The sequence below is a fragment of the Barbatula barbatula genome (genome assembly GCF_947034865.1).
Source record: "Barbatula barbatula genome assembly, chromosome: 3".
NCBI classification, from domain to species: Eukaryota; Metazoa; Chordata; class Actinopteri; order Cypriniformes; family Nemacheilidae; genus Barbatula; species Barbatula barbatula.
The window spans coordinates 7,850,976-7,923,064 of record NC_136764.1 but is presented as its reverse complement, the minus strand read 5'-3'; the positions used below and the strand labels follow the sequence as shown (position 1 = coordinate 7,923,064).

The window sequence follows — 72,089 nt, the reverse complement described above, 5'->3', positions numbered from 1 at the left end:
TTTGCACGAATATTATAGTTGAAGACTTCAAGCAAAAAGTAAATATAGAGGTGAGTAAAGTTGTTAATGTGTTGTATTATGTATATGTAAATGCATAACGTTAGATCAGCTAAACTTAACCTGGCCGTTTGTTATTTTGTGGCAGTTTGAAAGGGATATGATCAACAAACACATGGTTCTGAGTGTTTTTACTCAGTTAAACGAGTTGTAACATTAAACGTTTAGACATAGTTAGTTTCCTAGCAAATCAGTTATTTTCAGTAAATTAATTCATAAGCTTCGTGGTCCCCGTTGCTTTTGCTCTATAGTTCTCAGCTTCTCGCCAAAATGAAGAGAAAGAAGGACATCATGTCGTTCTTCCAAAGAAAAGATAAGGTAGACAGTGAGACAGAGCCAGATGGTTCAGGTGTGGAGAGAGCAAGAGAGAGCAAGAGAGCCTGCAGAGAGAACAGGAAGAGTTGTCCATTGGAGAGACGGAGAGTGAAGGAATAGTAGAGGAAAGTGAGACAGATGGAGAGGCTGAGAGTGAGACAACTACAGAGGAGCCACATGTTTCCACTAGCAGTGGACCATCAGGTTTGTGCTGTTGAATCTGTAAAGCAGTGCAATATGTCAGGTTATATGGTGTTTATAGAAATGTATTCTTATTTAACATGCTATGAGCTTGTGATATCAGGTGGATTTCACAAGTTGCCTGATACCAGTTGTACAATAACAATGCTTCTCAATAAATTAGAATGTCATCGAAGAGTTCATTTATTTGAACATAACAGGGGAAACTAATATATTATATTAAACGCATTACATGCAAGGTGAGATATTTCCAGCCTTTATTTGTTATAATTTTGATGATTATGGCTTACAGCTTACAGAAACCCACCAATTCCATATCTCAGAAAATTAGAATATTACATGAAATCACACTGTAATTACACAGTTATCCCATGGTCATTGAACCAGGTTTAGGTTATTTTGGCAGTGTGGGCAGCTGCAAGTCCTGCTGGAAAATAAAGCTTGTCATCTGAAGGAAGCATGAAGTGCCGTAATCATCAAAATTATAACAAATAAAGGCTTGAAATATCGCACTTTGTATGTAATGAGTCTATATACTATATTGGTTTCACCTGTTAAGTTGAATTCCTGAAATAAATTAACATTTCCACGACATTCTAATTTATTGAGAAGCACCTGTATATCTCAAATTAGCCAAATATTTTTTATGATTCTTTTTAAATTATTCATTCAGGGTAGGAAAAAGAAAGAGTAAACAAATAAATAAACAGGCTTGAGTAATCATAACATTAGTAATAACAACAAAAAGACATGACAGAGTAAAAGTGAAGGTGGTAAAATAGATACATTCTCATCAGCAAATAATGGAAAACTGAAAAATACTACGTTAGACAAACAAAGTAATAAGTGCACTTAAAACTTAATTCTCAATATTTATGTAAATGAAAACTATTTGCTAAAATGAAAAGGGTATACATACTTTTAATATATGTATGTGTATATATATATATATATATATATATATATACTTTCTTTGACAGATATCAGCAAATCCCGGGAAGAACCACCGGTGCAGCCGATGATTAATATATACCCAAGAACTCTGATGGCTGACCGGAGGAGGAGCTTCAAGGCAGCCTGGAACCTAGGGCTGTCAACTTTAGTCGTTTAGTCGACTAATCGGTCGATGCCGTCTTGGTCGACTGACATTCTCATTGGTCGACCAGTTGCCTATTTTTTTTAGCCTATGTTTCATCCCCAACTTTAAATACTTTAATTTCGGCTATTTAAAAAAAATCACTTAATTTTCAAAGAATTGTATTATTATTATAGTTGTATGTATTATTGATGTCTTTTCGTTGTTGTTTTATAAATGTTCTATGACGATTGTTTAATAAATGTTCAATCAAAATGCAAAACATCGCGTCTTTTTTTTTTTTTTTTAGTCGACTGATCGCTGCGCAGGACAGGACTTTGGTCGACTAAGCATTTCTTTGGTTGACTACAGCCCTACTGGAACCATATCCACCCCTGGCTTGAATATTCCAAACAATCAGACTCTGTGTTTTGTTATGCCTGCAGGCATTTTAGCCCTCCCAAAGTCTCAGAGACGGTATTTGATTCAAAATTGGGATTTAACAATTGGAAGAAGGCAATTTACAAACAGGGAGGATTTGCAATTCATGCAAGGTCTGAGCGGCACAAACAAGCAATGATTACATGGAGAGACTATCAGAAAGCTGTAAAAAGTAATGCAACACTGGTAAATGCCCTAAACAAGGAACACAACAAACAGGTTCAAGAAAATCGTGACTATATTAAAACAATAGGAGAAATACTGCTACTTACAGCCACACAAAACATTGCACAAAGAGGACACAATGAGTCTGCAGAGTCAGATAATAAAGGGAACTTCATGGCAATCTTAGAAACAATAGCTAAGCATGACAAAACTGTGCAAAAAAGGTTGAATTCCATTCATAATGCAAAATATACCAGCAAAGGGATTCAGAATGAGGTTCTGAGTTGTTTGGCAGACATGGTTCGAACTAAAATTATAGAAGAAGTGAAAGACTGAGGTCTATAGAATAATGGCAGATGAAACAAAAGATGTAAAAAAAGGAGCAGATATCTCTAGTACTCGGGTACTATTTCAGTGGAGCTGTCCATGAGAGCTTTCTCCACTTTGAATCGGCTGAACGACTAGATGCAGCAGGGCTTACTGACAAAATCATACACGTATTAGAAAGTCATGGTCTTGAATACAAAAACAACCTAGTAGGCCAAGCATATGACGGTGCTTCAGTTATGAGTGGGAAGCATTCAGGTGTCCAGGCACGCATTAAAGAACAAGCAAAGCATGCTTTTTACATCCACTCCAATGCACACTGTCTGAACTTAGTTTTAGTGGATACAGTCAAAGCTATCCCTGAGATAGGAGAGTTCTTCTCCTTACTAGAAAGACTGTATGTCTTCACATCTGGGTCATATGTGCATCAAAAATGGCTTAGCAGACAGAAAGAATTGTACCCAGGTGCACCGGCTAGAGAGCTTCAGAGGCTAAGCGACACTCGCTGGGCATGTCGATATATGGCTCTAGATACTATTATGGATAGATTGCCTGCCATTAAGCGAGTACTGCAAGACATAGTTCAAGAACACAGTGGTAACAGATCTGTTGAGGCTAGAGGTCTGCTTGCACAGATAGATTTACAGTTCCTTGTGTGCCTTGTTACCCTCCATAAAGTGTTTGGAGAAGCAAAATTGATATCAGATATGCTACAGTCTTCATCACTTGACCTATCAAAGGCTGTTGATTTAGTTGAAGCCTTAGTTCAGACTTTGAATGACTACAGGGATGAGTAATTTTTTGATGACCTATGGAATGAAGTGTTGAAGACAGCTGAGCAACGTGATACTGCAATAGAGCCCCCTGCAAAACGACCAAAAAAGCTAAGCTCTCAATTTAATGCAGACTGTGTACTCAGTACAGTAGGTCAGAGGTCAGATTCAGAACGAGAAAAAGATAGTTTTCGTACAACCCTTTTCTACCCTGTTTTAGATCAGATGCTCAATGAGCTTAACAGATGGTTTTCTAGCAAAAACTGTGAAATAATGACTGGCATCCAAACTCTAAACCCTACAAGTGATGCGTTTCTCAAAGAAAAATACAAATACATTGTTGAATGATTATTTCCATGGTAGTTTGCCTGTTAATGCATGCAGTGCAGAAAATGATATGACAACAATAAGGTCTAAATGTAACTGGCCCCTCTAACAGTACACCTGGCCCCAGCTTGGCCCCCCGTTGAAATGGTCTAGAACCGCCACTAGTCTATCATTTAAATTCATAATTTTCTTTCGCTCGTCCAATTTGTCACCTTTTTTGGTCGAACGTCTCCATATGTGAAAAAAAAAGAGACCGAGGCAAGTCTAGCCAAACGTCACGATTTTACTATGAAGTAGACGCAAGCATGTTTTTGGGTGGATTGTTTTTTTGGATGTTACTGATATTTTCAGGTTTCATCTTTTGTTTTCAAACATCAGGGCTCTTTTTTTGTGTATTTAAGTGGCTTGAATTTAATTTATTAGTCAAAAGAGCACAGATGCTATCCTCACTTTGCATGTCCCCCATGCAAATGCATACACACCCTCCACATCTTATCCACTGTTGTCATAGCACTGACTATTTCAAATAAACACTCACATTTTGAGACACAGATTAGAGCTACATTTGTCATGTTTATTATTTATGTATGATTATGTATGCTTGGCTGAAAACAACCTTTGGAGAGACTCGACTGCAAGATTTCCTCAATTTATTTGAGTAAAAACTGTTTTCATTACTTGATTATGATGTAAATTGAATTTGTTCCACCATACGTTTGTGAAGTTACTTGACTGAATACTGATAGCAAGCAACCATCAAATCAATATTGAAAATGGTTCATTTGTTAATTGTATGAATGTCATTTAAGCACCTGCCGTTAATGTTGAAGAAGTTGAAATGACATCCAAGCAACATCAGTGTTTGATTTAATATTATGAGTATCACCAGCAACATGCAAACAATGGAGATTGCGAAGAAACCTATAGGACGCATCATAAAAGCATGTTCCTGCATCTCCAACACATGACAGCTGTTCAACGTCATCCTGATTTAAAATCCCTCATATCAAACATGTTTAATAAAATCGGGTTGGCCCAGAGGTGTAAGATTCGATCTGTGAATGCCTCACACAATTACACAACAATCTAGACCAAACATTGTACACGATCACGTGGACACAATTTTTTTAAGATTCTGGGGGGGGTTGCAAATCAGACAGAGGGACTAAATGCTCCTCGCAAAAAGTATTCTCATTGTTCGAAAATTGAAGGTTGAAGCAGAATTGTTATGTGGTTCAGAAAGATGTTGGATCTCATTAAAACTTAATTTGTGTCTTATGGTCGAGGACCTACTTGAGGATGAAGGATTCATGACAGAATTGTCATTCTAAAGTGAACTTTCCCTTAAAAGGTAAAACAGATATTTTTGTATTTGATGTTGTTTGGTAAGAAAATGATTGTTTTCTCATCGTTCAGTTGATTTTGTTGCTTTGTTAAACATGGATCCTGCACATCAAATTAGTTTTTAAGCCAAAGGTCCGTATTTACATATTTAAGTTATTCTTGCCAAGATCCTCCCATCTAGTGAAAAATAGAGAAAACGCAATGTCATCACCCACTATTCCTCGAATTTGCGAAATGATAAGGACAGAGGTCTCTGTGTATATATATAAGGAGTGACAATTTGAGGTGAGAATTTTACATTTCATGTGGTTAAAATTTTTATTTGAGATCATGTTCCTAAATGTAAAATGTCAAAAGTTGTGTCATCTTAATAAAGCTTAAAAGTAAAAGTTCCTGTTGATGTAGAGTAATGTAACAATGATGAATGATAAGCCCAATTGCTAATAGAAAGTGTTGTGTCGTTTGTTATTGTGCATCTTTTATGATTTGGCAGATTCTAAAGTTTTGTAAAAATATCACATCAAGGTTTTCATTATATTTCACAACAGTCTGTTGAAAACCAATGACATAATGATCTTATGGGAAGAAATTCAACCCTCATTTAAATCTTATGCACCATTCGACTCTCATTGTAATAGAGTCGAATGCCCTGAGAAAATAAGAGGTGAACTTCATGTTTGAATGGTTTTAAATGTTTTGAGCACCGCTTAAAGAGTTATACACTGTTTTAAGATAAGGCTAAAGGACAGTTTAAAAAAGAGACCCAGGGGAAAATATCTTCAACAAGAAGTTCATAACAATACAATCAATTTCAATAAACAAAACAAGAGTCCCTAAGTGACCCTTGATGTGAGAATTAAATGTGAAAAAATCTAATGCAGAGCTGTTATTCTAATATTAATCGTAATTATTGTGATCGGCATATATATCATATATACATCTAGATAGATTGAACGATAAAGACAAGCAGACTGACAGGTAGATAGATTTAAGTGAAAGACGGGCACAGATGTGTTGGTGCTGCACAATATATTTGCTATATATTTATATAATAAACATTTAAATACAGTAGTTGCTGGTGCAGAAATAATCTTTTGTATACTACCTAACGCTGTATGCATTTTTAAGGCAAGCCGTTTCCTAAATGGTAGTGGGAATGGTAATTGTTCATTTTAACTTCACAGGGACTTCACAGTAAATATAGTAATGTCAGAATTTTGTTGATAGTGTGCAGTGATGCTGAATCATCAGAGAGGAGCTGTGAGAGCAGTGATGGACATGAGTGTGTTTGTGCTGTTTCTGCTGTCAGGTGGGTGTCGTCATTTCAATCTGTTTTCACAAGTACTGTATATGTAGTTACAGCATGGCTCGTAAACCACGACATAATTGAGACAAATAAAAGGTTGTAAACAATAAACACGTTTATTAACATAGAAACTAATAAACAATCAAAAACATAAACGTCTACAGGAAACAAAATGCCCGCGTGGGAATTTAATGTTCAAAAAGTGAATAAGAGGAAAAAAGAAGGGAAAAACAATCCATGAGAGGGGACTCAAAAAAGAAGAGACCTTCTCAGCGAGCCCCCAACTGCCAGAAACATTAGTCTTTCATCCCCAGCTACTTTCTCGTATGCGCTCATGGCTCATGTCATAGCTCATGAGCGGGCCGGTCTTCGGGACAATTATTACATCATAGCTCACGAGCGGGCCGGGCTTCTGGACAATTATTACGTCATAGCTCACGAGCGGGCCGGGCTTCGGGACAATTATTACGTCATAGCTCACGAGCGGGCCGGGCTTCTGTACAGTTATTACGTCATAGCTCACGAGCGGGCCGGGCTTCTGGACAATTATTACGTCATAGCTCACGAGCGGGCCGGGCTTCTGGACAATTATTACGTCATAGCTCACGAGCGAGCCGGGCTTCTGGACAATTATTACGTCATAGCTCACGAGCGGGCCGGGCTTCTGGACAATTATTACGTCATAGCTCACGAGCGGGCCGGGCTTCGGGACAATTATTACGTCATAGCTCACGAGCGAGCCGGGCTTCTGGACAATTATTACGTCATAGCTCACGAGCGGGCCGGGCTTCTGGACAGTTATTACGTCATAGCTCACGAGCGGGCCGGGCTTCTGTACAGTTATTACGTCATAGCTCACGAGCGGGCCGGGCTTCTGGACAGTTATTACGTCATAGCTCACGAGCAGGCCGGGCTTCTGGACAATTATTACATCATAGCTCACGAGCGGGCCGGGCTTCTGGACAGTTATTACGTCATAGCTCACGAGCAGGCCGGGCTTCTGGACAATTATTACGTCATAGCTCACGAGCGGGCCGGGCTTCTGTACAGTTATTACGTCATAGCTCACGAGCGGGCCGGGCTTCGGGACAGTTATTACGTCATAGCTCACGAGTGGGCCGGGCTTCTGGACAGTTATTAGGTCATAGCTCACGAGCGGGCCGGGCTTCTGGACAGTTATTAGGTCATAGCTCACGAGCGGGCCGGGCTTCTGGACAATAATTACGTCATAGCTCACGAGCGGGCCGGGCTTCTGGACAATTATTACGTCATAGCTCATGAGCGGGCCGGGCTTCTGGACAATTATTACGTCATAGCTCATGAGCGGGCCGGGCTTCTGGACAATTATTATGTCATAGCTCACGAGCGGGCCGGGCTTCTGGACAGTTATTACGTCATAGCTCACGAGCGGGCCGGGCTTCGGGACAGTTATTACATCATAGCTCACGAGCAGGCCGGGCTTCTGGACAATTATTACGTCATAGCTCACGAGCGGGCCGGGCTTCTGGACAGTTATTACGTCATAGCTCACGAGCAGGCCGGGCTTCTGGACAATTATTACATCATAGCTCACGAGCGGGCCGGGCTTCTGGACAATTATTACATCATAGCTCACGAGCGGGCCGGGCTTCGGGACAGTTATTACGTCATAGCTCACGAGCGGGCCGGGCTTCTGGACAGTTATTAGGTCATAGCTCACGAGCAGGCCGGGCTTCTGGACAATTATTAGGTCATAGCTCACGAGCAGGCCGGGCTTCTGGACAATAATTACGTCATAGCTCACGAGCGGGCCGGGCTTCTGGACAATTATTACATCATAGCTCATTAGCGGGCCGGGCTTCGGGACAATTATTACGTAATAGCTCACGAGCGGGCCGGGCTTCTGGACAATTATTACATCATAGCCCATGAGCGGGCCGCGCTTCTGGACAATTATTACATCATAGCTCACGAGCGGGCCGCGCTTCTGGACAATTATTACATCATAGCTCATGAGCGGGCCGCGCTTCTGGACAATTATTACATCATAGCTCATGAGCGGGCCGCGCTTCTGGATAATTATTACATCATAGCTCATGAGCGGGCCGCGCTTCTGGACAATTATTACATCATAGCTCATTAGCGGGCCGGGCTTCGGGACAATTATTACATCATAGCTCATTAGCGGGCCGGGCTTCGGGACAATTATTACGTCATAGCTCATGAGCGGGCCGGGCTTCGGGACAATTATTACGTCATAGCTCATGAGCGGGCCGGGCTTCTGGACAATTATTACATCATAGCTCATGAGCGGGCCGTGCTTCTGGACAATTATTACATCATAGCTCATGAGCGGGCCGTGCTTCTGGACAATTATTACATCATAGCTCATGAGCGGGCCGTGCTTCTGGACTATTATTACGTCATAGCTCACGAGCGGGCCGGGCTTCTGGACAGTTATTACATCATACCTCATGAGCGGGCCGGGCTTCTGGACAATTATTACATCATAGCTCATGAGCGGGCCGTGCTTCTGGACAATTATTACGTCATAGCTCACGAGCGGGCCGGGCTTCTGGACAGTTATTACATCATAACTCATGAGCGGGCCGGGCTTCTGGACAATTATTACATCATAGCTCATTAGCGGGCCGCGCTTCGGGACAGTTATTACGTCATAGCTCATGAGCGGGCCTGGCTTCTGGACAATTATTACATCATAGCTCATGAGCGGGCCGCGCTTCTGGACAATTATTACATCATAGCTCATGAGCGGGCCGCGCTTCTGGACAATTATTACATCATAGCTCATGAGCGGGCCTGGCTTCTGGACAATTATTACATCATAGCTCATGAGCGGGCCGCGCTTCTGGACAATTATTACGTCATAGCTCACGAGCGGGCCGGGCTTCTGGACAATTATTACATCATAGCTCACGAGCGGGCCGGGCTTCGGGACAGTTATTACGTCATAGCTCACGAGCGGGCCGGGCTTCTGGACAGTTATTAGGTCATAGCTCACGAGCGGGCCGGGCTTCTGGACAGTTATTAGGTCATAGCTCACGAGCGGGCCGGGCTTCTGGACAATAATTACGTCATAGCTCACGAGCGGGCCGGGCTTCTGGACAATTATTACATCATAGCTCATTAGCGGGCCGGGCTTCGGGACAATTATTACGTCATAGCTCACGAGCGGGCCGGGCTTCTGGACAATTATTACATCATAGCCCATGAGCGGGCCGCGCTTCTGGACAATTATTACATCATAGCTCACGAGCGGGCCGCGCTTCTGGACAATTATTACATCATAGCTCATGAGCGGGCCGCGCTTCTGGACAATTATTACATCATAGCTCATGAGCGGGCCGCGCTTCTGGACAATTATTACATCATAGCTCATGAGCGGGCCGCGCTTCTGGACAATTATTACATCATAGCTCATTAGCGGGCCGGGCTTCGGGACAATTATTACGTCATAGCTCATGAGCGGGCCGGGCTTCTGGACAATTATTACATCATAGCTCACGAGCGGGCCGTGCTTCTGGACAATTATTACGTCATAGCTCACGAGCGGGCCGGGCTTCTGGACAGTTATTACATCATACCTCATGAGCGGGCCGGGCTTCTGGACAATTATTACATCATAGCTCATGAGCGGGCCGTGCTTCTGGACAATTATTACGTCATAGCTCACGAGCGGGCCGGGCTTCTGGACAGTTATTACATCATAACTCATGAGCGGGCCGGGCTTCTGGACAATTATTACATCATAGCTCATTAGCGGGCCGCGCTTCGGGACAGTTATTACGTCATAGCTCATGAGCGGGCCTGGCTTCTGGACAATTATTACATCATAGCTCATGAGCGGGCCGCGCTTCTGGACAATTATTACATCATAGCTCATGAGCGGGCCGCGCTTCTGGACAATTATTACGTCATAGCTCACGAGCGGGCCGGGCTTCTGGACAATTATTACGTCATAGCTCACGAGCGGGCCGGGCTTCTGGACAGTTATTACATCATAACTCATGAGCGGGCCTGGCTTCGGGATAATTATAACGTCAGAGCTTAATCAAAATTTATAAAATTTGACACGATTTTGAATTTTCAGTGCGTTGTTCGCCGTTGCAAGCAGCAGAGCACCCCAGTTTATAAAAAAGTACACTTTTACAGTTGTGGTGATAATAAACGTTTAAACTAACATTGTGATATGCTTAATTTGAGTTTTTTTATTTATTTAAAGAAAATATTTGGATCCTATCGCAGGCAAGCCAAGTGTCGATTCGACAGACTAAAATGATAAAATGTACCATCGGGCTCTAGACGCTTGGTCCTCTCTTTTAAAAAAACAAAAAGTTTAATTTATCAAACAAAAAAATGCTACATTTTTTATGATTAAATTATTATTAAATTAACTTAAGGAATATATTTATATATATATTGCCATTAAATCCGAAACGAAACAATTTTTATGGCTGCAACAGTAGAGAATTCTGATCTTGTTTGGGTTTAAGGCCCGTGCAGGGCTGATGTCGCTTTGTTTGAGAGCCGGCAGAGGTTAGCAGTTGGGCGAAACAATGAGCACATGCATTTATTAAAACATGTTCATTTAAACAGGACTTCTGCACGGCGCTACTGGTCTTTGGCGAGAGTATCACTACATAAACACCACAATGTCATGGTCAGAAGCTCAGAGTTTCTGCAGAGAGAGGTTTACTGATCTGGCTACTGTAGACTCTATGAATGATGTGAACAGGATGATGAATACAGTGAATAATGGATACAGTGGATCAGTGTGGATTGGACTGAAGAGGGCGACTCAGAGTCGATGGGGTTGGTCTATGGGAGATGACACTCTTACACAGTACAGTGTCTGGGGTCAAGGAAATCCTAGCGGAACAATAAAATGTGGCTATTTTGGCTACGGAACTTGGCGCAACAATGTAGCTTGTTCGGACCCAATGTTGTTTGCCTGTTACAATGGTAAGTTCATGATCTGCGTTAATATTTGGTTTTGCTGAAGAGAAGCATTGGTTTTATTTTTACGTCTCTCAATAGAAAGCATTAAGAACATCATGATAATTCAATGGAAAAACTGGACAGATGCTCAGAGTTACTGCAGACAGCATTACACTGATCTGGCCATCGCCCGCAGCCCAGAGGAGCAGCAACAGCTTTATGAGGTTATTGGGAATGGTCCATGGGTCTGGTTCGGACTGTTCTTGGACTCTTGGCAGTGGTCTGACCAATGGAACCTCTTCTTCAGAAACTGGGCAGCAGGACAACATTTTCAGAGTTTTGGTGACTGTGTTACCATGTCAACATCTGACTCTGGGAAATGGATTCAATATGGCTGTGAGCAACAGAATAAATTTATGTGTTACGGGGGTGAGTTTACATTTACATTACCCAATTATTCACTTAGACGAGTCCCAGGGCATAAATGTGAATCACTTCAAGCAAACCATCACTTTTAAAACTCTGTTACAAACCATCACTGCTGTTACAAGCAATTGTATTCAAAACTATTAAACCTTTTACCCTCCAATTTCTCTAGAGGACAAACTTGTTTACAAACAGATTGTCAGACTGAAGTTGTCTCATGATGGAAAAAACTATTTGAGTGACACTTCAATACAGACAGCCATTCTGAATGAGGTATGACTCTGTCTTAAATACTGTGTTCAGTTAATTTTACATGTAAACAATTATTAAATAATAGCACATTTTTGTTTAGCTATTTTAACACATTATGTGTCATTATATACATTGAGTCCCATCCTTGTTCTAGGAAATGTTCATTTAATTAAATGTTTTTGTTAAAAAAATGGCCTCTAACCAAACATCAAATGGTCACAAAAATACTACGGTGACCAACTGAACAAAACATGTTAAAAAGGTCAACAAGGACTTTCAATCAGACCGATGTAAAATGCATTTTAAATGAATCACCTTTCTGTAGTGCAAAAACAGTTACATTGGTTGGGGCCTCACAGTAAATGAAGAGCCGGTTTGCTAATGTAAACTTTGTGGTCTAGTACACTTGCCTTAGAAATTGATACATTAAGTCAATGTTGTGCCACAATGCAGGTGGACTTTAGGGCTTAACATAGCAGCAGAACACATGCAATATAATATATACAAATATTAAATATAAATACTTAAAATGCATGAAACGCTAACAATACACAGATCTGGATGAGAATGAGAAACATTACCTGGCTGTCAAGACCCTGGATGTCTGCTTGTGTGTTCTCTATGAATAAGCCCTGTGCACAGAGTCAGAAAAATGATTGCTTGCGAAGACAAACATTATTATTATATTGTTCTTCCTCTGCACAAAGCTTTGAAGAAAAACAACCCTCAAAAGAATTGTGACAAAACTCTTTGCTGGTCTTGTAGATAAGGAAAAAGCTGGAGTCCATGGGTCTGGGAGGCTATAGGAGCATAAGCTGGAGAAAGGATGAAGGTGGAGAGGTTTTTCATCTGATGAAAACCGCTGTGATTTCAATCAAAACTTGTGATTAGTATCCTGAAGATTAGATCAATGCCTTTTATCTTTAAAACATGCTGGAGTTCTTTCTGTTTATGCAATGTTGTGAAATACGTTTCCAGTTTCCTTTATCAATACAATGTACAGATTTGGTGATAAATGCAATAAAACATTCCTAACTTTGACATTACATGAGTATATTTTTAACTGATTACTGTTTGCAGCAGTTATGTTGAAATGTGCAAGTCATAAGACAGCAATCGTGGGTTTTGGACAATTTGTTTAAAAAAGGTTAGGTTGACTTTGAAGTTTTGGGAACGTTCTTTTTTTCTGATTTAAGTAGATATTCATTTCATCTTGTGAAGATGCTGCAGCTTTTGCCAGAAGGGAACTGGAATGCCCTGGTTAGGCCTGGTTTCCCTCTGAGGTTTTTTTCTCCTCCAATGAAGTTTTGGGTTGCTCGCCACCGTTTGCATACTGTTGGGGGGCTGCTAGAATTTTATAGTTTTATTAAATTAACTCTGCATATACAATTGTATATTGTGTCTGATATTTGACCTGTGTTTTGACTGGCATAACCTTATATGTTTTGCTTATAGTCAATGTTTTCTTGTAGAGCTGAAAATTGTCAAAAGCACTATATAAATAAAACTGACTTGACTTCATGAAATAGCTTCTTTCTGTGATTAACAAAAAATGTATAGTTGATAAAAATTACAAACTAGTAGGTAGGCTTGTATGCAGTTTCTAATTTATGTACAATATTTCCCAAGAATTGGCTCTTAGCCTATAGGCCTTTATGCACCTATATTTTTCATAACTAGATAAAACATACATAAACATGAAAATATTGTTGAAGACAACTTTGTCACTTTATTTTACTTTATTTTCTCCACACATGTACCAAATGTCTTATTGAGAATTAACAGCGGTTTAGCTTTCTTATTAGTTCAGTGCGAAGTCACCAGTGGTGGAACACCCCTGACATCCAATTGGACACCCTGGGTGCCACCCCAAAAATTGGATTCGCTACTTATGTTGATTGACATCTGACTTCATCTCTCGTTGAACAGAGCGTTTATTTTGACGTTTGGCTAAGTATCAATGATTTTGTTTCAATCTTGCAGTCGAATGGAAGGAGTATATGTTTTATACTGCTCTGATCCACATCGGGTTAAAGACACATGTGGTTGCTGTTTAAATGAAAGTTATCCGGGTTAAACAATGTTTTAAATATTTTCATTATTTTTAGTTTAGAATTTATTTGATCTAAATATTTTTAGAATTACTGTAATTTCATTACATCGTGCAATTGTTTTGTATTTGTCACATTTGTGACAAACTCTGGGAAGCAAATGATGACTTGTACCTCCAATCTGAAATCCTAATAACTAATATGATATACATGATAACTTATCAAAAAAAGTAAAAAGGTCATAATTACACATCAGGATGTAGTCTTGGGTACTGAAGCAACGATCTCAATAATGGATGCTGTTAAAACACTTTCACTTTAATTTCAAGGAAACGCATTAACAAAAAGAGACTTCAACCTTCATTATATGAATGCTTACTTTAATTTCTGTAATTTAGGATTCAGTTTTAATTTATTTTTCATTCCCATCATAAAAAAAGACAAACATATTTTTAAATATGCTTTATTTGTTCGCTATTTCTTTTATCACAAAGAAAGTCCTTGAAATACAGACTAGTGTGTGTCTGGTATATAAACTGTACACAAAAGCAAGGCACTAAACTGTACATTTAAATTAATTCATTTACTTTCGCTTGTCCGATATTTCATGCCGTCCGAATACAGACGTGAAGCTCATAACAGCTTATTAAGAGATCTCAACCAGCAGCCATTCACACAAAACACAGAAAAACACCGACATGTAAACTCCTCTTGAAAGTAGGGACTAAGACATATGACAACATTACAATCATTTTTCCTTGGTTTCCTACAAAATCTTTTTTAGAATTTCAAATTATTAGCAGACTTTTCAAACATAAATACACACTACAACATAACCCCACTGCACATCGCACCACAGCGTGACGGATAGAGGTGCATGACTTAGGACATGATGAATGGGCTCGATTCCTGTTTTTCAGACAAACCGAAACGGGTGCATAAACTTGTTTTAGAGGTCATACTGCACACAGATCGCACGGGAAAAATTCTGACCGTCAAGTTGTAGCACATGGACATGTCGAGGATTTGGACACATACACATCACCTCCACAGACTTAATAAATACATCAAAAGCGGACGCCACAGCAGGTGCATCTGTAGATCCTAAAGTGACTTTTGACCTGACCGTTTACCCTGTTCTCAGTGCGCAATCGATTCCCTTGACCAACAGAGGGGTGACCGCAGAACCGGTGGTCTTCGAGGAAATAAACAGAGATCGCTTCTGTCGTCAGGTTTCTAAAAGAGTCCTTTGGCTTTTTTTAGGTTTACTTGCTTCCACCCTGGCAGAGCATTAAACTCTTCTCTCTTTATCTCCAACACACTCTGAGAAAACAAACAAACAAAACACAAAGAGGATACACATTTATTTAAGTGTACATGTGCACACAGCAGCAAACAGACATAGATTCAGTACAGTGAGTCAGAAGAGGTTTACGGGAATGTGACCTGACTAGGCGGGACGTGCTTCTAGTGCAATTTATTTTGTTCATACTGAAAGTGAATTTAAAACAAATTCACAGCTTATCAGGAAATAGTTAAGCAAGTTATATATGAAGTTTATAGATGACACGGTTTTATCTGTGAGCTGGGACAACATAAACATTAAGCAGAGCAAAATGTTTGTTTGTGCAAACTCATCCAGATTGACATTAAAGCCATTTTTAAATAATAAAATATGATGACAGCTAAATATGCAAAGACAAGTGTTAGAAATGTATTTACCACGTCACACCTTGTTAGGATACATAAAACGATCTCAGAAGTGTGCAAAGTATCGGTGGAAAGGAAAAAAAATTCAGATCTGTGTGATAATTCAGAGATGTTTTTACATTCTGTGAGCGTGAGGCCTTTGCATGCATGTGTATTTTCATGTCAATTTTAAAAGCTCTCCAGGACTTGGCTGAAGACAGAGCTAACGGAAGAGTTGCGTCCAGGTCGCAAGGAGAAAGATAAGGCAGGAAAGTGATGCCTTCACTATATAGTGAAGGAAAGGTTACCATAGAAACCATCTAACCCTGTGACTTAAGTCCATGTCTAAATACAAACACTTACCTACCCAGAATCCCCTACAACCCAGCCTAGAGTCAGAAAGGTAGAACATTAAATTCTTAGTGCTGTACGTGGATGATTCATATGAAAGGATTGTTCTGAATAAATGCGTTGTAAACAACGGATTTATACTTTCAACACAATCCTAAAATGCATATCAGGATACGTGTAGGCTCACCTCGAAGTCCTCATCCGTCAGGTACATCTCGATTCGCAGGGGGTCGACGCCCTGGGGAAGGGGGCGGGTTTGCAATGTTGAGAGCGGATAGATGCTCTGACAGAGTCTGGCCAAAACATCCTCGACCAGAATGATTTGATTACACACTTCTGCCTCCTGCACAACACAAACACACAACAAATGTATATTAAGGTCTACAAACGTGATACGTAAACCTAAGATGTGAGGTATAGAGGTGAAACTTGATCAAATTCTCCATTGCAATATGAGAGAATTTCCGTCATTGTTTTTTCTTATATTTTTGCCATCACACCTGACTAGGCGGGACGTGCCTAGATAGGATTCATCTGTCAAATACACCAAATTTACTGGAAAAAGATAATGGTTCATATTGGTATTTTAATGGAAACCATTGGAATTTACTTTCTATAGTTTTTTCAGCAGTCATGCATCCTTGCATAAAAAAAAACTATAGAAACCATCACAGAAATTAATGAACCATTTGTTTTTTTCCATTAAAACCATTACAAAATTCCCTTTTGTGTTTTAACTTATAAGCGTGGTTCTATAAGATCATCATGTTTGTAGTGTGATCCAGGTGGTTAAAACGTACAATATATATTTTAGACCTAGGGGAGAAATAATGACTAATAATAGTAATAGTAGAAATAAAAATATGAATAAAATGGAAATAAAGTAGGCTAATGGTTGGATTCCACAACTGATTACATAAAACGTATATGACAATACAGCATTAACTGTATGTGTCAAATAATTGACTGATGACTTAATTTAAGAACTTTCTATTGTGCTGTTCTGTATGTCTGTGCTATTGTCCAGGTATTTTCACCCCAAAATGGGGGCTGCGCTACTAAAGCACCACCTAGTGGCTGCTTACCAAAACGCAGTTTCGCCTCTTTGTATTCTATAGTCTTTGCTTAAACCAGCTCTTTCAATCTTTACGGAAGTTAAGTTAACTTCCGTAAAGTTATTTTTATCCGAAACGACTTGCAGAGCTTATACATTTCACGAGCATGTGCATTCCCTGGGAATCAAACCCTTGAACTTTGGTGTTGGTAGCGCCGTACTCTACCATTTGAGCTTAACATTTGAAACCGAACCAACCCTCTCTGTGATCTCGGCGATGTCTTCTCTGTGCTCCCAACTGGGGAACATGTTTGTGAAGGTCAGAGGCTCCAGTCCAGCATGGATCAGGTAGGACTTCTGCGGTTTCTTCTCGTTCTTCTCTGCTAGAGAAAGAGAAGCGTCAGTCACAGCCACAGGCTCTTTCTTTAAACTAGTTTATGTCTTTAAGAGATATAAACAAAATCACAGACGGCTTCAGATGAACGGTATTAATAACAGTTTCCTAGATATTGACATCACTCATTTAAAAATCCCATTAACAATGGAAGCCAAAAGGGATGTGCGACATCGGGAAATGTACATCTTTGGTCTTTTTTTATTATTTCATAAGATGCATTAAATATGTTGTATGAAAGAACATACAACACAATAAGCAAAGCTAACTGACTCCCACGCTTATGCGAATGGTTCCAAATATTACATTTATTCATATTTGTTAACTATTAAAACTAGTCAATATTTGCTCTATTTCCATTAAGCATTTAGTTTTTTATGCATTTTAAATGTATATAAAAAACATTGCCTGATGTGCTGTAATTTGCCTTTTTGCCAAACAATTTTGTCCATTAAATATATTTTGTATCCATTTTGTACCATACATTTCATATTTTGATAATTGACTCTAATCTAGGAGATATTAAAGACAAATATTGTACAAGTAGGACACCGGACATAACTTTTGGCGACTATTGTAGGTCAAATATAAACAATTATAAGATTTTATTAAATGATTACTGAAAAATATTACCACTATCACTAGCCAAAGAGATTAAGAAATTCTACCACATAACGTCTGGAGTGCACAGATAAGCTTTCCAGTTTTCCTGGAGAATCCCAAGACAAAGATCATTAGCTACTAAAGCTGTCAATCACCTCTGCAGTACTGCAGCACGGTTTCCATGGCGCACTTCCTGTCGGAGTCCCAGCGGATGCGGGCAGAGCCGGTGCTCTCTGAATCCTGAGGCCACCAGCCCTGCCACAGGTAAACTTCATGATAATTATCCACTAGGAACAAAGCTAGAGAGAGAGAGAAGGTCAGTGAGCATCAAAGTTTCTTGTTTCTTGTATTCATGTAAACATGATATGTGGTTTACCTGGTTGAGGGGCGGTGTACAGGTCCTCCTGTAGAAGGGGCATTGAGCAGACCTGATCCGCAGCTCTCGATGGGTTGAAAAACTCCAGCGCTACAAACTCCCCGGACGAACTACTGAGCTGGAAGAGTCGGGGTGTGAAGTTGAACTTGCCAGGATCTACAGAAGAAAACGAAATAAATCTGGTAATAAAGCAAGAAAAAAGTAGGCCAAGATGTACCCGAGAAGAAAAATCGTTTTTTTACTATTAAGAGAAGCGTGTTGTACCTTGCAGCATGCAGTCATAAGCCTTGCGGTCTTTTCTTCCCAATGCTTCCCAGAATTCCAATGGCTCAGCACCTTCCTCACATTCATGAATGGTCACGTTACAGCTGCTATGAAGCCCCGCCTCCAGTGGTCGCCTTGGAAACATTTACATGAATTCAAAGCTAATAATAAGATAATATAATATAATAAGCTCTCTTAAGTGATTGTTCAATCCAAAATAACTTTACTGTTATCGTTTATTCAGCCACATATCATTTATTTTTCCCCTTACGTCAAGCCTGTATGACTTTCTTCTCAAGAACACAAAAGAAGATATTTTGAAGAATATTGGTAACCGAACGACAGCGGTACCCAATGACTTCCATTGTAGACACAAAACATTTCTCAAAATACCTTCTTTTGTTTTCAACATAATAAAATGTCACTTACAGGTTTTGAACAACACGAGGGTAAACTATCCCTTTAAAGAGCAGTCAATCGTATACAAAAAAGTTGTTTTGTGTAAGGTCGTGGTGGTCTCGGCAGATCAGGGGGTAGCAACTGTATATATTTTATGTTCGCAGATCTCTTCTGATCATTGCATGTGCATGACTCACTGTTCTTTGATTTTCTCGGCAGATTTTCGAGCTACATGTCGAGTGTTGGTTTGAGTCTTGCAGCCGTGCCACAGGAAGATCAGAGCTTTGTTGATGCTCAGAAGCACCATCGAGGTGCGTGATCGCAGGCTGCTGCAGTGACAGGCCACTTCCAGCAGGTGGCCCTCTACCGGCACCTCACCACGCACACAATACAGACGCCATTCACCTGAAACAAAGCGGGTCAAGATGAACTCAAAATTAGAACTGCAGGACACGGAAACCAGGACGATAAAGACAGAATTGAGTCCATAAATCAAATACAAAAATGTATATAAATAAAGTATGATTGTATATTTTTATATAATATAAAAACTATTAAAAAATTACATTAAGATAAATGATGAAACATGGTGTGCATCGCTACAACCTACAGAAACATACTTTCAAGATTTCTTTTGTAAGTGAAAAAGGTGCACAATGAGAAAATCCTTGCTAAACAGAATCTTGCACAATAATTGTTTGACCTTGGTCTTCATTATTGTCTAAAGCCTAAATTGAAAACCGATGAGGATTAATTGCACGGCCCTAGTTTTTAAAGCAATGCTTAAATACACACAAACAATTCAATTTGGAAGGGCAGGTTGAATCCATTGCATTTTGGGAAACAGTGTAACATACTGTACATACTTTACAAAGAAAAGATAATGCATACTTTTTCAAAATATATGAAATATAGAATTCTGACTTTCCTCAAGAACAGATGAGAGTGACTCACTCTGTATGTTATCCTCCTCCTCTCCTCTTTTCCCAGAATGCACGATCATCCCCCCATTGAAACACTGCAGAAAACAGGGCGGCTCCTTTCCCTGTTGGACTTGCATCTGAACTCCACAAACAAAAACAGATTGAGCCAAAGAAAGAAAGATTGGCCGCTGTTCAGTCTGGCATCTCTTCTCACCTGAGCTCCCCGCTCCTCATCCAGTTCAACGGTCATGAGCGCAGACGTTCCTTTCTCACTGACTGTAGAGTTCCTGCCCTGCCAGAAGAAATAGCAGCACTTCTCTCGACCCGGACCAGCACTGCGTACTTGATCTGGTTTCTGTCTGCTTCCCACTACACACAATGACACACCCTTATAGCGACACTCACATTAAAAAGGGACATTATGTTGGTATCTAACACACAAAAGGCACAGATGTGAAGTTCATGCCGTTACTGACCTGCGGCGCTCACCATGTACTTCCACTTCACCACGTAAGCGTCTCCCTCATGAAACTGGCCGATGCTCTGTTTGGGCAGCCGGCTGTAGTCGAACTCCAGAATGTGCCAGACGTCGACTGCTACGGTGCTGATCTCCAGAGACCTCAGGCTGTCCTCAGAGGCGCCCTCCACCGGACCGTGCCCTCGACCCACATCCTGACCGTCCAGAACTGTGCTGATGGCTGACTGCAGAACCGGCAGCATCAGAGAAGCGTTGTATGCCCGACATTCAGAACCCGAGTCTGTCACCGGCGATTCCTGAGAGATAATATTATTATTATTATAATACACCAAACATACAGCCAACATAATAATCAAGCATCATTAAATAAGCCTGATATAAAATGACACAACATACTATTTTTGCAACTGTGAAAAGACGAAAGAGAGGGAGAACAACGAAAAGAAAAAAAGAGAGTGAGCAAGAAACACGTAGACAAAGACTAAAAAAGAAAAAGAACTGACTGACTGGCGAACGAAACAAAGGGCAAATAAAAAGAAATAATGAGTGGAAGAAAGAAAGAACAAACCAGCGGAAGAACAAACAAAAGAAATAATGAGCATAAAGAAAGGAAAAATGAATAAAAGACAGAACAAGTGAAAGAAAAATCGAGCGAGTGAAAGAAAGAGCGAAAGAAAGAAAAGAAGAAAGGGAGAACAACAAAACGTAGTGGCAGAGAGAAAGAATGAGCAAAAGAAAGAACAAGCGGATGCAAGTAGGATCGGGCAAAAGAAAGGAAGAACTAGCAAAAGGAAGAACTAGCGAAAGTAAAAAAAAGAGCGGAAGAAAAAGAAAGAAACAACAAGCGAAAGAAAAAAAGAAAGAAAGAAAGAAAGAAAGAAAGGGAGAACAACAAAACGTAAATAGAGAGAGAAAGAAAAACGTAGACAAAGACTGAAAAAGAAAGAACTAAAGAACGAGTGGGAGAGAGAAAGAATGAGTGAAAGAAAGAGAGAGCGAATGCAAGTAGGAACAAGCAAAAGAAAGGAAGAACTAGCAAAAGTATGAAAGGGCGGAAGAAAAAGAAAGAAACAACAAGTGAAAGAAAAAACTAACGAAAGAAAGAAAGATATATAAACAAAAAGTATAAATGGAAAAAGCAAACAAATCAAAACAGATGGAAAGAATAATGAAAAAGGGAAAAATAAAACAATGTCAATATAACATACAAAATATAACAAAAAAGAATAGATGAATAGAATGAATAAAAGAATAAATGTAACTGACACAGACGTTCATCTGCTCACCTTCATCTGAACGGGCTGCTCCATGTCTGTTATAGGTGACAGTCTAGAAGCATCTTTCCAGTCCAAAAATTTCTCTTTAAAAAGACTTGTTTCATTATGTTCAGTCAGACGACCAAATATGGCCCAGTCAGGACGTCCTTGACCTTTCCTACAAACCACCAATCCATTACCGTTACTCACCACAAAAAAGGAACCTTGCGCTTTATATTTTGAAATAAATCATGAAATGATCGCAAGTGACCCACCTTGGTATGAGAGAGTTGTGTCCTCCAGGGTCCAGCGGGTTGATGTCACAGTTGGTATAATCGAATGTGCCGTTCCAAAGATGTTTGGCCAGTTGAAACGCCACCTTCCTCTGTGCCAGCGTCACCTCTTTACCATGCCAGACGTAAACTTCACTACCAAAGTCAAACACAAGCACCTATACAGAAGAGGGTCACCAAAAAAGACATGATCTAGTATGAGCAAACCAATGCAAATTGTGAAAAGCACTTTACAGGGAAGGGAAACGGAACGGCGATCAAATATAATAGCACAAATAAACTAGCAGAACAGAAAAGTAGAATCTGTAAATCTGTAGACGCTGTCTGTCTGACCTCTTTAGAGCCCAGGAGGGAACTGCGAGGCACTTTCCCCCAGAAATCATCATCGGGAAGCAGTTTATCATCCACCAGACGAAAGATGCAGTTCGTCTCCACAACTGCGCTTTCAAACATCTCGTCCTCTTCTGGAGATCCGGCCGCTGGAGACAGAGTGGAAAAACATACACAAGTTAATCTAAACAACTTTCATATCCATCATCTGTGACGTCTATGTGTCCATGTATGTGTTGTACACCCACGTTGGTAGCTGCCTGGTCCCCCAAGAATCTTCCAGAATTCGGCTGCTGTGGGACTCTGAGAGTTCACACCTTCTTCAACTGTCTCCACCTGTGTGGCTCGGCAACTGAGATCGTGGTTCAGCTGGATATAAGTGGCCAGTTCTGAAGCCTGGAGGTTACGTAGAAAGACACAACTGTTGTGTAGAAATCTATAAAAATCAATCGTTAACTATAGTTGTGATGAATGACAGGCAGTACCTTTGCCCTTTCTATGACATTTGCAAACTCTCCAATCCAAACGAAACAATGTTCAGGTGTAACCAGGAGAAAACAGTCACCGCTGTTGAGAGAGGAGACTCTGGGCTCCACTAGTCTGGTCTGCACATGCCGTCGGCCTGGGGAACATACATTTATGTAAAGCATTATTAATGCATCATAATAACATTTAACAACACAATGGCTGCAGTAAAATCGGAATATAACCACAACATTTATTCATATATTTCAGCTTTTAAAATGTAAAATGATTGAGACACCTTTTGACAAGATGAATGTCAAAGTGTTCAGATCAACCTTAATTCATTCATTCTATACATCTATATATCAATCTATAGACCGACAGAGTAATAGATAGCCAGTTTTTAAAATGAATCTATAGAAAATGTATAATATAGATAGATATGAATTATAACGTATGTAAATCATTCTTGCCATAAATATTATCCTATAAATAAAATATTTAAAAAAATATTAAATAAAAAACATCATAAGGATGGAACGGAGAAAAAAGGAGGACAGCATGTTTTTGACATCACAAGGTTTTTGAAACTAGATTTTTAATAAATACATTTATTTAAAAAGAAAAAAAAAATATATATATATATATACATACATATACATTAAAATAAAATGCATAAATAAACACATCATGGCTATTATATGGGCTAATATTATTATGCCGTATATTACTCTACTGTTAAAAAAATATTATATAGATTATGTATATAGATTTGACTGTTATTATTGGGTCGAACAGTGACCAAAAACATGTCTCATCATACTAGAGATTGAAAGACTGACCTTTGACCAGCATGAGCATCAGTTTTTTGTATGGAGCTGCGCTGTTATTGCTCATCTGCTCTGAGATGCTCACGCTGCGCAGACTCACGCTGCTGTAGTTCTCTTTACTGGCTAAACCAGCCAAAGCCGCATCCGACAAACTGGAGCTCTTACTCACTGAAACACAAACAATCATCACGTTATTCCGGTACGGACAAACAGCGGAAGCATCTTTCTGTCCATCACGCATCCACTCACTCTTCTCCCGTTTCATTCTCTTGCTCTCCAGCTGGCCGACATTCAGTCTCTGCTCGGTGTACTCATGACGGATGTCATCTCGCGCTGCCAGAATCTTTAAGGGATTCCTCGAGGCCTGGACGTTCCGAGAGGGACGAACGGCCCGCTTGTGCTGCACCATCGCTGACGTCAACCTGGGACCCAAGGAGATGTCAAATTTATATGAACAGAACAAGACTTTGTGTAATACTTTATTTTACAGAATCTTACTTTGGTGTTTGTTTTCCAAAGATGGCATCAAAGTCTTCTTCCAAATGCATCCTGCTGCTCAGGCCGCGGGGAATATCCGCCACATGGCGGTAAAACTTGGAGAAGATCTCATCGTCCAATTGCATCACTTCTTTCACCGCCTTCTCCGTCACAGTCAAAGTGGTCTCCTGCAAACCTGACACTGGAAACGAATGGAGAACAAAGGAGGCAGAAAAAATAAAGGTTTTCGAAATTAACATGAAGTGACCAGATCATACATCAAGAAACTCACCTTTACTGTTCAAACGTCCCAAAAATGTCTCCAGCTTTTCCAGCTTCTTATCAGACTCCATTTCTGCTCTGGCCTCAATTTCTGCAACACATAATTTTCATTGTTTGAAACTTTGGGACTTTTCAAGTAGGACTGTTCATTTTGTGTGATCCACTTTTATCACGTGGCAAACTGTATGTGCGTTGCATTCACCTTCTTGTGGTTTGGCGACGCTGCTCTTCAGTTTAGCAGATACTGGGGAAAGAATCGGGCTGATAACTGCAGAGGAAGCAGCCAGACCTGACACACAGAGAGAGACAGACAGACAGTAATCAGACAGTAAGGACAGCAGGAGAGATGACTAACAGAATTAAATTTGTATTTTTCCTGACCTTTTTTAACCATCTTGGAGGCCACAGTGTATTGGGAAGAGTCATTGGACACGCCCTTTCCTGTACTTTGCCATGCCTCCTCCCGAATAGAGATCATCTGTTTCCTCTCTTCAATAGAGATCTGCCCCTCCCTATCTTCTCCAAGATTCTGATTGGAAAACAGGTAGAAATATTTACAATATTCAATATTTTAAAAATTGTCATTAAAGTAGTCATTAAATCTGTACAAAACGTTTTAGTACTTTTTGTTTAAGTCGATATACTTCTTATTTAAATAACAAAAATTGTACACATTTTTTATTTTCTAAAAAAAGAATACAGTAGGCATAATTTCAACAGCAACAATTATTTTATAATAAACTAAATCCATTCAACAGGTCCAAAACACACCACAAATCTTCCTACGCATGAAAGAAACGACTGTTTTGTGTACAAATTACTGAATAAACTGTATTGAGAGATTCTTGTAACATATATGAACATTGCTATACTAAGACAACCAAACAGCAATGCCAAAAAAACGGTGGAAGAACAGAATGATGGACATAGGAATGAACAACAATGAGGTTTTTCACAGAATTATGAGAACAGAAGTGGCCCCAAAATGCACGTCTCTCTTACCTGCCCCTGATGCTCTACATACTGGCATTTTGGGGATGATGGAAGAGGAGGAGGAGAGTAGGTAGAAGAAAAGACAGGCTCCTATAGACAGAGATGGACGACAGCACAGGAAGTAGAAAACAGGTGTAAATGACAAGACAACAATAACAAAAGTAGTTCAGAAAAGAATCGGGCTGTCAACTCAATTTATCGCAATTCATCGATTCCAAAATAAATGTTTGTGTTTATATAATACACGTGTATATATATACACTGTATATACACATTTATTTAAACATATGCATATAAACATCACACACACACCTATTATTTAAATGCGAACATTTATTTTGGAATCAATTAATAGGGATTAATCAATTTGATAGCACTAGAAAAGACACAAGGAAATAGAAAAATGAGAGAATAATGTAGATGGAGAATTAATAAAAGCTAAAAGAAACAAAAGACAAGCCCTGAACATCAAGGGGCCCTATCGTACACCCTGCACAGTACGATACCGCAAGTGCTTTTGCTAGTTTCAGCCCGACGCAGTTCTCATTTTCCTGTCCTGTGCTGCGTTGCTTAAAAAGTAAATGTATTTGCGTCCGTGGGTACAAAAAAAAGAGGTGTGTTCAGGCACATTGCTGAACTGAAAATAGACTGGGCTATAGACTAACACGCCCTGGGTGCATGCAATTAGATCGTTATAAAGGGTCCAAGGTGTTAAATCGCAAAACATGTTAGATTGTGAACAAAAACATCTTTACACACACAGGTCACTTCTTATCACTTCAGACAAACAAGAAAAGCTTTATTTTGTATATAAGTTAAAGCACTATTTTCCATAAAAAGTGAAACTGAAGAGGATTCATTCTGAGCAGAAGAACACAGTTACTTCAGAGATAGCCTACAGATAGGGAAAGCAGTGCATCAGAGTCTTTGCATCTTAAAGAAACAGCCAATCAAACTGCAGTTTGCACTAACAGGTCAGCCAATCATCTTACAGCTAAAGATCACAACATCAAACCATTTGACTAGTGGACTGTAGCAGAAAGCAGGACACAGCGGCTGATGTTTAATATCTTACCCAGAGCTGCTCGGATGATGTGAACTCACTGATAACAGTCTGCTCTTCCTACAACACACAGGGGAAGGGATGTACGCATGCATGAATAAATGACCAAAACTTTAGAGCAGTACCTAAAAGCTATTCTGTATTCAATCTTATTATTAGATAACATTTTAACACTTTTGTACTTAAATTAGGAAAGTGATATTTTATCATCGATTGACAAAAAATATAGGACGCCATGCAAGTAACTTTACATTTACGCATTTATAATGCCGATCCTAGATGTCTCGGGGCCCTATGCAAACCTTTGTAAGGGGCCCTTGTCATAATAGGTCAAATGAGATAGCATAACTGTAAACTATAGGAAATACAAATAATAAATCAATTAACACACAAATAATTTCAAACTGAAAGACAAATAATTTCAAACTGAAAGACAAAAAACATTAAACTGACGGTAAGTACAATTAAGTATAAATTAAATTCACATGTAAATAGTCCTTCACCTAAACACTTGGCTCTGGATCCATCTAGCTTTTAACCAACCAAATTTGTTATTAACAAAAATAAATCATGATAAATATAGTTTACTCAAGAAAGCTAAGCATACAAAAACACATTAACAATTCTCTAAATGTGTCGACACAAAAATGACACATTGTCATGGAAAAAACTAAATACAGTGGATTTCAGTGGTGTGCATTATAGCCGAGCGTCACATCAACAGTGTACAGGTTTTGTGACCAAGTCATTCCCTTTAAATGCTAATGACGTTATAATATGAATGTGTATGTAACTTTGGAGACTGTCCCTAAATTCATGACTATTCAACGTCCACCGTCAAACCACCTGTATGCCAGTGCACAAATACTGCATTTGAAAATGGTTTCTGTACTTGCATAAAAACAAATGCATTCTCGTTCTTTTGCTTCACGATGTTGCAGTTTTTCCGCTGTGGACATGTGTAAAGACGCATCATCACATTATGCGCATATCAGCTCTGCGCATTTATCAGTATTATAAGTATAAGGGTTTCCACTGCTAACAAAATGCGCTACCAATTGAGCTAAAGGAACACTCTTTGCACCAGACAGCACTGAAGAATCAACACCAAGAGATACCGTTCTGAAATCTGCCTCCAATTCACAGCTTTGACTACAAGTGCATATCTGTTACTACTGTCGAATTAGGGTCACAGTTCTTACTCGCACATCATGAGGAATAGCTCAATGAAAATCGTCAACATTTTCTCACACTCATTTCAAACATGTAGGACTTTTTTGTCGTTGGACAAAATTGTTGCCATTCTTTAAGTGTAATGAGAGTACATCTCATTAGAACAAGTGTTGCCCAACTCAAAAATCCCTAAGAGCCAATTCGTCGCCTTGGAATTCTAAGGTTCTTTCTGAGGTCTGAGTAGTTTTGAGATATTGAGCTTGAAAGTTTTTGCATTTCAACCTTGAGGTTTCTTTTAAGCATTGTTTTGTGTCAGATATTCCCCTGTCACTGGGGAGTCCGGTCACATGACAAAGAAAGCTGATCCTGATTGGTCCTCTTGTGTGCATTCAAAGTGCTGATTGGCTCTTAAAGAAAGAACCATATAGCACCAAATTATAATTCGATTTTGTAGAAAAAAAGGACAATTAAAAAACAAACATCCCATGATGTAAATAACAGGATAAGAATATGTGAATAACTAAATTTTGAACAAATAGAAGCCTATAATTATAATTCTAAGGTGACGAATTTACTATAACACCGTTCCTGATTTTATGTTGCTAGTTGACACGTTCTTACCTTTTTCTTGAGGCCTTGCTCCTCCCATATTTGGCTACTCTTCTCGCTTACAGACACCACTTCCTGTATGACTTCCTGTTTCTTGTTGATCCTGTTTTTCCAATCTTCCTCTCCACTCTTCTTCAACAGGGCCAACCTGAGAAACATTTCAAATGCTTCACTCCATCTTGTATAAAAAAATATTCACCGTGTTGCATTAAATGCAAAATAAGGATTAAATAAGGATAAACTACGTGTTTTTAAAGAAAATACATTATGCGATTTAGAAATCCAAGCCACCACAACATACAAAATGGAGAGCGAGATTGACATCATCACTCTCGCGCTTTTCACTATTCAGGTTTCTTTCTCTCTGGCTCATCTCATCTTTCCCCGCAGAGGAAAACTGGGACTTCGAAAATAGCCGTCCGTCTTTGCAGCGTTCGCTGTGAGCAGCGATGACCCACATTCATTTATCAGAGCAGACAGAAAGAGAACAGGTCCAGTCATCAGTCTGCTAGATGTGCCACTGTTTCTTACACTGCAATACACCCCTATGCCACTATTTACTTATGCTTTTCATAGTGTATTATACAAAATCTAATTCGGTAAATCACTTTTTGTCTTAGTATACAACTTCTAGACATTTGCATTTAATGTATTTTTCTTTACTACTACAGTACACAAATAGTTTTTTGTACTATTTATACAGTAACTTATACAGTACAATATTTCATATTTAAATGGTGGTAAGCAACCACCTGTTACTGTTACTGATACTGTTAGCAAATCCTAGCTAGCAAGCCACAGTTAAAGTTCCATTGTGTCATTTTGTGGAGGACAGAAATGCAATATAATCATGTGTTCACTTGCATTATGAGGTGTTATGTTTTTATTAATGTATTATGAGCTATTTCTGTCAATATACACTGCAGGTCCCCTCGTCATGTTTCTACAGTAGCCCTAAACAGACAAACTGCTCTAAATTATGCTGCTCTCTTTAATTCGTAAATACGTCATCTCCTACAAAGAAGCATAAACGTGACAACATATTTGTGCCGTGTGAGCCACCGTAGTGCTTAGAAAGAAAGGGCAGAGAGGTGAAGTGAGCCATTGGTTGTAATTTGCAACCTCGCCACTAGATACTGCTAAATCTCATACACTGGACCTTTAAAGAATCTGAAGGGATTCATGCATAACAACAATAATTATATTTTAGCATTAGAAATACTATGAGACTAAAAAGCTATTACATATTGGAAACTTAAGCATTACAGAAACAAAAAATATTTTGGTAATATCCATTACCCTTAGTTTAGGACAGAAACCTTATATTGGGTGGTGGTGTAAAAATGTAAGCACATTTTTTAAATATACTTGACTGTACATGAGATAATGGAAAGGCTCAAAGATGATGCATTTTTGTAGGCTAACCCAGAAGAAAGTGCCGTGCTGGTTCCCTCGACCGAAAGCCTATGCATTTTCCCCATAGACTTTTGGAAGATCGCAAAAAATAAGCTCTGTGATTATCAAAGTTTTATGATGTTTACACATTTTGTCTATCAAGATAATGTTTACAAATTAAAAGAACATTTGTTTCTTATGAAGCTGAAATACAATCGTCAGAAGTAAAAAGCTAACACGATGCTATAAACAGACGACACTTAAGCTCGCTCGATATCAACGTCACCACAACACAAAGCCTCCGACAACTATCAAACTTTTTTAAAATGTGTTCCCTGGTAGTAATTATTTATTCATTATTAAAATTTTTACCTATTTATCCTACAGTACCTAATATTTACTGAAGAACTGATTAGTGTGTCTGTGTTCAATTTGGCTGTCTGTGCGTGCAACCATTTTTATGCCATGTCATATATGGCATATGTGAAAATATTTCGAGGTTTTGTTTACATTTACATTTACATTTATTCATTTGGCAGACGCTTTTATCCAAAGCGACTTACAAGTAGTTTTATACAGTGGCACATTACTGCAGAGCAATCAGGGGTAAGGTGCCTTGCTCAAGGGCCCTTCAGTCATGACCTGCTGGCACTGAGATTAGAACCGGCAACCTTCTGATCACAAGCCCAACGCTCTAACCATTAGGCCTATTTTTCTGGCGATTTACCAAAAACCCATTTCAATGGATCCGGAAGACCAAAATTGCAAACTCGCTTCCAGGTTTTACATACAAAATATGTCATCTCTGAGCCACTCCATTATCTTCAGTATACTCACCTTTCTTTGATCGACATTGACGTCATGACTTCAGGTTCTTCTTGGATCTCTTGGATCTCTGACCTTTGGTCTTTCAAGACAACTGGTGAAGGTGGGGATTGTTTTCTCTTGATCTCCTCCTGGGGTTGGATTTGAGGTGTTATGAAACACTGGGGTTTGGGCTGAGTTTGAGGGAGTATCTTTGGTTGCGGGGAAATGTATGCATGTGACTGGGATGGAGAATAAGATTGTGGCTTCGGCTGCGTCTGTGGAGGTATTCTGGATTGTGTCTGACGCTGAGGTTCGGGATACACCTGATCTGGCAGAGGAGGAGCCTGAGAGTCTACGTAGGTGTGAGGGTCTGAAACCAGGTGCGTTTGCCCAGACGGACTGCAGACTAGCGGCTCAATCTGGACTTGAGCGTGTTGCGGTGGACTCCGTTGAGGTTGCGGAGGTGTGTACTGTTGTGTTTGCTGGAGGTAAGGAAGAGTTTGAGAGGGGTGTGAAATACTTCTGGAGGAGACCAAGGTGGTGCTCAAAGCTCTCGTAGAGATATTGAGATCAGGGTGATCTGGTGAACGCAAACACACAGAGATCCAGCGTTAGTGCACATATGTTGTTTTTTTACAAACATCGCAGCATTATGGTGTTTTTCACATTAAAGGGATAGTTTACCCAAACATGAAAATTATGTCAATCATTTATTCACCCTCATGTCTCTGTAAACCTGTATGACTTTCTCCTTCACAGACAAAAGAAGATACGTTGAAGAACGTTGGTAACCAAACAACATTGGCCCCAATTGACTTCCATTTTTCAAAATGTCTTTTGTATTTCACAGAAGAAAGAGTCAAATTCAGATTTTGAATGACATGGCAGTGAATAAACGACGGCAGCATTTTTATTTTGGGGTGAACTATCACTTTATTTACAATAATGAGAATTATCAATAAGATTAAACAGGTTAAAAAGAACCAACTTAGACATGCATGCATTAAATGAACAACTAGTGTATATGTATTTTAATCAGATGCATTATATCATTAACTTGAATCTAATACACTGCTCAAAAAAATGAAAGGAACACTTTTTAATCAGAGTGAGAAAAGAATAAGAGGGGGCTTTTAGTGAAAGTTTAAGCTGCTTTCGCGTTCATGAAATTATCTATTTATATTATCTTGTTGTACTACATGGGCAACACCGAGATGACCCCAAAACAGGAATGGTTTTACAGGTGAAGGCCTTTGACATTTTTTTACCCTACTCATCTTTTCTGACTGTTTTTCACTAGTTTGGATTTGGCTAGGGTCAGTGTCACTACTGATAGCATGAGAACCTACAGAGGTTGCACGTCCAGTCAAACTCCTCCAGGATGGCACATCAAAACATGCCATTGCCAGAAGGTTTGATGTGTCTCCCAGCACAGTCTCAAGAGCATGGAGGAGATTCCAGCAGACATGCAGTTACTCTAGGAGAGCTGGACTGGGCCGTAGAAGGTCCTTTACCCATCAGCAGGACCGGTATCATCTCCTTTGTACAAGTAGGAACTGCCAGAGCCCTACAAAAAAGGACCTCCAGCAGGCCATTGGTGCGAATGTTTCTGACCAAACAATACGAAACAGACTTCATGAGGATGTTCTGAGGGCCCAACGCTCACTGCCCAGCACCGTGGAGCTTGTTTGGAGCTCACCGTGGAGCTCAGACTGTCCAGGAGCTCAGTGCTGCCCTGGTCCAAATCCGGGAAGAAATACCCCAGGACACCATTCGTCGTCTCATTAATTGTCAGGCATGCACACAAGCTTGCAGGGGCCATACAAACTACTTAATATAATTTTGAGTTGCTGCATTTGAATTTCAGCTAACTGGACTAGCCCGCTGCATCATTGTTTTACTTTCAGTTTCAGGGTGTCTTTCAAATCCGCCCTCTGTAGGTCGATCATTTTCGTTTCCATTAAATGATGCATCATCCGTTCGTTCCAAACACATTACAAAGTCAATATCAGTATAGATATCCAGCATGACATTTTTCCCCATTGAGATCCGATGTGTTTTCAAAGTGTTCCTTTATTTTTTTGAGCAGTGTATATCAAACATATTCCAAATGTTCACAACTGTCATGTTAATATTCTAACAATCTGTGTGTAGCTGCAAGCATGTAACGCAGAAGGCGACACGCATGGCTCAAAACCAAAAAGCGTCACACATGCACACACACCCAATGAAAGCAGACACATTCATTATATGGCTCAATCAATATCTGACACGCATACAGACCCCCAGACATTCAGCACTATCTTATCTTAAGACAGACATTGTCACATCCTGTCCTTTAAAATGTGTCAGACGTGAAATTTACCCAAATAATGTTTTATTAGTGTGTGTCTTTTCTACAAAGCAACAATATGTGTACATGTTGAGTAAAAAGCATCAGTCTTGCCACTCTTAGACCTGTCATCCATTCATTGCTACTTTACTACAAAATAATGAATGCGATCACGTCTTTCACACATGCACACGCGCCTCTCAGTGCAGCGGGAGGAATAGTAACAGCTTTGAAGATAGCAAACAAAAGGCACAGAGGAAAGAATCACTCCACGTTGCCTTCTGCCCAATTCTATTCGGCATCATTAGTTTGGGGCGGCTCGGACAAAGACGGCCGGGTGTGTGATGTATGATAAATTATGCTAATCACATTCGACTCGAGCAGGCTGCAGGCTGGAACCTGATCTCCGGTTAACCCTGTTAACCCAATAAGAGGGTGCATGTGTGTGTGTGTGTGTGTGTGTGTGTGTGTGTGTACGGCTCAAACAATAGACACAGCTGATCGGTTTGCACCCTTTCCACCCGTACAAACTCCCTTTCACGTCTCTTACCTGTGGTGACGGTCCTGACACCGCTTCCTCTCACCGTGTGCTGAGCGTCTGGTGACAAGAAACCTCCTTGGAAGACGGGCACGCTCTCTTTCTCTCTCTCCTGCAGGCCCCTCAGCTCTGCGTCTCCCCTGCCGTGAGGGGGGGTGTGTCTGAGCACATGTGTGCGTTGCGGCGAGGTCTCTGACTCTCTCTCTTCTCTTCCCAAGTAACCAAGTCTGCCCCTCCACCCAGTTTCCTCTTGTTTCTGTCCACTGGCTGAAACGGGCGAGGCCCCGCCCTTGCTGTACGGCGTCTGGATGAGCTGCTCCACGCGAGGCGGAGACCGAATATCAGGTGTGCGATTTTCCCCAGTCTCGGTGAGACTGAAGTATCGAACCCCTCTCTCATATGCCGGGAGTTGAGAGGATCCCATCTGATTGGGCGAGCCCTGAACGTAAGGCGGAGTGTAACTGGGTGCTGTGGACATCCCCATGCGAACATCTGCGGTCATTGATGGGAAAGCGCTTGTCACCGTAGCAACAGAGGCCTGGGTGGTGGCTGCAGCAGTGGAGTGGACCAGTAAGGCAGAGTGGGGCTCCAATTTCATACTTCCATTTTGTAGCTAGAGAGAGAGCATTGAAGGAGAGAGAGAGCAAAGAGAGCAAAGAGAGAGAGAGAGAGCGAGAGAGAGAGCGAGAGAGAGAGCGAGAGAGAGAGCGAGAGAGAGAGCGAGAGCAAGAGAGAGAGCGAGAGCAAGAGAGAGAGCGAGAGCAAGAGAGAGAGCGAGAGCAAGAGAGAGAGCGAGAGAGAGAGAGCGAGAGAGAGAGAGCGAGAGCAAGAGAGAGAGCAAGAGAGAGAGGTGCATTATGATTTTTCTATGTCTTTGGAAATTGTGTCCATAGCCCCTAGAGAGGTCAGAGGTCACAAGGGCAGCTGGCAGAGATCGGGTGTGCTTTGCATACATAACAAGCAACCTCTCAGACACAAAGACATGCACAAAAGTGATGCATTTTGTAATTATTATCATTAATATTTATACCCAGCTGTTTAAAAAAACTCCAATCCCAGTTATTCAAAGCAGCTACCTGGAAAAGTTTACCGCACAAAAACGCAATTTTCTCTCCAGTATCATTTCTTCCCATATGTCTTTTGTGGAACAGAAACAAAGATGAAATAAATAAATTCACCTCTAATTTTGTATATTTTGTAAAGAGTGGCGAGCTAGACAATTTCTGCTGAATAATTTACATTATTATCATGTCCAATGTAGTATTAACACAACAGCAGTAATCATGGATTTAAAACCCAAACATGACTTCAGATGGATCGCGATACGCGGAAATAAACGATGTACAGTTGTTCAGGGATGAGAAGCCCTTGATCATTACATGCTGTTAATATATAAAAAAATAACAAACGTTCAGGACCAATGTGTTATTAGACCCCAAATAAATGATATTAACTTTCCTTCATAAAATGGACTACAAAGAGATATATAAAGTCAGAACTAAACCAAATCACCACAAAGTGCAGTCTGCAAACGTGCAAAGAGCATAAAACAGTAACAATTCTACACAGAACAAGGCACAGAGACGAATAGTAAAAAGGTGAGTAAGTAAAACTTTTCATCTTTGGCTGACCTATTCCGTTAAACTTTTGAAGACACGGTTCACTCAAAAATGTAAACCTGTCATCATTTACTAAGTTTGAGTTGTTGCAAATCTGTACAAATGTCTTTGTTCTGATGAACACAGAGAAAGATATTCGGAAGAATGTTAGCAGCTTACATTTCTGGGACATTGACTGCCATAGTAGGAAAACTTAAATGTTATTTAAAATTCAATCAGAACTGTTTGCTTTCCTAAATCAAAACGCCCTCTTTTGTTTTCAAAATAAATTTCCCATTAGGGTAGTCAATGGTGCCTCAGAATTCTCGGTTGCTAGCATTCTTCCAAATAGTTCAAGTAAAAGAAATGTATACAGGTTTGGAACAAGTAATGAGCAATTCATGACATCATTTTCATTTTTGGGTGAAGTATCCCATAAAGCATTAAGATTAGAGATTTTAAGGTGAATCTTCTAAACTAGTCATTGAACAGCAAAAGAAATCTAAGCAAAGTTATAATGCACAAAATGCAAATGCAACAAATATTGCGTTTCAAAACGCAACACTGCTCGGACCAATCAGCTGCTGCGATAAAGGCAAGGCTCTTAATAATCAGCCAATCAAAAGCCTCTGTCCAAAGTCTTACTTGCTCGCTCTGAGGGGGGCCGACAGAATCATTAGTCACAGTGGGTCGATCTGTGTGACCGGATGAGTCTACATCAAGTGTAAATTCCTGCAAATGGCACAATGTCTCTTTACTTCCAGGAGAGCACTGACTGGAGTTTACCGAATACCTCTAAACTATTCAGAACACCTCGGCAAACCTAATTTCTGTTTTTGAAAAGTGTGCCGATTCTTTGTAATTGCAAGATAACTCCTATGTAAAATAAGAATCCATAAAATACAATTTCCTTTCCCTAAAAAAAGTTTTTAAATTGTCAAATAAATGACATCCATTTCAAACAAAACATGTTTTTGAATATATGAAAAAGTAGGAATATAAAAAAGACAGACCTGTTCAACCTCGCCCTGGGTGATGGGTTGGGTCTGGAAACGAGGATTGGCCCTACGATGGCGGGTGTCTGGGCGTAGTCCGTTTGCTGACTGGCCAGGGGCATGTGATAAGCGGTTAAACAGTGCCATCTTCTCACCCAGACTTAATGTTGATAGGTCTGGCTCGTCAAAACCCACCCCCTCTTCCTCTGGAATCGCCTCTTTTTCTTGCTCCCGGTGAACCGAGCCACGCGCCGAAGACGCCTGCAGGCTGAATGGGAAATTTGAAGCATGTTTATACCAAACGATGCATACAGCATATATAAATGATACATACAGATGTGCTGTAGACCAATGTCACGGCAAACTCGAAAGACAAACACAAATTTTACTCTGCAATGTAAGTCACCTTCGGCAAAAGTGACTGGCATATGCGTACATCTTCTGTAATGGTGATGGAAAGCATTGCGTTATAAGTAGAAGGAATAAGTGAGGGATCTGATTTTTCAATCACATCGTGTAACTTTTACCCACATCACATACAGATGCTAATCTAGTGCCTGGCCATATAGAGAATTTATTTACTATTTTTTACCCTCATAGTTTTGTTCATTTGATTGTCAGATGACACCTCTGACATTTGGGTGTCCGTGCAAAACTGAGAATGTGCTTCGCATTGGACTATTTTATTTACAGCTAATCCGGGCGACCATGCGCAAACGCAAACACCCTGGGCACACAGAATATACACTCATATTTTTCATTACACGCACAGTGACCTACATAACCTCACTAAAATTTGAAATGTTCTTTAAGATCTTTAAGTTTCCTTTTTTATGCATGACTTGGACCAAATAATGAAGTACTGAAAGAAGAATTCCAATACTAATCAAAAAAGCATCTCATGGTGAATGTCAAGAAGTTGCTCAATAAAATGCACATTTAAAGTTTGAGTTTGAGAAAATTTTTAGAAAATTCATGTGTTAGTTAAAACACTAGAACGTGACTTCTTGAAAAATCTGTTTTTGCAAATGAACTCTTCATTATACAAGTTGAAGGCAAAGGGAACACTTCTTTGAATAATGCTAAAACATAATATAATTTTGATTTATTATTTTTAGTCACAACAATTCCCATAGTCTGGTGCGTTTACCATTATTCTAATATGTGGATATAATAAACAAGGATTAAGTGACCTTTAACTTTTGACAGATAGCATATATGTGTGTGTATAAACCTATGTAACCATATACATGCAAGTATGTGAGATCTAATATCGAAAACGTTTTGTTTTTCATGCTGCCATTGAAAACAATGTGTATTATAAGCGTTCACCAACAGAGGGCGCAATGCATCAAACAGTGAGACAACACTGGTTGATTGGATGAGAAATCTCTACAGTAACTGTCTGCTCAATTATAAACTTAATTCTCTGTTGTGTCATTATATCAGTCTAAAACGCTTTCACACACAATACGCAGAGACAACAGACTGGCAGATTCGGGGATGTCCCCTAAAATTGTGTCAGAGCATCCTATCCAGCCTAACACAGAGACATTGACTTATTCAATGGTTAAAGTGTGTGAAGGGGTTATTAATTGGGAAATGCTCAACAAAGCAAAAGCAATCATTTCATTTGGCAAAACTAGATGCCCAAAAATGACCTCACACAATGACATGTAATGGCCAACTGCTATCAAAGCCAAGGTTATGAATGCATGCAATTTGTTCATTGTCACACAAACACACGGAAGCAAACGACACCCAGATGATACCTGAAGCTAGTCATGGAGGTGCTGACTATAGCAGGGCTGGGGATTCTGGGAGCAGTCGTGTGAATAGTGATGAGTTGGGTGGGGGGAGTGGGGGAACTTTAGAGAACAAAACAACAAGGAGGAAAGAAGTAAATGAAAATCATTGATAAATGAGAGAGGTGTGCACAAAACGGTTGGGCAGTGAAAACTGTTCAAAACAACATCACAGGAGTATGATGGCACCAAATATGGGATAGCGAGAACGTGTGATCAATGATGGATGTATTTAAAAAGCATATTGAAAGAAAACAAAGAGGTCAAACATGGATTTGGGGATGTGTGTGCATTTTAATGTGTTTTGATGATGAAAGCACAAAAACCTTCAAGCAGGAAATTACTTACCTGGCGGCTATGACCACTTCCTCTGGTGTCACGGGTTGTGTCCGTGAGCGGTCCTGTGCTCGTCTGAGTCTACGCTCGACCGCAGCATTGCGTGACCGAGGTTTGGGAACACCTCCGTCTGAAGTTCTCTCCAGCTCCTGAAAGACAACAAATATTTAAACAGTATAATAATACTTTTTTCCCATAAATTTCAATTATAAAAAGTTTATTCTGGTGCAAGAAAGGGTGAACTATTGTAAGCATTTCATAACCACATGCCATCCTTTCTTTCACTCCTGATTTTAGTTTTTACAGTAATCTCATTCAAAAACAGCTTCTACAAAGCAATCTTATGTGAAATGTACTGTAAAGACTTTGTGGTCAGGCTTAAATTAATCAATGAAAAAATTATTCCTCATGAGGTGACCACTAACATGTTTTTTGTGGCAAAATGTCTATGCATTTAAGATGTGTGAAATTTAGCAGCATCGAGTGGTGAGGTTGTGAATTGCAGCCAATGGCTCACTCCGCCCCTCCCCCTTTTTGAAGTACTACGGAGGCTGACACCGAACAAAGATGTCGTTACGTTTTCGCTTCTTTCTTTCGTTCTGTAGAGCAGTTTGTCTGTTTAGGGCTACTGTAGAAACAACATGGTACATTTCATATAAGGGTACCTGCGGTGTGTGTAGCTAGAAATAGCTCATTCTTAGGTAATAAAAACATTCCGCCTCATTAATTACGCTCTTAAAACACCTCTGAATTTATTGCATTACTCTCAATAGATCCTCCGAAAAAAATAAAAAAATAAAAATCACACACAGCAACTTTAATTCATAAGGTACATGAAAAGGAAAGAAATCTTTGATACCTTGAAGAGAGATCTCTTGGCAGCCACACTCATTTTAGCTCGTTCATCCATTTTCTCTTCGTCCACTAGAGAAATAGAGGTTGGTGGATTAAAAACATTTTTGAAGCAGCAAAAGGAAACACAATGGTTTATTGACAAATATGAACTTACACTCACGCTCTGCATTTTGTATCTCCGGACTAAGGCGGGCCCTTTAAAAAAAAAGTAAAAATTTAGATTAAAAACTAATAATGAACACAGAAAAAAATGGAGGTATTGTTGCAAGAGGAAAAAAATAAATCATAATGAAACGACAAATTCCCTTTTGCATTAACCGATTTAGAAAACAGAGCAAAAAAAGAACATAAACATGCAAATTTGTTTAAGTTAATTAAATAAAAGTACTTCCTGTTACACTGTACCTATCAGATTCCAGTCTTTCAGCTGATGTGATTGGCTGGGTTCTAAACCTCTCAGAGGACTTCCTGTCATCCCCAGAGGAAATGTAACGCCGGGGCCGACGGGCACTTCTTTCCCGTTCACCACTGACAGCTGGATCAGCCTCCATAGGAACAACATCTCCTTTAGTTTCCCTTTATTAGATCAAGAAAAAAATGTCATACTGTAAACAGGCAAAGAAAATAAAACAATGTTACGTAGCACACTTGAACAAATGAACAAATCAGAAAAAACTGAATAGTTCTTCATGATAGTCAAGCATTGACAACAAATTAATTGACAACAGATTAGGGCAAGATGAAGATTGAAAAAATTTCGACAAGCATTTAATTCCAGCCATATATTCTAGTCATGCGCACGTGTTAGTTAACATCTAAAAATGATCTGTTTTCTCCAGCTCAAATATAATCACACAAAATAAAAACTGTGAGAACCTAAGTGCTAATTTGTCATTGAAGCAGTTAGTGGTCCTTGAATTTTCCATTGTACAGCAATCTTCAGTAATTTATAATTTACACCAGCACTAATGTAAGGGTTAAGCCTGTAAAGTTAGTGGCTTCAATCAACACCAGTTAAGGATCCTTTCTCAGCATGCTGACATGCCAGCCCACATACAGTTCAGGCCTGCGTCCAGAAGCGTTCTCCAAGTAGGAATGTCTCAACTTCGCCACAGAAACTCGAGTGTCCAAAGAACCCATTTCACCATTGGCCACAGGACCCGCATCCCAAGCGTGAAGCCCCGTCCCCATGGCAGCCTCTCGCCCGGCACCACGCTCCAGACTTCGCAATGCAGCAGACCTCCGAGTCACTCCAATGTCTGACATGGATCTGTTTCTGCCTTTTGGCCTAAGGTCAGCTGCATCCTGATTCACTCGATGTTGAGCTTGTGGGAGGGAGGAGCCTTTCTGCCTAGAATGCTGCTCATTGGTTAATTGTGCTTGTGAGGTCATGAGATCCTTTTCTTCAGGTTGGTGTCCCTTTTCATCTCCTTGCCAATGATCTGATTGGCTGACTTTACCAACTCCCTGAACTTCCCCTTCATCCAACTGGCCAATTTTACGGACCCTACGTCCATCCCAACCATCTTCCGACTGGCTTATCCCTCTTCTTTTGACATGCATGTCATCACTTTCAGACAGATTTCCCCTTCGTCTTCTACCATATCCTTCTGCCACAAATCTGTGGCTTGCTTGCACCCCCATGTCCTGGATCATTTTAGTATCACCTTGTACATGTGGTTGAACTGCATGTGCAGTTTGGCGGCTTCTATCAACTTGCCTTTCACTTTCTTTGAAATCATCCATCTTCTTGTAACTTTCCCAGTCGACCTCCATTAAGTTACTGCTCCAGTTACCTTTCCTCTCCTCTATTTTAATACCACTTTCTTGCTTTCTTCGTTCTGTTTGATCAATATTTACGCCATGCCCTACATCTTCACTTCTCCAACTGTTCTTTGAACAGTTTTCTATATCTCTTTCCTCAGACTGACTCATCCTTCGGACACCCTGACCTTCTCTGTCATTTGGAAGATCAATTATCTTTTTACTAGTTACCATTCTTTCTTCCATATAAGCGTCTTCTCTTCCATCATGCCCTTCTCCTTTCTCCAACTTTCTTCCACTTCTTCCCTCTTGGACGGCTGGCTCGCTAATCCTTCTAATTCTGTGACTTTCCAAATCTTCATCATGTCCACGCATGGGATCATCCACACTCTTTTCTCTGCGGCGGATCTCTGAGGGTAGCACAGCCTTTCTGCTCCGAAGTAGCCCTCCTGAAGGTACAGTCACCCTGAATGTTGATCGTCCTTCTCTCGGAAGAGACTGAATCTGGTCAGCACTATCTTTACGTTTAGAATCTACACCCTCTTTGATTATAGATGTTGATGAACCCAAGTGTCCTTTGGCATCCAGCATCTCAGGAGGAGGTCCAGGCACATGGTGTATCACAGAAGTTGAAGGTTGTGGTAGATGGCCATAAGCAGGAGTAGAGTGGACAGTTTGTCCGTAGGCTGGAGGAAGTGTTTGAATTGAACCATATTGCAAAGGGTGGCCCAAAACAGTACCATATTGTGTTTGTTCAAGAGACGGACGTGTACGTACATCTTGGGGTTTCTTAGAAGGTGCATGAGCTTGAGTTGGTCGGTCCAAAGGCATCGGTTGAAGGATGGCCCTATATTTTTGTACAGGTTGATGGCCATCTCTACGACCAGGTAGTGGCTGCTGTAGGTCTTTGTTTGCTGGGTGTGGTTGTTGGAAAGGTCCCTGTGCTTGGGAGAGTTGTTTAGCATCCAAGCTACCTCGCCTTGGCAAAGACTGCTTGAACCCTGGCTGATAGCCCATGGTGCTAGGGTGTACGCCGGGCTCCTGCTCATAGCTTGGGGGCTCTGACCTTTGGGCACGCTGATTGCTTGCCGGTTGACTTAATTGTGTGTGAAGGTTAGTAGGCGAATCCATGCTGTGAGTTTGCTGGAACCGTTGTCTTTCCGCACTGTGCGCCCTTTGTTGACGTGTCTCTGCACACTGGTTTGGAGGTTCTGTGCTCCGGGTTCGTGGCTGGTTTGCAGATTGAGGACGTGGAGCCAAATATGGTGGGGTTACTTTTGGATGTCGTCTTACCGAGGGTGCATCCGACCCTGAATCAGAACCTCTTACAGAGTTGTCCTCTCTTGCCTGTCTCTCTCTTACTCGTATTCTTCATACAGGAAGGAAAGAGAGAAGTTAACAATACATTTCACAATTGTCATCGAAAACTTTCCAGAGAGAAATCAAGGGTCAGAAATGTTCTCCAAAAGATCAAAGTTAGTTTTTGAAGGATCTGTAACTTTAAAAATGAACAAAAAAGCAGTTACTATGCAAGAACAATAAAAAATTTAAATCTTCTCACCTGACCCTAATTTGCAACAGATTCATAATTCGAGCTGTCCTTACGTTTGCAGGAAATTGCATGTTTTGTACTTCAACCCATGAAAAGAATTGGACAAAACCGGCAATGTTTCGAACAGGGATGTTGATCGAGGCAAATGTTACGGACTGCATCTTTAACTCTGCTGCAACAAACTTGCTCTTCGTCTCACAAAAGACCACAAATCGCTTTATCAACTGAAGGGCAAATTAATACTTAATTTCTCTGGATTAAAGGGTCATTAACAAGTCTGTAACTATGGCATTTATTCAAACCCTAAACTCAAGACACATGAAAACCACACATGCACACAGGATTTAAACATGCAGAACAGTTCCAGGAGCATAAACACATCCTCACGAGAACGCATTTCTGCTCCGTGTGCAAAAAGCAGAGGCTTTGATGCAATTCTCTCTCTACGCTCTCGCAATGGTTCAACACTTGTTCTCTCGTCAAATTGACTTTGGAGGCAGGACAATGGAAGATGTCTCTGCAGGTTAAAATTTACCAATCAAATGAGCGGTCACCTACAGACCAAGACCCGTCTTATTAATGATTAGTGGATTACCTTGGCTTAGATATGTGTTAGTATTTTAACAAATTACATTTGGATTTCTTACATCTGTCAACAAAATGTATGCTGTAAAATAAAGTTAAATTTACATTTCATGAATGACCTATTAAAAAACTAAAAAAATTACAATAATAGAATGAAATGTCTGCTGTAGTAATTTAATTCAAGTTTTCAAAAAATTGGTAATGCCTAAGGTTTTCTTGTGTTTATTTGTGTTTTTAGAACAAATAAAGCAAAACAAAATAATTATTTAAATTACATTTTAGAAGGTACATGATTTATAATAACTTGTGCTTTGAGTTATGCTGTTGTAGCCATTTAATTAATGCTGTTTCATGAAACTGTTTCATGAAACGGTTTCATGAAAATTATTAACAATACAAAAGCAATTATGAATACACATACCAAACTTCCTGTAAAGAATATGTAGGGCATACATAACACCATTGTCCTGCCCTAAAAGTCAGAAGTCAACACAATGAGCAAGCGTGTGTTTAGCCGTTGCGAGAGCATAAAGAGAATTGCTTTTGTTTTCGAAGCAAAAATGCACTCTCGCAAGGATTCTTTTCCGTGCTAGGATACTTTTGTGTGTGGTTCTTATGCACACAAGATTAGGTTCTGAATAAATGCCTTATGTAACTCATTGCAGTTCATTTTGACCACTCTCGGGTAAATTGGTAATTCTCCCTGTTGAAACACACAGCATATGCTGGTAAGGTTTGAAGCATGGTAGGTATTTTGTGCTGGTGTAAGCTGGTTCTGAGCTGGTTTAGGACCAGCTTAAACCAGCTCAGGACCATCTTAAACCAGCACATGACCCGCACAAACCGGCTACAATGCTGCAAAACCTACCTAACCAGCATATGCTGTTTTTTTCAACAGGGCTGGTAACTAATACTGGAGCTTCAGTCACTGTTTGTTAATTTCCACTCTCCAGAATTACAATTTAATATTTGTAATTATGGGGTACACTGTAGAGACTACTGTATATTTATGGTTAGAAGCTGGTCATATTTGGGGGTCAGTAGGAACAAACAAAGTGGGTGGGGTTAAGAAGGGAACTGTTTGCCATCATCTATAGTGACCGTTTATTGAATGGTCAAGGGAAATATGAAAAGCTCTGTACATTACTGGTATTCATGTACGGTAAATTATGAGCATGAGGGGTAGATGTGGAGAATTAATAATGGAAAGGCAGTTTAGTGGGTCGCCAAGGGATGGGTCACACTGACTCTGATACCTGGATGGCCAGTTGATTTGTAAATGTGTTTCATTGTCCACGTCTCTCCTGAGGGACCACTCGCTCTGAGACAGAGCTGCCAGACTAAAGAACACAGAGGCTTAGAACACATCACAATGACATTTGCAACTATAACAAAAACACTCATGTCCTCATCAATCCTCAGTGACTTTCTGGAAAGACACCATTGATAGGTACTTCTTCTGACTTGCTTCTCACCTAACCAATGTAGTTAGCTTTGAGGTTTCACAATATGTTTCTGACATCATACTGTCTCAGGGGGCTTATTAAAGGAATGATCTCATCAGTCTGGATCTCTTTCTCATCAAAGGCTTTTAAGAGAATCAGTTATATAACTATTTGAATGGCACGTCCAGTTTAGGAAATGCTGAGGATTTCTAAGGCACAGGTTTTCAAACTGTAGGTCGGGGCATACTTGTGGGTCGCACATTAATGACTGCCAATGGTTTGATATTTTACCATTTGGTATTTTGATATTACCCTGGACCACTAAACCAGTCGTAAGGGTAAATTATTTCGAAATTTAGATTTATACATCAACTGAAAGTTGAATAAATAAGTTTTGATGGGTTAGGACAATATTGGACTATTTGAAAATCTGGAATCTAAGGATGCAAAAAAAAGAAACAAAATCGAAATATTGAGAAAATCGCCCTTAAAGTTGTTCATCAGAGGCGCTGTACCAGGCTGTTGCTAAGAACAGGTTTGTTTTAATGCTCTCTATTGGCTTACTGCTGTAATGACGATGTGGAGATTAGATGAACCCGAAAGCAGAAATTCTCTTATCATAGCAAACTTGAGTGGGTTTTACCAAAATGACCTGCGTGTGGAAGCGAGGGAAGTTTGTAGGCATGTTTCTGGCCATTTTTGGTCGCTATTTTGCTACATCCACTCAAAAACATTACTTTATTTAATACTCTAATGATTTTTGGCATGAAAGAAAAATCGATCATTTTGACTACAAATATAACCGTGCTTATGACTGTTTTTGTGGTCCAACGTCTTTCTACTAAAAGAGAACAAATGTACATTTTCCAGTATTTATATATAAAACATTTCGGTGGGTTTTTAGAATCATTTGATAGATCTGGGGTCAAAAAAGAATTCAATTTGGGAACACCTGTTGTACTGTAAACACCACAATAATGACCATAAAAATTGAACACTTCAATTGCAACTAAGTCACCCAGTTTGACTTATTTTACAAAAAGAAAATTATTGCTGTGAATGCTGAGAAAAATATTTAAAAATGTTTGAAAAACAACCAGTTACTGTCATCTCTTGTCCACCACTATAGACGGTATTAAAACTAGCAGTTCATACAATATAATTCAACAGCACTAAAGTAAAAAGTGACATTCTTGCTGACGCATAGCGAGCACTTCTACATATTTTATCCCAGCAGAGCAGCAGCTCTTTGGCATGATTCTGAACCTGACTAGACACAAAAGACTGTCTATTCAGCACATTTACCCGAGCACGTTTAAGAGCTTCAGCATTATCTGACTGAGAGAAAAAAATGGAAGCATTATTCTTAAAGACCACTATTTTAAAGGGACAGTCAGATAAATAGATGATGGCAACTGTTAACCCTGTTGTGAAGATATTTTTTATGAGCATTTTAATCTCTCTTGTTATCTTGACTGTTTATTTTATAAAATGTTTAAGTTGAAAATCTGTTTTAGGGCCAACTAAAACACTTTGATTTGACCCATTTTTGTTCTTGAAGGAACTAGATCAAGAGCAGAAGCAGTGTTTGTACGTTACTCTGAAAAATTAATTCATTACTAGTTACTAAATACATTCAATAATGTATTTAGATTGCTGAACAAATTACTCTCTCCAAAAAGTATTTAATTACCTATTACTATCTATATCCTATATGAACCTTGATTAGTTAAGTGATTCAAGGATAGACATGAAACGGCGCTTAATTCATTCAAATAAATAATATAAAATATATAAAGTACATTATTAACTGACCAAAGTATTACAATTGTAAGAATTATACATTAAAGCACATATTTTAAAGACTTTGAATTTTTGTATCAATTCCACTTTTGCACGCACATTTATTACACAAAGTATTTAGTTTAATTACATCAGAAGTAACTGTAATTAAATAAAATTATTCCTTACTTTACTTTCATCCGGGGAAAAGTAATTCAATTACAGTAACTAGTTACACCCAACACTGAGCATAAGGAACATCTAAAACTGTGCATGAATACATACCCCTGCCTGTTGAGGATGTTTTGAGCTTGTTGTTCGATAAACAGATCTCCAGGAGAGATAACGCCATGCCGTGCCAAAGGTAAAGAGGCTCGACGCGCTGTCCTAGGAGAACTTGGCACCGTAACAACAGCGACACCCCTCGTTGGTTGTGCGGGTGTCGTTTCCAAGGGAACTGCTGCATCCTGTGGGCGGGATTTGGGACTTCGGTCTGGTGCACGTCTATTATTTTCCAAGTTCATTGCCCTCTCTCTCTCTCGCTCGACATCAAAGCCTGATGGAGGATGAGCATGTTCAGAGGCAGAGTCAGAAGGCATAAAGACCCGCCCCATCCCTGAACTGCTGTACATGGATTTGCTGCTGTTTCGTTCCTGCCCGTTATCACGCTCTTGCAAAGCCCCGTCCCTTGTCCGGCTCTCTCCCCGCCACCTGTCAGGTGGAGTTGCTTTGTCTGACAGGTCTGACTCTCTGCGGGCACGTGTGTAGCGTGGCGCAAAATCCATATCCACTTCCTGGTCAAGCAGGATTCCATAACGTTCTGATAACTGGCGGCGACGTTCAGCTTTGTAGCGTGCAATCCGCTCTGCTTTGGAGCTGAGGCTGGCTACATCTGACTCTTCTGAGGTTGGGGGCACTGGGTCAGGATGGTTGAGTTGCTTTGGATCGTGGTGCATTCGAGTACGGGACTGCCGTTCTGGAGCTTCGATCTCATCATGACTGTAGCGTCGTACTGGGGCATGACAAAGAGAAAAATACATAGTACTATAATATCATATATTACACTATATTAATTTTAAATATTAAAAACTTTGTAAAGTCATGGACAACAAGACTATGGTAGAAGGAATGGAAGTGGAAACGCACTTTGTAGAGTTGTTTTTCCGTTTAGGGCTACTGTACAAAAGCAACATGGCGAATTCAATGTATGTAGGCCTGTTCTGTATATAGATAGAAATAGCTTATTCAAAGTTCATACAAACATAACGGTCCATTACGTATGGTCTATGTACACCTCTGAAGAATTAGTATTGTATGTTATATTGCTTTTTCCGTCAATAGACGCTCCTTAAAAACCCACATTGCTCCTTTAAAGAATTTGACGTAAATTTTATGGACCATTTTGCAAGTAAACAACACTGGTCCAGCAGCTTTTCCGGTTTTAGTTTTTACAATATTAAAACAAATGACAAGCAACAGAACATTTAGAACATTGAATGTTAAACAAAAAGCTTTAAGATGAATTATTTATGTGAAATAAAAAGTGCTCATCAGAAGTGCCTAAAGTCAACATCTTAAAATATGGTCTTAATATACAAAAGGAGATTTTTACCATGACTATTTCTGTTAAATAACTGCTGGAAGGGGAACTAAAAATAAAAGAAAATAAGGCATCGTGACATAATTTGAAATGAAAAATAAATGTTTGTGAAGAAACCAAACCAAATTTGCAAGGTTTTATATTCTCTACAGACTGACATATTTATTTGATTCATCTACAGATATGTGTATGGGAAAGTTGTAATCTGTAACAATTGTTTGATGTTGCCACCTCTGTTTGAAACATAAAATTGATATCTCAAATGATAAACCATAATTATAGGCGTAATGTTGGGAATCCAGGTAAGATTTTTGTATACACATGCTCAATAACTGAACTCAATAAAATGTTCCTCACATTTTTTTAATTTTCAGAATATTAAAGAATTTCCAGGCAATGTATCATGATCTTACCCACAATGCCTGTATCGCTAGGATCTGAAGCCCGGGTGTAACGTGGGGTGTCCTCCTCCAGCAGCCGATTGGTCACCAGTCCACCTGTGTGCGGCACGCTTGTAGCAAGAGCGGTGGGAACATCTGTCTCGATCCCCTCCATCCTGCGTGCTATCCTCTCTTTTCTGAAAGATAAAACACCAGTACATTCAGTGTTTCAGCTTCAAAGGCTCAAGACGATCAGTTTAACATACACAGAGAACCGCTGGGGAAGAAAACATACCTGTTCATTTTTGGATTACTTCCGATTATGCTTTCAAATTGCTTCCTGAGCTCTGAAACTGAAAGGAACTTTGGTAAAAATGTATTTAAGAATCATTCCACTATATCCTTCTTTATATTACACTATACAGTAAGAATGTTGCAATGTTATCTCACCTTTGGGAAGCACAGAAAGGATGTTAGCATCTATATCTGACGTGCTTTTAACCAGTGGAGTCCTCTCATCAACGCCAAAGCTGTAAGCCAGATATATAGAATTTGTGAAATGGGTAACAACCAGTGCAGCAACGATTTGTCAAGTAGTCGTTTCATCTTGTGACTTAATGTAAGAGCCTGCATTATTGCTAAGGCGTTCTGGCGCTAGTGTGTCATACAGCCTTCCTAAATGGGATTGCAGAAGAAGAAAAGTCGCGAATTATGAATCAGTGCAAACGACTCCGAACTAGCACGGTTTGGGAAAATTTCACAAATCTTACAACCAAGAATTGCTTTTGTGTGCAATAAATGCAAGACAGAACTTGCATTTCACAGGAGCACAATATGCATTTTGGAAGACTTGAAGAGGAAACGAGTTCTGTCGAATTGTCCTACCCGGTCAGATTGTCTTACCGCAGGGCAAAATGTATAATCTTGACCACATCGACAAAATAAACAGGTAGGATGATTCTACAATACAAAATAACCCTGTCAGACTCCTACCAGCTTAATATAAACATGTAAAATAAGATTACAGCGTAAATACCCTGTCAGATTGTCCTTCCAGCATAAAAGAAAAATGTAGGATTAATTTACAGCGCAATACCCCATCAAATTGTACTAGCAGTATTAAATGAACAAGTAGAATGATTTAACAAAGAAAACACACTATCAGATTCCAGTAGTAGTATAAAATTAACAGGAAGAATAATTTTATAGCGCAAAAAATTACGTTAATGTGTGCATGCATGGTAGGTTAAATTCCCGGACACTGGCACAAATAGAGCCGATGATGTTTAAAAACAGTAAGAACTTAAAAGTTAAGACTTTTTTATAGGACTGTTAATACCTAACACTATTATAGAGGTACCTGATCTTTCTTGTTCTCCGAAGCGTGATCACGACTTCACATAATACGGAAATACGTTGAAACGGTCATGCTTAACGTAGGCAGTACCGAGTCAGTGTATACAAATGTGGAGGAGGAGGAGGACATTCTACAAAGACCGCTCTCCTGTCTGTCGTCTAAAACCAACGGCAGGCAAGGGCTAAATCCTTGTCAACTGTCCTTCTTCTGCTTCATCTCTCTCCTGCATTTGACACGGTGAACCACCAGATACTGCTGTCCACTCTCTTCAAACTGGGTATCTCTGGAAGTGCACTCAACTGGCGTGACTTATCTGATAGGCAGATCCTTTAAGGTACCCTGGAGAGGTGAGACATCCAGATCTCAGCTGACAACTGTTCCTCAGGGATCAGTTCTTGCTCCTCTCCTCTTTTCTATATATAACACTTCCCTGGGTCCAATTATTAAGGCACATGGGTTCTCATACCATTTTTATGCAGATGATACGCATCTTTTTTTATCTTTTCAGCCAGATGACCCCACCATCTCTTTTCGTGTCTCTGCCCGTCTTCTGGATATCTCTTCTTGGATGAAAGAGCACCACCTACAACTCAACCTGCCCAAGAAAGAACTCCTGGTTATTCTGGCCCACCAATCAATTGAACACCACCTTACCATTCAGCTCAGATAATGAACTATCACTCACAAAATCTGCGAGAAACCTGTGGGTGACGTTGGACGACCAGCTGAAATTCCCCGCTCACATCACAGCAACCACTCGAACTTGCCGATATCTGCTCTACAATATCGAGAAAATTAGGCCGTTCCTGTCAGAGCATGCCTCTCAGCTGCTAGTCTAAGCCTGGTCATATCAAGATAGGACTACTGCAATTCTCTACTGACCTGCCTTCCAACCAATGCAGTCAAGCCCTTGCAAATGACCCATAATGCAGCTGCACATATAGTTTTCAATCAGCCTAAAAGAACCCAAGTAACACCCCTCCTGATTTCACTTCACTGGCTGCCGGTTACCACCAGCATCACTGTAAAATCGCTGACACTGGCCTTCAGAACTGTTGCAGCAAATTCACCCCTTTACCTTAACTCACTGCTTCAGGTCAACATCCCCTCCCGTCATCTTCAGCCTGAAAATGAGCGGTGTCTGGTTGTTCCATCACAGGCATCAAATCACTTGCAAAAACCTTTACTCATTCAGTTTCCCTGTGGTGGAATGAACTGCCAGAATCCACCCGAACTGCTGCATCCTTCACAACTTTCAAAAAACAACTCAAAATGTACCTGTTCCGCATTTATTTGACTAACCAATAACTGTATTTGTCTTGTGTCTAAAAAATTATGTATTCTTGTTGTTCATTCTCTCGATTGCTTACTCCAGCTTCAATCCTCCTTGTAGCATGGCAGAGTAAACTAAATGTACTGTGTAGCATGTTGACAAAATGTTTATATGCTCACCTACTTGTAATTCGCTTTGGATAAAAGCATCTGGCAAATGAATAAATCTAAATGAAATGACAGTGAAAATGGATAGACAATACATCAGAAAATGATGATCATGTGTTTCGTTCAAAGTGACCGGTTCAGACCCGTAAAGTAACCAAATTCTGACTCAAACCAAATCCAATATGTTAAAACTCTGTAGACTGTGCACTCCATAAAACTAAATGAAGATTTGCCTTCTTTGCTTTCAAGTGGCCAGGCAGTGAGCATGTGACCGGCTCTAGACTGATGTGTTCCCGTGTGACACTTTTAGATGAATTAGCACAAGGTGTAGAGGATCTTGAACGTTCCCTTCAATCTTACCACAGAAATAGATTAGCTGCTGAAGTATTTATACATCTAGAGTTCCCCTCCACCATGGCTCTGCCAGACCAAACAGCTCGCTCCAAATACTCCTGTTTACAGCAGACCCAGTGCTACACATGCACAACCTTCTCATGAAAATGAGTTCTTGTGTGGCAAGAGCTGCATTGAGGTCAATTTAAAAAAAAACTTAGTGGAAGAACAACTGACACAAAAGATCAGATATATTGACACACTGGGACAGTAGGTGGCGGTATGACCTCTTGACAAAAGCCAACCTGCCTGCCATAAAAGAAGAATGCTTTCAGTATCAGTAAGCGTATGTTCAAGGTAAGCGTGCATTAAATCATAGTTGTATTCAATTTTAAACTATCGTTTTAAGACATTTAAGACTATTAAAGACATCAGCATCCACCATAATCATACACTTTATACAATATGAGAATATACTGATAAACTAAATAAGCTTGCAGTTTGGTTATTTATTCTGTATTAGAGCACACGTGAATATTAGCCCTGTCAGCTAATGACCGAAGAAAAGAAGACAATAACGTTAGATGGATGATAAATAAACAAATATATATATATACACACATATATATAAAATCCTACAGAACCTTATATCTACTGAAGAACTGATTAGTGTGTCTGTGTTTAGTTTGGCTGCCTAGCTGTGTGTGCAACCATTTTACGTCATCGAAAAAGAAAATGGCGGCCTCCTTAGGTTAAAATGAGTAATATATTTATGTATTTTTAAAGAATTGAAAATATTTGATGCATTTCTAACAACAAATGCTAGTAGTGTAAGGCTATTACAATGCATTAAGCCATTCATCTCTCTATAGACTGGGTTCCCTTTAAGACAGTTCTACTTAGGGTGTGCATTGACCTTTCAATGCATCAATAGTCCGAAATTTGTTATGTATTGTTCCTGTAGCTCAACTGATTGAACATGTTCTGTAACAGCTTAACTGGAACAAGAGATAAAACACAGACCCACGTTCACTCTGGTTCTATGGTGATAACAGCACACAATGTGTTTACGCTATTGTAACAATCCTTTCCTCTTCTCTTAGGCCATTGTCTTCCTTTCAACTAAAGAATCAATGTATTGGTCAACGTAATGATCATTCACAATCCCATTCACGTTACCCAAGGTTAACCTATTATTTATCCAAACCGTCAGCGTGCATAAACGAAACTGCGTTTATATGCAACCAACAACAACCTAGCCAAAAGTTCAAATACCAGTGTTTGGAGGAGCCTTTAAATGTCTAGGTAGTAGGATACATTCAGCTCACAATTCAATACGATACACAATACTGGGTTTACGATTACGATTGCATTAAGGTATTTGTAATAAACAAATTAAATGACACTTAAATGGCAGATTTTCCCCCAAAACATTAACAATTTTTAGTAACACTTGTTGGTTTGTTAAAGAATTGTCAACATTCAGGGTTTAATTCAACCATTTTAATGTAAACTAATAACCTGAATAGATATATATGAATTCTTACAAAAATATTTCATTTAAAAAGATGCTGCCATAGCTCTATGATACAATTTCGTATTGCGATACTTTGATATATTGTCATACCCCTACTAGGTTGGCATCTGGGGATCTAATGACTTCAATCTCAATCCGTTTAGAGTTAAGTGTTAAAGAAGGCAAAGAGATTGTAGTTAAAAGTAGAACAGAAAAGGGGACAACATTTGTGACGGAGCGCATCTAACCTTACTGCACGTTTCTTCAGTAGTGTAGGGCTGCAGAACGTCGCAGGAGTTTCCCCAACAATACCTGCAAGAAGAAACAAGCAACCTCTTAACAATGTAGGTCAAATTCATTTCAGCTTTTAGACTACATTAAATTGTTTTGAAAGTAATGGAGATTTATTTCTATAAAGATGAACTATACAGATGTTTATAACATGATTTCAATTCCGCATAACGCTTATATTTTTATTTAGACATTTATATCATAAATGTATAAACTAAATTAAGCAATACAAAAGAAGATGTTTTGCGTCCAAACAACGGAAGTCAATTAGGTTCGATCTTGCTTCGTTACCAACGTTTTTTAAAGTCCCAGTGAAATAAAAAAATTACAATGCCTTTTTTTTCAAGAAATATTGCAGGCGTTAAAGGGTTTTCATGCACACCCTCCAGCCAATCAGAATTCGGTATTCAAACAGACCATGGTATAAAACCCTTTAACGCACGGCTAGCTGTGGATTATCCCTTACTTCAAATTCATGTACCCTCATAATCTTTGGTTAAAATCTGAAAATGCACTTCAGTCCTGTAATGACTATCCAACGTATGTTAGATGGCTTGGGCAGAGAAGAGTCGTTCAAATACAGTTGCGACACCCTTTGATCTTGCCGCCGGGTGGTCACATGGTTCATGGAGTGTCATTGGTTCCAAACAAATTCATGCCGTCAACCTATTTCGAAGGATTTTAACGGGACAGACAACAGCAACTATATTTGCATAAATATTGTACATTTTATTGTCACATTGTGTACTCTGATTCCTACGTTGACTACATTTACAGCAGCATTTTGTCTGGGGAATTAAATGAATATAAGATCCACAAGATAAGATCTATTAATATAAGATACATCGGCAAACTTGTCAAAATGTGTAAACATGCCGTTATTTCACCAACTGTACACCAAATGCGTTTGGGAGACATTGAAATGAATGGGCTTCAGTACAGTGTTTGGAACTATTGGTCACTCCATGACACAAGTTACTTGAGCATCCCATTCTTCCAACGGACGTCTATGTGGGTGTCGCATGTTTCAATTTTGTCTGAACTATCACTACGATTTTTGCTTTGTAAATTTAAGTAAAGAAGCTAAACAACAATCTTCCACAAACTTCTAGTCATTTCAAAATCACATTCATCCAAACACATTTAAACATTATTTTCAATAATCCACAGCATACAAAAAAAACTGTTCAAGTTGATATCCTTCCAGCAAGTGATAAACTTAAGACCACAAAGTGCAGTAGAAGTAGGCAAGTCCACTCAAAATAACATGCTGAATGAATTAAATCTTATATAGTATGTGTGTGTGTGTTTTCGAATGAACTTAGTCCGCAATAGAGTTTCGGATACAGCGCTGCCAGAGAATCACTTTCAGATGTAGACAGCCACAAATTAACAGAGATGAGACGAGGAGAGAAGAACGAGGTATTTTCTAAAAATACTGGGTGGGGAGTTCAGAGTAAAAAATAGACCCTGCTCAAAGGCCCACCCTCACTCTTAGACACATGTAGTTTGCAGACTAGAAAGCCAGACACCTAGTAAACCTCTTAACTATACAAATGAGGCTTGCGTTACAGATTTGATAATATAATGTGCAGACAGCACAAAAGCAAATAATCACGTCCTGCCATTAACACATGTTAAAGGATGAGGGAGCATCTATATATTCAGATTTAAATAGTGTGACAGCTGCATGTTAGACTCGAATCATTTGGCACCTGTGAAATTGAAAATTGTGCCAGCTGTAATGAAGAGATCAGGCTTTACCAAAGGTCACAATATTAGGCACACAAACACTTAATGCACTGAGACACTAATTTATTTTTTATGTTCCACTTCATCGAGGCATCATTTCATGTTTCAACGGCTGATTTTCACATTCATCTCTAAGGATGCAAAGTGGTTAATGGTTGATATATTGGCCAAATAATGATATTTCAATTGTCATGTCTTATCTGTACACGGTATCACAAACAATATTATGAAAAACAAACCAAAACAATACCAACAGTATCAACAGCAAAGATGTATTTTAAAGAGTGAATATTTATAAAATAATTTATGACATTTAAATAAATGCTTAAGTGTGCATTTCATTAATACGTTGCTTCAACAGAATCTCATGGAAATTCGTACCGATTTTATGATTTTATGCATTGATGGACAGTTTGTATAAGTTGTAATATAATGCATATGTCTTCATAGAATATTTTATCAGCCAAGTGACGGTTGTGCATCATGCTTGGTTGTTTCTGATAATCGTATATCTTTAGCCACTCACAATAAACAAATTAATAAAAAACTGACACTTATATCTGGTCTATTTATTATGGCTGGGCAAAAAAAACTGATTGTTATATTTACTGAATTATATATTTATAAACCATTGAAAACCCATTTTAGTGGACCACTATCTCAATTCATAACATGAGACATAAAACAATTATATTACAGGACATTTGTGTTTTACAACATTGCTTGGAATACTTGGAATTGATCAATCTGTTTTAAGTTATCTTACAAGATTATCAGCTCATTTTGTTGAAAATAAAAAAAACAATATGTCGCTATTTTAAGTTCACAACAGTCACCCCACACAAAATTGGGCTTCATCAATTCATCAATCCTCCCCACGGATAACCTTTAAAAACAAAGCAGACATGATGAAAGAGGTCAACACCAAACTAATTTAAACATTGAACCACGGTCCCCGTCTCTGTGGTTACGGTGCACAATTCAAAAACACAACTTCCCTGGATACCTACTTACTTTGCTTAGTATTACAATCAAAGACTGCCTGGTAACAGTAACTGGGCACAGAGTCAAGCTCTTACCTTGGCTACACTGTGAGACGTGGTTGAGATAGTTAGTAATCCACGGGTTACTGAACATGATGAAATAAAAAGCTATTTAAAAGAAAGGAAAAGGATGAAAAGACCTGATCACAGAATAGAAGAAGAAAGAGATAGATAGAGAGAGAGAGAGAGAGAGAGAGAGAGAGAGAGAGCGAGCAAGAGAGAGAGGGAGAGAGAGAGACAGCCACGAACAGACTTGACAAGATGGAAATACACAGAAGCAACGCTGGAGAGCTAAAGTAAACACACAGGGAGTAAGAAGGGTGGTGGAGGGAGGGAGAGAGAGAGAGGTGTTAAGACAGTTCACAGGCAGTAATCTGATTACATGCAGAAATTAGCCTGGATGATAAAAGTGGATTGTGGGAGCACAGTGGATTCCTGGATTTATGACCAAACACACAGATACAAAGCGAAGCAGGAATAACAGACATGACATGATGTTGAAAATAAAATTGTCCTTAAAGAAACGGTTCTCACAAAAATTCACCATTATGTCAACCCAGATATAGGATCTATAGGATATAAGCTTTCTTCAGATGAACAAAAAGTTTTTTATTATACAGCCACAGAAAGAAATAATAGACCATTTAAAATTCACCTTTTCCGATTTGAAAATTCCTAGCTTATATTTATAGGTATGCGTTTAGAAAAATCATAATTTCAATTCTGTGAACTATTAACAATATTTCTACCAGATTTCAAATAAAAATACTATTTCTATTTGCATTTATTTGCAGAAAATGAACATGGGAGAAACAGGTGAAAATGACAGAAAAGACGCTCTGTTGTTTAGTCCTCAAATACTGTATTTAGAAAAAGTCACCTTGATGTTTGTCACGGTTTTCATGCGTCTTTCTTGTCATGTGTCTTTCACGTTGCTGTAGGATGACTGTCACTTTATGCCTACAATATATCTAAAAATGCTGATTCAATTAAAGTTTGGTCTCTTCATTTATTTCTGCGGCTGTACATATTCAAATATGTATTGGTTCTTGTGCCTGTACAATATTCTCTATACTTATGCACATATTATGGGTTGAACATGTATTTAATGTGTTTAGATATGTGATTTAATGTTTTATTAAACATACACACAGCAGCTACCGTCAATAAGTTTCTCTCAACCCGAATGCACGATCATGATGTACACTCACTTAAGGGAGACAAATGTATGCCAAAATACTCCACCCAAAAATGAAAATTCTGTTAAGTATTACTCACCCTCTAGTTGTTCCAGACATGTATACATATCTTTGTTTGGTTGAACACAAAGAGCTATATTTTGAGATAATTTTGCCAACCAACAGTTCTGAAGAATCCATAGACTTCCACAGTAGGAAAACATTTAGTAATTTATTGGTTCTGTTGAACACAGAAGATATTTTGAGGAATGAAGGAAAACAAACAGTTCTGGGGAACTTTGACTACCATTAAAAATGTTCCTACTATGGCAGTCAAAAGCACTTCAGACCTGTAAACATTATTCCAAAATATCTCTCTTTGCGTTCAACCGAACAAAGAAAGTATACATGTTTGGCACAACTAGAGGGTGAGTAATTCATGACAGAATTTTCATTTTTGAGTTTTTAACTCCTGATAAAACCAGGGAGTGCAACTCCATGGATTCGGTGCCATAAAAAAAGAAACAAGGCCACGTTATGACTCTCTGATGTGTTATGTCTCTCTCAGCAGTTCGGCGGTGCAGGGGTGACCAGAACAAACCTAAACACAGCATCTCTGCCGATAGCGGTTTTCTAAACATTCACTTACAGAATGATGAATTACAGGTGTTACTCCCTAAACTGCAGTGTCACAAGAAAATAAGTTCATTAGTCCCAACACACCGCAATTCTATTGAATGCTGATAGAAATATCGCTTTAAATATAGAGACTGGAGACCCACCATGCTGAGAAAAGTGAAAATCTGTTTATAAAACATATGTTGTGTCAAAGTGTGCACTAGAGGGCACACTGAAAGCAAAGGTCACAGCGAAGTGTACTGGACCATGAGATGGTAGAATGATATAGAATATCATAATCTTGTTTGTGACTTGTTCAGTCTACAGAACAGAGTCCACTCCATCATTCAGTTACATCAACTCATTTTTACAAAGGATCCTATATCCACCTGTACAAACAACACACTTCTTAAAGTATATTAAACTATGACATTTTTAAGTTCATAAACAAAATAATCCAAACTTTGAGTCGGTGTTCACAGAAGGTTATGATATGACCACAGGCACGTGTAAACATGCATCTCACTGCTCTGTCTTGCTGGACCACTTCTGCCCTTAATAAGGCAATGTGTGATGTGATTGGCTAAGAGGGGGGTAAGGGGGAGTGGCTAGCTTGTGTTGACCCGGCTCCTCTGTGCATGTGCTCTCCTGTCTTACCACACTCCCTCACTCTCTTCATGTACAATCACATGCTTTTTATACATTTACGCAAAAGGAAACACTTTTCTCAGACAACATTTCCAAGAATTTCTAGCCAAGCAGTCCAGGTTCACATACACGGCACACACTTTCTCTAAATTAGGTCAGATGAAAGATGTTATGCATCACTTGAATTGATCTTTAGAAAGTGATCCACAAAAACACATTACCATCTAAAAACAAATAACTAGACTTGATGCTTCCAGTAAGCCAAGGAGTTATGACTCCGGTCTATTCTGGTAATATCGAGGGGTTAGAAGCAGGTTAGATGTGTGTGTGTCTCAAGCAGGTTATATTGGGTCACATAAACACTCAAACAAACTACCATTAAAAGTTTAGGTTTACGTGACTAAATTGTTGCTCGTGATCTGAATCTGAAGGTGTATGCTTAAATATTTAAAATGACTTTGTAGATAACCGTGTTACAAAACTAAAACTTTATTTGACGAAACTGTTGAAAAGTAATGAATCAAAAACAAGCAAAAAGTGCTCGGAATAGATAACAACTTTAAAAAGCATCTCTGGATGTGCTTCTTGATAAAATGATTTTTAGGCGTCACTTTAAGAAACCCAGTCTTTAACCCGGAACGCACATGAGATGCTTGTTTGCGTCAGTGTTTATTAAACTATTTAACTGCTCTGTGTCAAAAGCATCAACCCGGGGAACACCAGTGTCCAACGAGCTCATACAAACGCAACTGTTTTAAAGCCTGACTTTTGATTGATTTCAGTCATCAAGAGGCGGCGACGTCGGTCAGTAAAAACATCGTATGACTGTGTGGCTTTGAAACGGTGCTTATTCTATTGTTGTGACGCTATTAAAATAAATGATGTTTACAAATCATGAAATAGGTTATTTAACAATACTACATTTAAAAAAAAAGAGAAACTCATTTTCATTATTTGTTTGATCAATATTCCTTTAGTTTTCTCTTTTTCAGAAGATCTTTGAAAGTGTACAACATGATAAATCCGCATCTGCTCATGAGACAGTGAACCTTAAATTGAATTAGCCATTAAAATGGTTTTATGTTCTATAATATTTTAGCTATGACTTAACAAATAATTGTAATATGCTAAATTATTATATAAAAGGATTTTCATTCCGTTATGTTTTAATACAGTTTTGTGCTACCTTTCAATGTTGTCCCACACAAACAGATTACCGGTCCAACGTTTGGATTGTTGGGTGGTGGAATTGATTTGACTTTATGAGACAGTCTTAAAGTGATACTTCCCCCAAAAATAAATTCTGTAATATTTTACTCATCTTCAAGTGGTTCCAAATCTGTATAAATTCTGATGAACACAGAGAAATATATTTGGAAGAATGCTTAACCAGACAGACTTTGACCACCATAATAGGAAAAATGTATTTGCCATTTTATTTTGTTCTGTTAAAGACATTTTGAAGAATGAAGGACCGCAAACTGTTCTCGGGAACTTTTGACAAACTACGGTAGTTAATGGTGGGCAAAATCTGTCTGGTTTTAAGCATTCTTACAAATATCTATCTCTGTGTTCATCAGACCAAAGACATTTTAAATGAGTAAATGATGAGAGAATTTTCATTTCTGGGTAGTAGAATCTAGTAAAATCTAGTAAAATCAATTCCGAATGGCTGTAAATGAATGACTATTTCCACTATAAAGAACGCAAATAGGAACCTAAATAAATGCAATTGCAACATCAAAATCTAAAACTAAAAATGACCAAAGTGATGCGCCGATACCCTTTTTTAAAGACAGAATACCGATATTTGTTTTCTTGATCCGATTCCGATGCCTGTACATTTTCAAAACACAATGAGACTAATAAAGATAGAATAGCTTCAAATATTACTCCACCCTAAAAACAATTATGAAAAGAAAATTTCACAAACTTTCAAATCTAATTTCAGTCAGTTCTGTCAGTTATGTCACATGAGCTTAGTATTTGGCCCGATACTGATACTGGTGCATCCCTAATAAATATTATTATTATAAATATTACTGCAAATGATTATACGAATAAGTAACATGCATTACTGTAAGTCAACAAAAGGAAGCCAGTGATTGATTTCATACTTGACATTCACAGAAGAAAAACACAGAGTGATGTTACCAAGCTTTATATGAGTCAAAAGCAGCGCGCAGGACCACATCAAAGCATTGTGGGATGTGTTTCCATTAGAACTGACATCACATGAAAAAGTCCAGGCGAAACATTTCAACTTAAGCTACAACACACAACTACTCACACGGCTGTTTGCCAACATGAACCCTCCTGATCACTATAAAGCTCATGGGTGTGAGGGTATGAAACAAAACCAAGTTTGAACAATGAAGATTACGACAATAATACCTAAATACAAAGTGGGAGTGTGAAGATTAAATAAAGAGCAAATGAGAATTGCTTAAGCCTTTTTGAAACTTCTGATTCTTCTCCTGAGAAAATAGCCCATTTGTCTTTGCCTCACTGTTTGGATTCACCAAAGACAGCAAAAACTTCTCATTCACTTCTCTTTAAATTTGTATTTCAAGTTCTGAATTCTATAATAATACGAATTGGTTGACATACAGTAAAGAATACAAATGTATCAAATTACGCATTCATTTGATACATTTATATTCTTTACTGTATGTCAACAATTGTTTGTTTTTATTTAGATAGAAAAACATCGGAGAGCAAGTGATTCTTTACTGAAACATTAAAATGTTATGAAAAGTAACGTGCTTTTGGTCAAATCATATCGTCATTTTCATAGTTTTGAAGTCATTTGGAAATTAATTTTAAAGTCTAGATATGTTGACTATGTGGCAAAAGATGTCTGACCTTCAACATGTAACCAGTCGTAGAGGATGAATGAGGTGTCTGGTCTGAAACATTCTCTAGTTCTTCTGCTCTCTGCCTTTATTAGGAATCAAAAGGTTCATTGGCTCCAAGTTGTTTGTATAAACTACTGCAGACTACACTGCATGCGAAACATAAGAGTCAGGCAGGTTAAAAGACAGAGATTAAGACCTGTCCTCTTAGACTGTGCTTTATGGTGACTCCATTATCTTGAGCAGATCTGAACCATTACAATCTGTCTCAGTGTCTCAGGGGTGCAAAAATGCATACGGCCTTACTTTCTTATACTGCACAACAGTACATATAAAAATTGCATACTGTGCGCATGGCGTGCAATTTTTTTTATACACGTGGGATGTTTAAAATTGTATCTTTTTAGATTTCACATTTATGTGCATGTAATACTGCAGTTCCCTGGCAACCGGCCTACATTAACATTCATGCATTTGAGGGACTTCATCCAAAATAAGTGCATTCAAGTTATATATTTCATCAGTATTTGTGTTACCTCGGAATGGAAGCCATGGCCTTTGAACTGCTAATGGACTGCTTTGACAATTGAGCTACAGAAATATGGTGGCGAGCAGATCCAAAAAAAAATCTGTTCTTAGGTAAAAAATTGCATACAGGACAAAATAGTATACTAGTCCGCATACTGTACAAGTGTATAGATCGTTTCATCGGATACGCTCGCCGGGACCGCAGTTAACTTCCGTTCTATGTTTGGCTAGTCTCTAATAATATAACTATTTACATTTAATTCAATTCATATTAATATTTATTGTTTTATTGTATTATAATTGCATTAAATACACGATTTGTTGAATTGTGTTGTATGTTTGGTCGCATTTAAAGACCGTATGGTACATTGAATTCTAGCGGTTGAGCTTGGTATCGGAGTCTAAATTCAAAATATTGGAGAGACAAGTTTAGCAAAGTAACGATTCTTCTCAGTTTATTTTGCTTGTTATGAGAATTAATCTACAGGCACTCTATTGTTTGTGAATGTGTACCGGAAGTTAAGGGCAGTCTACAAACGTGCACATGTTTATGTTGTCACTTTGAAACCGTCTGCTGCGCATGAAGCACAATGCACATTTTATTCCATTCTGAACACAGACCATCACGCTCTCACATCTACATACCCACATTCCCTGCTCATATATGGCCGTGAAGAGTTGGAATCATTCACAGGCCTGACATCAGCTCCATCTCTCCATGAAAGACATTTCAACCAGATGTTTTTAAAAAAAAGCATAATTATAAAAAGAAATTGCAGATCAGCACAGCTAAAAACAAACAGGAGCTATATTTACATAGGAAGTTTTTGGCCATTCTCACAAAACAGCATGTAAGCAGCGCAGTGCAGGCGTGAGTGGTAAAGCCTCTGTAAACCCCCATCTGGGGAATTTAATGATAGATGTCATCAATCACCGCACCTTTACTTGTTGTCCTGACCAAAACTACGACTCCACCCACAACACCATGAACAAATTCAGCTTCCATATACAGAGATGTCTGTTACTCGAACCCACCAGAGGAAGAATCTCAGCAGAACCTCAAAGGACAATGATTGAGTGCTGTGAGCTGCAAACAATATCAGTCGAACCCGAAGATTTATAGATGAATTGTCAAGATTCTATCGAGGCTAAATAAAACAGACACACATTACAGAGCGAATACTAGACCGAACGGACATTGACACAAATACACAGAATATAAATCAGTGTTAAGTATGTAAGGTCTCTGCATTTGTGCCCATACAATGGAAGTCAATGGGTACCGCTGTTGTTCGATTACAACAACATTCCTCAAAATATCTTCTTTTGTGTACCACAGAATAAAATCATAGACGTAAACTTTTGAATGACATGAGGGTACATAAACCATAGAATTTTCATTTTTGGGTGAACGATCCCACTCAAATCTCTCAAACAACGAACCTGTTTTCTTATCTAAGGTCTATATTTTATAAAAATACTGACAAGGTATACGAAGAAAAGTAAAGTATAGTAACTCAATGTATTGCCAAATACAGACAACGATAATAAATATTTTCAGAAACCACACCTAAACGTCTAAAGCTTAATGGGACATTACGTTTTTACTTAAAGACAGTTCACCCAAAAATGAAAATTGTGTCAACATTTTCCCACCCTACAGTTCCCACCCACAGTTCTAAGGCACCTTTGGCTACAATTTAAAATGCTCCTACTATTAAAGTCAATGACGTTCAAAAACTGTCAGTGGCTAACATTCTTCCAAATATTTCCCTTTGTGTTCAGCAGAACAAAGTAATTTATACAGATATGGAATAACTTGAGGGTAAAATTCATGAAGGAATTTCTATTGTCGGGGTGGTTTGTCCCCTTAAATCAGTTTTAATGACATAATTCAGGTTAAGCATTAAAACAGCTGAAAACAGTAGAAATTCAAAACATGTTTCCGAATCCAGAAAGATAATCAAGATATTATTCATGGAGTTCGTGTCAACTGTAAATGTGACTGTTTATTTTGACGAAAAGGGCAGGTGTAGTTAACTCAACAGCTGCAATATCACAGTTTGGCCCTCATACCCTTTCTCCCCCACACACACAAAACCAAAGGGTCTGTGAACATACTGCAGACTTTGAAATAATCCCCCAGCCTCATAAACCCAGTGACTGTGTGTGGACCCTCATTCAACTGATCACCATTTGTCTGTCTTCAGAATTCAGACACAATTCAACAGGTTTGAGACAGACTACCACAGGCTGAAACACAACATTTGAATGACAATTAAATTGACACAAGACCTGAAATAAATCAAAAAAAGTTTGCCCGTGACTCAAGATCATATACCCTTGGTCTGGACTAGAGCATGATTTTTCCATATGGAGGTCATCTTCAGGCCATGATGCCGTTTCAGACACGAGGTCGTAGGGTTTTGGTTGGTCTCGTATTTAAGAGTGAAATCTGCAAGACTATCCCTTAGGAACAGTAACGCGTGATATGAAATCTTATATCAAAATCTGATGTGTGCAAGTCCAACAACAGCAAAGAAAAAGCTAGATTAAAATGTGATTTACTTAAGTCTTCCAGATATATTCCTTTAGTTCAGGTAACTGGTAAGTGCGGGCAATACCCAGTGAAGCATGAACTGCATGAAAACATACAGTGAATGTAATGCAAGTTGCATCTAAAATAACAGTTTGTGTTTACATAATACAAGTTTGTTTACCGTGCTTATACATTTTCTATTTATAAACAAAAAACAAATACATCTAAATATTTCCTAGATACATCTACCAATCATTAAAAAATATTATATATCATTTCATCAATACAAAATTAATATGCACAGACATTTTAGCAATTAATCATGATAAATCATTTTTTCAGCCCCAATTAAGTGACAATAAAAAGAATAATCAGCAATTAATTCATGAGATCTCACTGAGAACATTAATCACAAACAAAATCGACCACAAGAGCAGATGACTTCGGTTTTGGTTGATGCTTCTAAAGACACCAAGAACATAAACACACAGCGAGCTGCCAAGCTTACACATACCGGCAAACTCTGGCACGACCGTCAGACACACTCCGGTTACACATCCACTGATAACAGCAGATGAGATGAGACGTCCTGAAGGCACAGCCTTCATATACAAGCAAAACAACATGGCAATGATCTCAATGTATCATGACAAGCATCAGTTTCTCATAAAAAGTTTCTCTGACTGTCTAAACTTTTAACTTGCATTTGCTTTTCATTAATCCAAAACCAATAACGTATCTTTCAGCAATATCACATTTAGAAAAAATTAAAGGGTTGCCAGGATGTTGATAAATGGTCGTTAAGGTGAAAAGAAGCACATTATAGCACATTGCTATGCTGTTCCTAGGAAGTTCTGAGTGGATTCTAAAGGTAATATAATTCAAAAGGTCCAAGGTCTCCTCTTTAATGAACCAGATAAGACTTTCACCCGTTTATAAATTCATTTCTAAAAAAATGGTTGCATTATGGGCGGTATCATTCATGTCTGAGACAGTAGTTACGTGCCAAAGTTAGAGATTTAAACAAATCCCACCGCCAAGCATCACCAAACACATCTAACTTCATAAGGTATTCTTGTGTGTGACTACCCAAGACGGTTCCCTTTTGACAAACGCTGATGCAATAGCCTACATTACACAACATTTGTATTACCAAATGCATGGAGCGGATAAGCATGGGTAACAGTCATGGGGGAGATTACCCCATCATGGGGCTTAAAGCCGGCTCAACCAGAGACCTTAAAGCAGTAAAGAAAGAGGGACGGACAAAGAGAACAGCAAAAAAGCTAATTTGTACTTACTGTTACTTCTTTATCGTCACAGAAAAAGGTTAGATCCTTTCCAGCTTCCTCACGTTTATGGCAGATCTTATATTTGGATTTTTAAAAAGTGCGAGTCAGTTTGTAAATGATGTGCATTGAAGAGATGGTGGCCGTCCATCATATTCCATCCTCACAATGAGAGGATGCTGGTTCAAATGAATGGAACATGGGAAAACCGTGTCGATGATAGAGAGGAAAGGGGGGGAAAGGGAAGGGTGAAAAAAGGGAGAGGAGAATTTAATCGGACGGGTAAAAAAAGAGAAGAATGTTACGATAACGCAAGCAGGCAATTACAGAAAACAAAACGGATTTTAAAAAGTGGAAAATTCCAACACCGTCCTATTCCAAATATATTCCAGGGAATCCCAAAGATTCTATAGAAAGTATTTTTTGCCAGTCACTGAAAATCCACAGGCGGGAATCTTTGAACTTCCTGTTCAGCTAACAACTCCAGAGTGTCAGATCAGTCGCACATGCTCTCCAAGACACACACGCGCATGCAGATGTAACCTTAACCAATGGACTCCATGTATGGCCTGAGAACTGAGTCGTGCTAAAGGGGAATTTTCCATAAATAGCCTGAGAGAGAGAGGGGGGGGGTAATGAGACCCAGGGATTGAATCAGCTGTTAGATCAACAATCCCCGAGTTAAACACACAAGGATCAGAGTAAATACACAGAACAAAGACTGCTCAAGTGACCAGTTTTTCCAGTACGCTTCCTAAATGTCCATAGCTTCTCTCTGGACTCAGGTGCCTTTGAACACTGCACCACCACAGGATCAGATCAGGCTGCAGGTGAACAGATAGTTCTGCTGGGTGATCTGAACTTAAAACGTGGCTGAACTTCTGTGACCAGTGTGGAAACCAGCAAACGTTCTGAGGTGTCATTTTCATAAACACACTCACCCAAATGTTTATCAAACACGTGTGCAAGCATGTTTTTCCTGGCCAAAAATGGCCAATGAACAGGCACCGCACACCTGGTACACCCAGCATGGGAAACAACATCAACATTTGCTGTTGATATAATTTAAAGGCACCTTTCTTTGGCTGTTTTCGAAGCAATGTTTTTTATTATTTCTGTGTTATTTCTATTGTTTCATTCATGAATGATTAATTAATTTTTTTATTGGTACATTTATTAATTTAAACAAATAATTTTCAGCATATCAATTAATCCACTTTATGCAGAGCAGAAAGTGTGCCTCGCTCTCAAGTGCTTTCTGCCGCCATGTTGCTTTTTTGGTGCCGTTGATCATGGCTTGTCGTAGTCGTGGCGCATGTGCTTAACTCAAGGTAAACCTACCCAGAGTCAATTGAACTAACTCAAATCAGCTGTTCTGAAACCAAAATTTCTAAGTAAACCCAACTCCGAGTTCAAAGTTTAACCTGGAGTTGGTTGAACCTCCTTATTGAAACGAGCCCCAGGAGACATTTGCAAGCAGGACTTTAAAGGACGTTTCATAGAAGTGTTGAGGCATGCGCGCACCAACACACACAATAATAATGTGTTTCACAGAACAGCTTTCACAGCCGATGTTAAAGTCATGGAAGCTATTATTTGACCGTTGGTTAACTTAGAATGTGGGTAGCTGAATTCTTATTACCAGCAAGGGATTGATGAAAATGAAAGTAATGAAGCACGCAGCTCAGTCAAATGTTAACAATCTCTGATAACCAAACACTACTCCAGCGCCTCTTCCTCTTCTCTAAGGAAGGCCTCGCCCCCTTTTTTGGTGCATTTCTGTGGACGGAGTTTAACCAAAAACTCGAAATAGTGACATCATGTACCCGGGAAGTTAAGGGCTGTAGTCCGATTCCAGCCGTTCTCTGTAGTCCTTATCATGGGGAATGCCACTTTTAAAGTTAAAAACAACATAAAACGTTGTTCTATTGACTTCTCCACAAATAAAACATTTATAAAAATAATAAAGTATTTCCGCATAATATCATGTGATTTTACATCATACAAACATCATTTCATTACAAAATATATGATTTATATCAATATTAACACACGTGAGATCTTTAAAATGCACCAACTACAGCAGATGAGAGAAGCATAAGCATTTGAGGATAAATAAATGCTGAAACCACAAACACCTACCTAAAGGGACAGAATATTTTTTTATAAATTTTCATACACTCACGTAATACAAAATCTGTATAACATTCCATCCACAGAACCAAAAAAAGAAGATACATTAAAGATCGTTCGTAACCAAGCAACACTGGTCCACTTTGGCTTACATTGTATGGACATAAAGCCACTGACACATTTCTCAAAATATCCTGAAGAAGGAAAGTCAAAGGTTTTGAACGTCATGAGGGTGAATAAATTGCAGACTTTCATATCTCAGGACGATCTCTCTCTCTGTAAACAATCCCTTTCAACAGATAAACAAAGGACTAGAGACTGGAAGAAAGAAGACCAAAATAATGTCATGTGAGGGTATAACTCCAAACCACAGAGAGTAGACTACAAACTACACAGAAATAAGTCAGGGCCATCTACTGGATCTGTTCAGCCATGACAATGAATACAAATGGGCATGTTATTGACAATTGCATCGATCGCTCTTGAAATTGCTGTGTAATATTGCAGATTAAGATGTTCGGGTGGGATTTGGATTTATTGGCCCCCAAAAATGCTAGCAGCTAGACTACATCATCCTGTCCCAAGAGGTCCCATGCCATGATGTGTGAAACGATACAACACAATCCAGGCCTCAGTCACAGAGTGTTAGTCTTCTAAAGCCCACACATGATGCATGAGACCAGACTGACCAAAGCCGATTACTGCCCTATACACAATGTAAAACTCCACATACAGTATTATTAAGGATCAATTCATCTTTGTCATGAACAACTTTTTGCACAACATACGACACATAACTCAAAAGCCCATATGAGGGAATGAAAAGAACATGCATCTAAACACAAAACATATATTACTAATAATGTACATGCGATGGCTGTTGATCTAATGCTCTTGTTTTATGATTATATAAAAAGATTTCACAGGCAGAAATGTGAGGACTGCTTTGTTTAAATCAATCTGAGGGACCCAAATAGCATTTATATAAATCTAAATCCTTACGGAACGTACAGTAATGCAAGCACATAAAGATTAAAGTACCATGGTACAGATAGGTTTTGTTTAAATACACCAACAGCGCGTGCCCACAAACTCTCCATGAAACAACACACACATAGAGACAACTTTCATAACTTAAGTAGCTCAAATAAATTATTAATAAATAAATAAATACATTTGTTTAGATGCTATATTTAAAGCTATGCTATATTATCTTTCACCTTTTCAATAGGACGTGCGCGTATACTCTTTTAATCTAACAAACATACAACACGTGTAAAATATATCAGAACTTTAAGATTAATCTTTTTGAGATGCCCTCGGATTTTTTCAATCTCGAGATGAATCTTTTTGAGACGCCCTCAGTTACACATTTTAGAAGTGAATGTTAAATGTAGTTTAACAATGTAACAAGCGGCAATAACAGAAACATTGTTTCAAGTGAAGATACATAATCGCTACACGCACGTACGTGCGATGAAATGTGCCCCATCCTTACCTTCGCGTGCACTTGGTGAATGAGACTAATAAATATGAAGTCAAAATGTTTCGCTTGAATTGTTGTGTGTTCTTTATAACGGGTGTTTCGTTCACACTGTCGCGACCGACACGAGTTCACTCCCGTGCCGTTTGACCGCGTAAACGCGAATTAACACCAGACACCGTCGGTATTTCCGGTTGTATAAACCAATGAGAACGCCATCCTCAACAAAACTTAAAACGTTTTAAAATAATAGATTATTATTAAAACAATACACGATTGTGCTTGTTTTAATTAGTGGGATTTTTTCAAAGGATGATACGGTAAGTTTAGTAGATTCTGTCTAATATCCTATTTTTGTAACTGGCCTAAATGTCAGAGTAGGGCAAGATGTCACGTTATATTTTTTGCACCTCAACCTGATTGTTGTTTGTACAATTGTTGCTTTGTATTCAGTTTTGTTAATATTCCTTTACCTGTGCAAGATGTCAATATTTAACTTGAACTGTACGTGTTTTTGTTTGTCTTCTTTCTCATTTACTGTCTTGAAAATAAAAGTCCTGCCACAGAATTTAATTTAAATAAAATATTTTATTTTATTGAGAGGTGGAAGCATGACACAAATGGCCCCGGGGCCCTTTGAAGTCATAATCCGCCCCTGAAATACATGGGAAAATAACCACCACTCTTTAATGTAGAGTATGGTGAATTCTGTTATATATATATTTTTACAATAACAGTCATCGCTTTTAAATTTCATTCTATGTTGATGGCTTGGATGTAAACAACTTAAAAAACATTGCAATAAATAGTTTTGAAGAAACATCTGCTTTTTCATTGAATCAGAGAGAAACCTTTAAAATAACTAAAATGACGCAGTGTCCCTGCTACAATAGTAGCAAGGCTTTATGTTTACGTATCTTTACGATTTTGACTGTATTATGTTTGTCCCATTCAAAAATGTATCTTGAGAAACGTTATGTTCATCACCCCCCCCCCCTCCACTGTTAAATGAAATCAGAGCATATTTGTTTAAAATGATCTTAGTGAGTCAAATGTTTTCTTTAGCACTTTTCTCCAGCCATACTGCCACACCAAAAGCTGCCAGTTGGACTCAAATGTTGGCAAAGTCCATCATCAATGGATCATAATGTTTATACACCACTTTATGTAAGTAATTTTATGAATGAAACCTAAAATCATTCCAGTGTGGTTTAGAAGATGTCTTTTTCACTCATACATGCACACACTTAATATTTACACTCATTATTTATTGAATCAAAATAATATAGTTACCAGCTTTGCCTTTAGGGAAAATACATTATTTTCATTGAGAATATATAACTTCAGACACCTAAAATGTGATAAACTGAATTGTGAGCTGTACTGGAACCTTTGTGCAAAAGTAACAGACACAGTGAATGAAGGTATGACTTCCTTTTTATCATAATTTCATACAAGTTTTATTTCATTAAAATGTAATCTCATTTAAAAACAAGATTCGCTAGAAGGTTCAACAGATGCAAAATCGATGAACTTCAGCAAAGAAAATAAAGCAGTCCCAAACGTATCTACTGCAGATATATAACCACAGCATTAAATTGTAGAAAATGTTTATTAAATTTGATTTTTTCATCCTTATGTCACATATTTACATTTTAAATGCCTAAAACATTTACAAACATGGAACCAAAAACCTTATGTATGCAAATGCTAACCATGATATCAAGAAATGTCAGATGATCAAAAATTAGCATAAAAAATTGAAGTTATGACACTCTTGGCATGGAAACGCAACAAGCAGCTTGTGTTTCAGAAACAGACAGTGTTATCGTCATGACTCCTGGTAGAAATGAAAATAAAAGTAGTATGATTCAGTGGCTATTTCACATTTGAATGCTACAATGGCGAAAATGCTACATAGTTCATGGAAACAGCTTGAAATCATAACAGTTATGGCCTTTTCAGTGAAAGAGGGAACAGATCCTGCGAGTGTGCTACACATCATCCTGTTCATCCAAACGTTAGCTTATCGTATTTGCAAAGAAATAAATATTTGGCTGAGAGATCTAAAGACTGTTTATTGGTTTCTTTTTATTTCTTTGTAGAAAACTGTTGGTACGAGCTTGTGATGATAACAGTACATGATTCTGAATGGAAGACGTACAAATGCTCAAATAAAATAAGGCCACATTTAGCTTTGAAGAACGTTATTAAGACCAAACAAAGTCACATTTTCTGTTGTATGTACTTTGCTGTGACGGAAACTGTACGTTTCTTGGCAGCTGGGACCACTAAATGTCCGATTTGTTGTTTATGTAAATTCAATAAAACATTACAGCTATACAGAGTCTCAAATATCAACTGTGGGCCTTTTTTACTTTACTGAAGCATTTACTACAAACTCAAAAAGATAAATAAACATAATCATGTCATTTGCTTCCAATGTTTACAATGATGACCCCCTATCAGTCCAAGATTCGAGAGCCAAAATGAGACATACTGCAGGTCTCTGTAAACATTCAAGTTAAATTTGCCCAACATTTTTTTTTCTCGTTTTATTTTTTTCTTGAAGCGCTAAAAAAAGTATATAATTTTCTTATCATTCTATACAGCAACATAACACTGCCAACTCGATCCAAGAGCGAATAAATTAATCATTATGGTTAATTACAAAATATCTTTTAAAATATTTAAAATATACTTTTATTTTATACATTATGCAGACTGGTTAACAATTTCGATGATAACAAAAATAAGTATTCAATGAAATGCCTTTTTTAAACACATGGACGGAACTATGACAGAAAGAAGCAAGCGAACACAGACACGCACACACGCGCACACACTCACACAAGCACGTGACTGGAAACGCTTTTGTGAGTGACATTTGGATGAATGACATTTAACATGAGTACATCCCATCTTCGAGACTTTCTACAGCCAATGAGCGGTTGCGCTGGACAATATTGCTCAAGCGTCCATGCATTATGATGTCATAAAGTAGGCTATCACATCGC

The 72,089-nt window shown here is 38.8% G+C and overlaps 3 protein-coding genes across 5 annotated transcripts in view; all 3 read right to left on the bottom strand.

Annotated features, from left to right (window-relative positions):
• Positions 1-14,452: 14,452 nt before the first annotated feature.
• svilb (supervillin b) lies at positions 14,453-69,245 on the bottom strand. Of its 3 annotated transcripts, none has more exons than XM_079452710.1 (38): positions 55,838-55,972; positions 52,964-53,027; positions 48,520-48,599; positions 48,365-48,422; positions 48,103-48,266; positions 46,375-47,101; positions 39,367-39,537; positions 39,116-39,156; positions 38,966-39,030; positions 38,119-38,255; positions 37,738-37,833; positions 35,984-36,233; positions 33,385-33,985; positions 30,533-31,082; positions 28,313-28,448; positions 26,531-26,578; positions 24,844-24,991; positions 24,665-24,751; positions 24,473-24,553; positions 24,202-24,382; positions 23,953-24,125; positions 23,716-23,871; positions 22,894-23,030; positions 22,657-22,804; positions 22,412-22,557; positions 22,061-22,236; positions 21,816-21,963; positions 20,528-20,825; positions 20,266-20,420; positions 20,083-20,188; positions 19,326-19,533; positions 18,730-18,863; positions 18,466-18,621; positions 18,245-18,388; positions 17,351-17,472; positions 16,226-16,381; positions 16,051-16,076; positions 14,453-15,321 (listed from the first exon to the last, which is right to left on the bottom strand). In XM_079452710.1, exons 1-37 carry the CDS (start codon positions 55,893-55,895, stop codon positions 16,065-16,067), a joined length of 6,318 nt encoding a protein of 2,105 aa, XP_079308836.1. In that variant the 5' UTR covers positions 55,896-55,972; the 3' UTR covers positions 14,453-15,321; positions 16,051-16,064. The 3 variants fall into 3 exon arrangements, with proteins under 3 accessions (XP_079308836.1, XP_079308835.1, XP_079308837.1); XM_079452709.1 differs by lacking the exon at positions 16,051-16,076 and adding an exon at positions 25,465-25,545 and having other exon boundaries at positions 17,351-17,475; positions 39,122-39,156; XM_079452711.1 differs by lacking the exons at positions 37,738-37,833; positions 55,838-55,972 and adding an exon at positions 69,088-69,245.
• On the bottom strand, positions 39,976-41,742 carry LOC306892455 (uncharacterized protein; the record flags this gene model as incomplete). Its single annotated transcript, XM_079453581.1, has 1 exon — positions 39,976-41,742. One exon carries the CDS (start codon positions 41,740-41,742, stop codon positions 39,976-39,978), a length of 1,767 nt encoding a protein of 588 aa, XP_079309707.1.
• A 1,543-nt stretch (positions 69,246-70,788) lies between the features above and the next one.
• jcadb (junctional cadherin 5 associated b) overlaps positions 70,789-72,089 on the bottom strand; it is an 18,866-nt gene continuing 17,565 nt past the window's right edge. The window contains exon 4 of the mRNA XM_079453642.1: positions 70,789-72,089. This exon is cut by the window's right edge and continues 2,365 nt beyond it. The gene's annotated coding sequence lies outside the window, so the exon portion shown is untranslated.

Excerpts from the sequence above, each read along its gene's own strand:
- svilb (XM_079452709.1), bottom strand. The coding sequence starts at position 55,895 with ATGTTCAGTAACCCGTGGATTACTAACTATCTCAACCACGTCTCACAG. Across the intron at positions 38,256-38,965 it reads CCAAGAGATCTCTCTTCAAG|GAGCTGGAGAGAACTTCAGA; the intron begins GTATCAAAGATT and ends GTTGTCTTTCAG. Across the intron at positions 24,126-24,201 it reads TTTGGAAAACAAACACCAAA|GTTGACGTCAGCGATGGTGC; the intron begins GTAAGATTCTGT and ends CTTGGGTCCCAG.